Here is a 72089-nt window from a genome sequence, read left to right as displayed (position 1 = left end):
CTGCCTTTTAATATCTGGGGCTTTATGAGTAGTCGATAATTGGCCCGTTTAAACAAACATTACCTCAGTAACGACAGAGAACGAATTTGATCATTTTAGTGACGGAAGGGATGGGAAGGCTTCTCAATGTACAAAAAGCTTGAAACATACTATAAAAGTAAAAACTAGTTGAATTTACAATAATCAACCTGAATTCTGAGCTTCAGCCACTTGGTTAGCATATCTTGTGTTATAAAAACAAAAGAAAAAAGGAGCTATTGTATAATCAGTATAAAGTATAATCAGCTTCCCATGTTAAGGAATTGTCTTCAGTCTAGCTGGTTCTGGTTTTTCGATTACCATCTCAAATTACTATTGGCTTTTAATGCAAACAGAAGTGGTGATCTGAATATCTTTAACAGTCTGTTTTAACAGGCTTCATGCATGTGGGATGAGGAGAGCAGAGAAATCGCTGAAGCTCATTAACCGCGCACAGTGCAGTCAAAGGCCATCGCCCAGACCGGTGAGCAGTCACTTGACCATAAATATCCATTGAATGTAAATAAAGATATTTTCAAATCTCCTGATTTGTGTTCCAATGTTAAACGTAAACGGAGATTTTGTTGATTGACAGTAGAATATATTTATATATGTGTCATTTTAAGTGTACGCTTTAGTATGTGCATATAAAACATCCATTTATTTATTTGTATAATTAGATTTAATTACTGAGGAATATTTATAATTTTCCATATGCTATTCTTTAAGTTTTTTTGTTTTTTTTAAATTGTCGTACAATGTGATTTATTGCGTGTAAAATGTCTCTCTCTGAATAAAGTCCTTAGTGTGAGAAAGACATGATATAGCTGCTGGAACTAAAAGGCTGGACGACAAATATTTCTGAATCCTTTAATCAGGTTCAAACCTCTGATATCTCATTGTCTGTTGCCAGATGTTGCTGCTTTCCTCTGTGACATATGCTCCAGTCAGGCTGCACAGCCCCTCTGGTAAGAAAGAATGAAGAATTATGCAAGAGGCCATGTTGCCCTAGTGCATCACCTTCACCGCATTCCCATGAGTGACAGTGACTTCAAAGAGAACAGGGTGCCTGTATCCAAAAAAAAAAAAAAACATGAAATAACCGCTCTACCAGAACCGCTCACGGAGTCATCTTTTAGAAATGGATCTGTATGTGCGCCCACCCCCTGCTTATCATGCTCTCCTCAAAACCATCGCCCGAGGCTTCCTGCAAATCAGACTACTCTTTCCTTTTTTTTATATGGCTCCATTTGAAATAGTGTGACTTTAAAGAAGCTAAGCTGAGACAGGCTGATTTGACAAGACAGCTCATATGCCAGAAACTCTGCAGAAATGTGCAGCATTGCTTCAGAGATATGGCTCTCTACACCCCCAAATATGTGTATACCTTAGAGCCAATTTGGCCTGATTAATGGAAAGTTTTGGTAGTGAAGTCGTTAAGCTGTAGAAGACAAAAACATTTCTGAAGTCCCTGAGGGGCACAAAGTAATATATACATTTAAATACATAGTTTGCATTGATTTATATATAAATTGTTTTATATCATAGCAAACAATACATTTAAATTGTCCTTGTTTGGCCATTGCTGGGTCATCAGATGTTTCAAAAGGAATTTAAAATGAGCATAAAGTATAAATGAATGAAATTAAACAAGCTGCCATTTTATGTCATTGAAGGACTTGCTTAGTCTTTCCTGTTATAGCTGCACAAGCCTCAGAAGCTTCAGACCTCTAAGAGGTTTGAGAAGCTTAAAAGAGGCTTAGCTGCCCTTCACATCACCTCTATACTCCATAGCTGTAAAAACCTCAAAGAGAAAACACTCTTGTATATGTTTCATTTGCCCCAAACACTTCTGAATTATGAAATTGAATTATGAATCAGAAATTATTGGTGAACTCAACCGTTAGAGAGAATGTCAGTGAGCAAACTAGAGAAAAAAACTGTCTAATTAATATGTGACATTCAGCCTATTGCATGTTTCATGAAGAGAAAGGATCATTTATAGGTTCTGGTGTGGTTTATATGAATATGCAATTTAAAATGCAAAGTGAGAAAGCCGTAATGGAAGTAAATCTCATGCAGTTTTTATAAAGCTTCAGCTATACTTCTGCTGACCCATAAAAAGACGTTCATTATAATTTCTGTTCTTTAAGTAGCTGATTTGGCCCTGTTTGGGAGTATGCAATTACTTGTGATGAGAATTTTTTTGGAGACAGAGGCTGATCCTGACGGCTTTTCTCTAATCCCTCCCCTGGATGCAGGCTTAACTAAACAGCAAGTTTGTCACAAGCTCAAACAGCAACTCAGTGTTGCACTGGATACTTCATTCAGCTTAAGCCAACTTATCAAGCACATTCAAAGCACATTCATTGAGCCATGTGGACGGGTCTTTTCTCCAGATCTATTAAATAACACTCTTATCTGTATTTAGCATATGCCGTGTACGTCTGCATTGGCAGCTTTAGGCAGATTCACACTCCAAACACCTCGAGCTGAAGCTACAGATAACATTCGAAAACTTCTTCGGACATGCTGGTTTAACATCTCAATAACTTCATTCCACTTCCAAGCAGTTTATTTATTTATTAGCTCCTCTGTGTCAGTGAATTCCATATCATTTGCGTTGTTACTCTTCCCGATGGGTGTATTTATTTTGAAAGCAAAATGGTGCTATTTGGTGTTCTCTCGTTCCTTTTCCATTCAGTCTATTCAGAAACCTGGGAACATGATAATGTACAGTAAGTGGCAGGCTGGAACAGAAAATTGCATGCTGGTGGATGTCTCTGTAATGCATAGCATTGCATTCCAAGCATGCAGGCTTAATATAGTAAATTCTGTTTTACAAAGTTTTTCTTAATAAACACAAAATCTAGTCCATGGACTAATCAGAACAATACAAAATATGGCAGTAAATTAGCACACCCACAAGTTTAAACAATCCATTTGTAAACAATCCATGAAAAATAAACTGTGCCATGATTTGATAAACACAACACCTACTGAACACAAAAAAGCAACAATTCAATATGTTGCAGACCAAATGGATACTTATTCAAGAACCCAAAACGTTTAGTGAAATACAATAAATTCAGTTAATAATGGAGAAATAGAGCACATCAGCACAACAAAAGCTGGAAAGCATCCAGGAGGACGCCTGCAGATGCACCATGGTGGAAAATCATTCAGAGAGAGATGTGTTCAAGCTGAAGTGCTGAGGTTGGGAGTTTAAAACAGAGTGCTGCCCTGCACATTTTCATAATCAGTTTACTGGGCCCCCCATTCGGTCAGACACTGGCCCCATCCTTTGCATCAGTCCATTTGTCACCACACAATGTTTGGCACAGCACCATCTTATTCACAAGCTAATAAAAACGCAATTAGTCTGCTAATATCTTTATAATTTGATTTGATTGCACGGTATATCATCCCCTCCCCCCCTTTTCTAATATAAATATTTAGCTTATAACATCATTGATGGATGGAGAGGAGCATATATAACATATATCAGATGCAGTAACATGGACAGCGGCGGTAAGCATCGTTAGAGAAACAGCAGTTTAACGCCAATCTAAAATTTGTACATTTTTACATTCCGGGCTTTAAGAATTGAAACTTTAAAACGTAACTTATTATTTTAAATTATGTTCAGCATGTGGTTACGACGCAAACTCTGAAGACATGCAAAGAAAATTATTTAAACGCCATACAATGAAATGCTGCCTAAACTCGCGTTTTATTGTTATTATTTTCTTATTTATTTATTTATTTATTTATTTATTTTCCCCCAAACGCGTAATACAACGCCATTTATTTTAAAGCTCGGATGCGGTTGTTGGTTAAAGGTTCATTGTTAACGAAACTTAAACATCATGCTAAAATGTTTTATGTAATGTAAAAATTATTGCCGGTATCAAAAGAATTATTAAAACGGAGAGATAGTGGTGCATTTGAACTGGTTATTCGAGCTTTGTAAGAAAGTCAGCATTTTAAGCCTGAACAATTCTTTAATTATGGGAAATTTTCAGTACTCTAGGATGATTTTTAACTACTTATATACTATAGATTATTGAAGATTTAAACTATTTTTATTCTCAATCTAATTGTTTGTGTTCATAATGTACAGTTACTAAATGAGTACAATTTTAAAGTAAGTAATCAGACGTTTCCCCTCTAAATGTAGCATATAATGTGTATTTAAACCATTTATGCTTAGGACACTTTTCTTAAAAGTAACAACAAATAATATTTTTAATTGTTTTGTTATTTATGTGTAGTATTATTATTGCTGCTGTCATTAACATCACATCGCTCATTTTATAAAATCCTTTATGAGTTAAAAAAAATGTAAAAATATTTAATTTCGATTAAAAATTAGAAGTATCGGATGAGCACTTCTATGTGCAGGGACAGCAGAATGGGAGTTTAAGATATGAAATGTCCAAGGCTGATCTAACTTTTCTTAAAATAAAAAAAAAACACAACATAAAACATCCACACATCACACACTGGGTTGTACCAAAATCCAGCAGAAGCTTGATCAGTGTCACAACGATCATGTTTATTCCAGTACATGTGATGAAACCTATTTTGATTTGTTTGATTTTTATTTTCAAAATTTCAAGCAGCCAGAAGTGCCTGAATTAAAAGAATCACTCAGCTGCGCACAAGAGATAACTAACATCCGTTGGCTATTTATGTCTTTAAGTTCACGTGGGCTGAATAAATAGGTTAGGCTACGTTCACACATTGAGGCAGTCTTGCAAAATTAGAGGTCGTAAAAATACAGGCAAGCAGGCTATGTTTATTTAGAAGAAAGAAAAATAAAATTAACATGATATTATCACAGCAAGAAAACAAACGTAGTATGCACGGTGCAAATAAAGTGTCTTTTCACACCGCAGACATTTTTAGCTCCGTGGTAACGATTTTTCCGCTATTTTGATAAACATTGTATAATCGAAATCACATTTCTTTATTTGCATATTACGTATAGCTAAACTGCGTAAATCATTATTTTTCCGAGTCGGTCGTTTATCGGGTTAAACTGTTCACAAATATTTCCATTTTAAAAACAAAATCTAATTATTTGAAACATCTTATGGCGCGCGCAAAAATAAATGTATAAATCCCGCGGCTTCGACTTTTATTTGCCTGGATATAAGATTATTTTACTCTGCCGTTGAAGTGTGCTGAGAAAAGACGCCTGTAATTCCTCTCTCTGTTTGATATTAGCACAAGGGCTTTGCTTCTAGAGCCTCTGTAAAGGAGCAGTGTGCAACTCCTGCTGCACTGAGCACTGAGCCCCGAGACTCCAAGAACAGCATCCTCCTCTCATACCTGTTGAGAAGTCTTTCATCCTTAATGGGCTCATTAGCCACATTGTTAATTGAGTGCTATTCAGGGCAACATCAAAGCAAAAAAAAGAAGAGTATGCAGCTCCTTTATTTATTTTTGGCAAATAAGAGACCCAACAGGGCTCTAAATGCAGCTTTCGTGGGGGGTATATGCTGAAGGAGGCTTATTAGTTTTGCAGTGCATTGTGTGCCATTATGTTTAAAACATTAAGCACAATAATATTTTCTCTTCTGATGGCATGCGTTTCAGTTGCATTTTTGCTTCTTTGAAGAATGTCTCTTGTGTCCTTTGTCACAAAGCAGAGAGGGTGGCTCCTCGTGAGGGCATTTCTACCACAGGAGAGGCTACTTGTGTGGAAAAAAAAAAAAATAGGCTAATGCTGGACAGGTTTTTAAATTATTAGCATTATAAACATAATATCAAATACAAATGTCTCTAGTTTCTTAGATGCTTCTGATTATATCTAAATCAGCAAGAAAATTCCTGCACTGTCTATGAAAGAGAGTTTCAACTGCTATAACAGGGAAATAAAATGCTTAGTGAACATTGAAAAACAAAATAAAAAAACAAAAACATTTTATATTATGAATTCAAATAATAATAATAATTTGATTGTCAAACGAAATAACAAATACATTTAATAATAGACATCAAAACATGTTGTTATTTTTCTCTCCTTGTTGCCTTTTTCTTCCAGAGATTTTCCATCAGCTCAGTGTTCTCCCACATGGTGCAATATTAGGTGGTAATAGGATAGGAAAATTGAAGCTAACTCATTGGAATTAAATTTATCAGCATGTGTTCAGAGGTAATAAGCTGTCAGTTATAAAATGAAGATCTGTATTTAGATATATGATAGGGAAGAATAATGAATAGGCAAAATAGATGAAGCTGTTTTGCAGCTAAATTAGTTATTTAGGAGCAACAGACCAAGAGCAGATTTGTGATAATGACAGTGATTATTGCTTTTTTTTTTTTGCTGATGTTAGATATATCGACTCAAAGGGCTTTTCTGAGCAGTGAAAGAGTTAACCGTTTTCACAAGTAACGTGTTGATAAAAGGCATGGAATTGTGAAAAACATCAAACTTTTTAATGAAGGAAACCTAATGAGTATCAAGAGTAGTGTGCTTACATGGAAGGCTGATCAAACTAGAACCCTGTGAACCAGAGAGTGTGTTGCAAAGGAGCTTGCTGACTTCCTTCCCCGGGGGGAGGCTGCCTGGCTTTTACTAGAAAGCACAGGGGGGAAAAGTTAATTTGCACAGCCATGTGTTCAATGCTACAACTCAATAATCCACCTCCTACTGAACCCCTGTTTTTATATAATAATAATAATAATAATAATAATAATAATCATTCTCTTTAAAAATAAATAAATAAATAAAACAAAATTGGAGTAACAGTTACATTTTAAAGGCTCTGTCAAAAATAAACAGTTTCTGTCTCACCTGAATTACCTAAAATAAAGTTGAGCACAGTTCATACTTTCCTTTCTTTATTTTTACCTCTCCAGGATCAGTGAGCCAAAAACATGAAAAATTGAATACCGATAAATAATACATCACTGATTAAGTGATGAATGATTTATTAGTATCCTGGAGACTTTGTTGTGCTGATGTTAAAAATTCTCATTACCTAAGTGTCCAAAATTAAATGAATTTCAAATTGTTGCTGCATATAAATTTTGTAAGCCTTTACATTATTGATAAACAGAGATGATTGTTGTCAGAGCCAACTCTTACTGTGATAACAGGTTGTCATGGTTTATTTTAGATTATTGTGCCACCTGCTTAGTTGTCTTGACAGCTTTTCAAATTCTGAGATTTTGACATCAAAAGTAAATTCAAATCTATTACTGTGGAGGAAGTTTAAAGGGAAAAAGTAGATCAAATAATGTAAGACAGAAGACTGGAAATACCTATCCACCTGATATGTCCTTATAATGAAAAGAAATAACACCGCCCACACGTAAATTTTTGTAAATATTCATGATATTATAACATTATTGTACAGATGAATGATATTTGGGCTGATTAATCTTGGACAGGAATAGTGAATAATTAAAGTGAAAAGTCAGAATGTTGAACTTTAACGGGAGATTTCAACATCATACCTTAAATTAAATGTATAAAAAAGAATTTGCATTTTAAAAGTTGCTGCATAATTATATGTATTATTAGTATAATTAAACATCATCTTTCACTTCATTATCTTCCAGGTTAATCTCTGTAATATTCTTTTTATTATCAGCGTTTAACATGTAGATGTTATTTTAATATAAATGGAGGTAGATATAGTACGGTGTTATGCAGATAAAGGAATAAGGTTTTTTCGGTTTGAAGTAGAAAGCCAAAAAATCATATTTTAATAAGCACACATTTTAAACATTTTGTTTAGTCAAAATTGAAATACATTTTTTGTTTATTTTTTTTTGTTTATTGTTATTATTTATTTTTATATTTATGTTTTTTTTTTTTTGCAGGGAATGGTTAAATATGTTTTTAATCTTTAATCGTTTGTAGAAGTGTTTAGAGAGGTTAATAGTTTAAAAGAGGTCTTTTCCTAGAATTTTGGGGAAAATCTCTTCTTTAGAACTAAGAATAGCATCACACTGGCATCAGAGTGGGTGCACAGAAACACAGTTTTAATATAAATCTCACATTCAGAGGGGGAGATAGAGCAGATACCTTCTTTCTTCTGACCCACTCTGTGTAAACAGGCAATGACATGAAGAAAAGTATATTAAAAAAAAACCCAGCGTGGTTGCTGGACTGGCGTCTGATGCCTGTCAAATCATTAAATAGGAGAGGTGGCGTTATCAATTGCAGGGGATCAGCGATAGTGATGGCACATGGTTGGGATGCGGTATGTCTTCCACGGGGGCACTCTAGGGGCCCTTTGTGAATTTATAAAGCGAGATAAAATCGGCTTCATATTTCGCCACCAAATCGCCTGATGAAAGCCGGCTAGGAAAGAGAATTGTGTGGCGGGAGCTTTGTCACCAGTCTCATTGGCTCCAAGGGTTGATGATGAGAAGAGGACAAAAAAATGAGTGAAAAGGTAATGAGAAAAAGCCAAGCAGCAGGTTTGCTCTGTTTAATAAGTCATCACACCGCTATCTCATTACCTGCAGTGTGTCCGGTGAGAATGCTGAAGCATTGCCGTGTACACTGACAAACTTTTGTCTGTTTTGGGATAATGTTATCTTCACCGAATATCTCTCGTAAAGCTCGAGCAGCTAGACAGGAGCCCCACTTTTCCTTTGCTCTGACACCATTATGCCACTCTCTCTGATATTAATAATCTTGACAAAGTCTGTTAAAAAAAAAAATGTCTGCTCCTTTTTTTTTTTCTCCTACAGGAATGTGTGATTGCAATTAAGATAGGAGTCCTAACACAATGTGGAAATTAGTGGAATCTGGGTTTCGGATAATTACATACAGAGCTTAGCTTTAAAATACTCTCCCTCAATCACATGAAAACAAATGATCTGGCAGACACGAGGATAAAAAGCAAGATTGTCCTGTCCTCGGGATACAGGCAATGCTACTTGGCACTATCATCTCTTTCTGCATTTCATATGAGTTCATCTCATAACTCATCAAACAATTTGTGCTGTCTACACGCAGCCTTTATTCTCTTTCCTCAGGTTTTATTCTGCATCTAAACTGCACACATACAGAAACACAGCAGCCTGAAGGCAATTGGGTTTTAATGTGGGAGATGATGAATGAGAAGAAGCTGATTTTCTGGCAGCCGGATCACTGCGAGAGGACTCCTGGCTCACATTTGATGTGGGCAGTTAAAACAGAAAAGAAATAAATGAGATGTAATAAGAAAAAAATCTTGAAGCAATAGCTGAGACAGCCCTAGTCTATTACTCAAACGACGCACACAAAGCCAGTCTTTGTGATCTGACAGTCCAACGCGAACGCAAAAAAAAATATTACCTGCTAATTTACTCTGTTGCGACGTATGCATAAAATATCTGTACTATTACCATGTGTTATCATGCAAACTCGCAGACTTCGGGGTGGCGGGTTTCTGACTAGTGGCTGACACAGATGCACGCTAGAACAGATAGCGCGGTCACATGCTCCTATCAGCAAGCCCTCACTCAGAGGGGATTTTTGGAGCGTGTGGAGTTTTTAACATGGAAATTGGCTTTGAACCCCATCTGCACAGGTCGGCACATCTTTGGGCGAGGCAGTGCTACTGCTGACAGGGAAAATGAACCATCAATTCCTTATAATATGGCCTGATTATCATCCTACTTACCCCCTGCAAATTCCAACTTAGAGCAATTCAGTGCCATCAAGGAAACGGTGTAACCCCAGAAAAGACGTGACCCCTTCAATTGATGCGCTTTTTAACCAATAGGAGACATATAGTGTTGGTCTAGGAATTTTTCAAACGCAAATAAACAACAGTTGGCATCAAAGCTAGTGCAGATCACAAAAGATGTTTATCGAGAATGCATTTTCCATCACGTCATCATTTTTTTTTCCTTTTTGAATTATTTTGCTTCCTCCTACAGGAAAACATAGTAGGTCGGTTTCTCCCCAAAAAACAAGTGGAGTACAAAAGACATTAAACATTGCCAGAACGGTGACAACAACTGACAGTCAGCCAAAGTTATCCAAATGCCAAAAAAAATGGAGAATTCAAAACAGCTCCTACCTTTGTAGCCCTGTTGTTTTCATCAAATTAACTAGGACTAGTCTGGCTTCATTACCTCCCCCTTTCAAAAAGTGGAGGGGAAAAGTAGCTGACTGTGATTTTTAACTGCGACTAAAATATATAGCACTCAGCCTAAAGAGCAAAGTTTCAATGTGTGAAATGTGAGTGATCAGCAACTTTTGCGGCAGGACCCGAGCGAGTCCGGCGTGGGATGTCTTTATTGGAAGGGGATTTGTTTTGTTGTTTCCTTGGGCCTGTCCAGCCCGCTGGTGTCCCTTTCACCCGGCCAGGCAGCTGGGTCCCGACCCCTCAGATCTGCCCCTCAAACGGGGCTTCTTTCGGGCCCCCGCTGGGTCCTCCCTGTCTCCTCCCTTCAGCAACATCCCATTCACCCCAGAGATAACTTTATTCATCTCGCGGATCATTGTATCCAGTTGAATGAGGGAACTATGCAGACACTCTAGTGAATTGAACAAGTCTTTGGGGATCGGGGAAGGCCAGGGGGGGTTGTGCGAGTGGGGGGTGAGGGGTATTTCATGTCTTAATGTCTTCATTTAGAGTGAGCCGAAAAACGTCACGTCTCACTTGTAGCTGACCCAACTGTTTTGCTTGACCGAGAGAGAGAGCGAGAGAGCAAGAGAGAGAGAGAGAGAGAGGAAAAAAGACAACAACAACATTTTGCTGGCTGCTTGAGTAACACTTGACTGTTTCTGACAAAAACCATGTTGTAAACTTTTTCTTTTTATAAAATATCGAACGCTCACTTGCCATTATCACCGCAGAGGATGATACGGATAGCTGTGAACGCCGGCTTTCCCTCCGCCTGTGTGAAATTCGGCTGCATTCCTCTCTTATTTTGTCATCAGAGAGTTTGAGCGGAGGTGTCTCAACTGTGTTTGATTTGCCTGCTGTGAGGCTGGCAGGGACAGTTGGGCTTATTCTCTCGCCCGCCTCCGCCCAAGCCACCCAGACCACCCTGCTCTTCTCTCATCATTCATATTCAAGCCAAGGCCTCTTGACAAGTCCGCTGATCTCACTCAATGTTTTGTGATATAGACAATACTTTTTTTTTCTCCCTCGCTCTCCCTTTCTCACTCTCTATCTCTCTCTCCAACTTCTCTCTCTCTTTCTCAGAAAAAAAAAAAAAAATCTGAAACCATCACACTCCTCCAGGCATGGCAGTGTGATTGTAGTGAGGTAGCAGTGCAGGATTACTCCCCTCTGTGAGCTCCCTGCTAACAGCAGTGGCTGCCTCCCTCCCAGCCCCCGTAAAAGACAGTCTAATGAGGCAGATAAGCAGATGCCAACAGACTCCACACTATGTCCCACTGCTACTTTCCACACACCAACCTAATGATTTATTATCTATAAGCCAACAAGAAAAAAAATATTTGGAACAGTACGGACAACCTGCATAAAGTTTATAATTAGTTTTAAATGTATACGTTAAAAAAATCAAAACATGAAAAGGAGAAAAATTGTGAGCTGTAAAATAAATACAAACATGCATGCAACAGCTACTTTTTACTTTCAAATGTGCATAAAATAAGATAAAGTTACAAAAACATTGATTTTTCAGATGTTTTACGTAATCGGCCCAGAGTTTGCAACGGCTTCATCAGCTGGGGGATTTGGACTAACGCAAAAGAGAGAAGTTTATACATTAGCGCTGTAGTTGCAAAACACTGTTGATATTCAAATGATTATTGTGCAAAATCTGGGATAAGCTTCAGTGTGAGAGCCCCTCTAAGTGCCTACAACTATTGCTAATTCCCCTAACCATTGTGTGTGTCACAAAGGCCTTAATCCTGTTTCACTTTTGCAGAAGCTTGGGCTATTTTCCCTCTCATAAACCAACAACACTCCCCCTGGCCAGGCCTGAGAGGCTCAGAGAAAAGGCGCTATGTGTGTATACTTCAAGGCTTTTTCTGTGTTACTTGGCCGGTGCTCTGCATAAACTTTTAAGTGGTCCCAGTAGGCCAGAGACACCTCTCTGCAAAAATAATAAGCCATCGTAGACTGAAAAGAAAGAAAGAAAAAAAAAAAAAACGACAGCAAATAATCTTAAGTAAACTTAAATCTTATTATATGATGGAATATATCAGAACTTTAACTACAAAGTAGATCTAGTAGATTTTTTTTGTTTTTTTCCCCCATCTCACTTTTTTTCTGGCAGTTCAGTGATGGGCCTCCTAATGCACATTGTAAATCCTTTAATACATTATTTATAACTTGGAGGTCCAGAATCAAAGATACAGAATTAGGGCAAGATTCAATCAGAACGCTTTGTGCTTTTGCGCAAAAAGCATCTCCTCACAAAGAAAAGCAACACCATAATTTCCTTCCTTGCAATTCGTCTTCAAAAAGAATATACAGAGGTGAAGCATCCAAGGCCAGCGCTCATCTCAGTATCGAAGAATGAACACGTACAAGAATAAACAAAGTGTCAACATAGATGACAGGGTCATCTATCATGTTTGTCATATTCATAAATAAGAAGCGACTTAGTAAAACCTAAAGGGATATCCAAACAAATTTCCTCATAACCCACAAATGCTATGTCAAGGGCATTTTACCTCATGAATTTTTTTTTTTAAATGTCTTGTATGCATAGAACAACAAAAACATCTCATAAGCAGAGATGCATGAGAGGTCTTTAGTGTAGCCCTCAAAGATCGCCCGTACCGTTTGTGGGAGTATTTAATAGACAGTCATGTATAAAGGCTGTCACGCTGTGCCAAACCCATCCACTAATAAGTACATGATGGCTTTATTCGATATGTGTGTCGTGCGGCGTGTGAGAGCGTATGCCAGCGTGTGGCTTGTGTTCACTCGTGTTACAGGTGTGTGAGATTGCAGTCCACTTGTTTTTAGAAAAGAAGGGGAGAGTTGGGCCTCATTGTTCCATAAACAGACATCAGCTGGAAACTGACAAATGTGGGATTAGCCTGTACTTATAATCAGCTAATAGCTCACTATGTGTTCCTGTCAATCAAGCCTGAACAGCGCGCAGTGTGGGTGCAGCAGATTTAACTAGCAGAAACATGGCTACTGTACACTTTATTGTTATTCCACAAGGGTAAAGGGACACTTAGTTCTCATGCCATATGACCTGTGCTTCAAGAGCCTCATGGACCGTGTCAAAGGATTTTGCATGCTGTTCTCTTTGGATTTATTTAGTTTTTTTTGTTTAGTTTTTTTTTTAGTTTTTTTTTTGTAAAAGTGATTTATTTCATTACAGTTTTCTAATGTTCTCTCACCAGGTTGGCTAGAAATGTTGATTTGTTTGACTGAATAATTAACATATTGATATAATTTTATTTGCAATTTAGTCTTGAGTTTATTTCCAGGATGGCTGGAAAGTAATTTCTGTTTCTCTTTATTTATTTTACTGCATAATTAACATGCATGACTATTTTATGGCACTGTAAACTGCTGTTTATTTATTTCTCTTAACATATAATGTATTTCAATTATTTCGATTGATACTCGCTGATCAGATAATTGAAGTTTACAAATAGTAAGCCGATGCAACTTGTATGACTGACGCGCAGATATTAATCTAATTGAAGTCGTCAGTCGTCAAGCTGCAGTGATTGAGTTTATATCAGTTGCTTTGTCTAATTGCTGCTGCAACTCATAAAAGCACTAAATTGAAAAACTGTTATAATGTGGCTGAAATGAATTATGAATGCAGATGATCACAGATTGTAATTGACCGCTGTTCACCTGCCTATTTAGTGTGGTTAGAAATTGAATTTAGTGATGGTGTCTTCCAGCAGGGAGCCGTGTGTGTCAGATCCTCACTTCATAATATCTCTGAAAAGTAGATGGATTAATGATGTCAAACCCAAAGTAAAAGATAATACAATCATAATACCGTCCACAATATGTGCCGGTTTTGCAGTTAAACATTAGAACAAAATTACCATTTTAATAAGTGTGCTTTTATTAAACACTATATCAGGAAAAAGTCTCTGTTTTATGAGCATGGGGAAAGTAGAAAAATAATTACATGCTTTAATACAAGTATACAACAAGTAAGTGAATTAATTTCCTGCAGGTACAAGATAGTTTTTTTTTTTTTTCTTTCATAAAATATTTGAAGTTGTGATTTATTAAATACTAGAGGATTTGTGGTGTCAAATGATCACTGAGATGTTTAATAGGCGTCATACAGTGCACTCATAAAGGTTACAGGGAGCACTGGTGCAGTGAGCATCTTTCAACATTGTATTCAATTTACAAGAATTATGGTGATCTCAAAAAGCATTTGATATTTGGGTTGTGTTATGCTATTATTATTATTATTATTATTTGTCTAGACCTATTAAATTATTTAAATTTACATTATAATGCAATTCATAAAAAAATACCTGAATGCCACTTTTATAATTTCCAAAATAAAATAAATTTTTACATTTGTGTGGGCCTTAAGTTCAAAAAGAAAAAGAAGAATGTGTGGTAATGGTGGTTGTATTTTATTTTTTTTAATTTTTTTTCTTTGTTATGTATTTTGTCATTATCTCATTATTTTTTTTAAATAAACAATGAATCAGTTGTGTTTGAAAAAATATTATTAAAGTATATTGTCAAAACCATATAAAATATATGACAAAACCATAAAGCAGGAAATAATGTTAGACATATCACATATTTGATGGACAGACATATTTTATTTAGGTAAAATAGGGTAACGCTAAGCAAATGACACAATGTTCATAAAAATATATGTTTAAAAAATAGTTCTAATTTCTTTCTGTAAACTTTATTGAACATAATTAATAATTACAATTTAGAAATATATTCTGTAAGGTGCTCTGAATTCTCACCTAAATCTCATTCTTTATCTCTCTGATAAAGGGAAAATGTCTACAAAAAAATGTGGTAAATCTATCTGCCAGTGATATTAACACAATGCCCTGTTTGTAATAATTAATAACATCTTAAAAGCTTGTAATACAAATATGGATGCCATTATAAGATTTCTACTGGATCCTTGTTGATAAAATGCCCCATCTTTGTGTTTATGGAAATGCACCATTTTCAATTGAAGCGAGAGTGAAAAGCACTTCCTCTGTCACACAAAGGCCCCTTGCTAAGCCCCAACAACTTATTAGATTTATTAAGGTCTTATCAAGTGTGATATGCTCGAGGACCCAGGTGGCCATAAAAATGATTCTCTTATCAGGTGTTCATTGGAAGTGGAATTAGGATGGGGGGTTCTAGTTAAGAACTTATTCATACAGGAGTTTAATTATTATTAAAAGAATAGCGGCACAATAGCTGGCACTGGCCCCCGTTGCACTCGGAATCTTAACCCCCAGGAACCTTCATTCAGAAGGGCTGGCATATCTCAGACCCGCACAGGCTTAATCTGAGGCACGCTGGGTCCGAGAGGGGTGAGTTGCACTGTTAATTCCATATTGAAGGTGGGCACGTGTTGAGAGGAGCTGAGACAGGTAGCGGGTGCCAGGGGAGTCAGCCTCATGCCCTACCAGCGATTGCCAGGCGAGGTGTTAATTGGGAAGGTGCAATGGTGGATTGATGTTGGGCGTCCCATTGCAGGAGAGAGCGTGCGTGGTCTCCGACTCTCCCATAAGTCGCTGCTCCCATCTTAAACAGACTTATTATGCTGCTAAGGCATGTTGTTACGTGTTATACGCCCCATACTGATTTCAGCTTTAATAGTGCTATGGCAGGTTGTGCTCCTATATAATGGCTTATTTCAATTTTTGTATGTGTGAGAGATGCACAAGTCTGATTATGTTTTGAAAAGACTTTCTTTGTTGCTCGTCTGAACATTATATGTGCAAGTATTTATTAATTTTTTTTTATCATATGCTTATAAGTAAATAAAATATGCATTCATTGCAACCTCCTTCATTCAGTATGACTGCACTGCAATTATATTATTTCATTTGTAAAATTATGATATTTTTAATGTCACAACATACATGTACTTTAGTCCGGGTACATGTCCATCTTCAACCATTTGAATATGAATGCACCCTCCCGGGTACAGCAAAAGCCGCTCTCTTCAGAATTCACACAACCTTCAATTTAACCTCAGAACCATTATGTTCAATGGGGAACGGCCTCACCATTGTCGAAAATGCTGCATCCTGTTCAGCAAAAGGATTTAATTAAGCTCAACACATTCCAAAAGAAAGTAATTTTGAGACACAATCATGGTGTCTCGAAAAGATAATTCCTCTTAATGGAGGGCTTTTGAATACGTTGACTGGAGCCCAAACTGGACCTTAGTATGATATGTATTTTTTATTTATTTATTTATTTTCGTGTGCATGTGCAACAGACAACATTGACAGTGATTAAATCCTGTCAATACAGAATCCATTCACATATTGTAATTCTACTTTGCACTAATTCCAAAAGTAGCACATTTCCGAATTATTATAATTTTTTTGTTAAAATAATGTTTCTATATTTGATTATTCCTATTTGTTCTCCAGTGGTTTGCAGTTGGTTTGACTCTGATGTTTCTTTCTAACAGATCCGAGGACATCCACGTTGCAGCTACCGTTGGTCTGGACCTCAAAGTGTGCCTTGTGAGATGGGTCTGCACACAGCTGTCACCCAGGGTGTTGATATCTTAATCAACACAAGGAGGGAACCATGATTCAGTTGGGGGTGTGAGGCTGCATTTATGCCTGGGAAGTAGGAGCTGTAGGGTGAGGTAGGACGTGTTGGGTCAGCCTGAACAGCAAGGAGGGACTTTGGGGGAGCACTCCCCCCTTTGTGCCATGTGCTGCGGAGACATAATGAATTACATTATAATTATAATACAGGCTGGACGCAAAAGGGACAAAACAGATATTTGAGCAGGGGGTGGAGAGGGTTGTTCCACTGAGACTTCGGCCTCAGAGCGTGGTCATTCACACTCTTTAACGCGATTGCACACTAGCTTTGCTGCCATGAATGGGCTTTATCTTGCAGTATGCACAGCACTTCAGCTTTTTTAATGTGAGTGCATTGGGATGATTGTTGCTAGTTCTGTTTTCTAATAATTAATATTTTTAGATCATGCTGAAAATGATCAGTTTTGGAATAGAAAGGTGCTAGTAGTAAATCGTTGGGTATTTAGAATGGATATGGCTGGTAAATTAGTATTCTGTGCATTGATGCTTGCTTATTGTGAATGACAAGACAATCCTGACCCCATCAACACCAAACCAGGCATGTGCAGAAGAACGTCAACTGAAATGGAAATCCATCCCGATGCATGTAATACACAAGTGTGTGCATTTATGATTCGGGAGGATTGGCTGGTGTGTGTGTGGCGGGCGGGCGGGCAGGCGGGCGGCCGCGTCTACACAGGGCGATGTTGGTCAGAGTGCCGGTAGCATGGGCGATGAAGCCTGGGGGTGTCTTCTGTGGGGGAGGGATGGTTGCTGGAGCAATAGAGAGAGGCCGAGGGGAGGGACGCTGGCAGTGACTGAGAAGATGAGGATTTGACAGTGAGGTGACAGAGAGTTCAAACAAAATGAGGCTTGTAGATTAGCAGCGCTCCCCTCTGTGACAGGTGTCATCTCTGGGGGCAGTCTGTCACTCTGCCTGCTGCCACTCTTTATATAATACGAGGAGGAAGAGCAGGGAGAAGGAGGCAAGAGAGCGTGGAGCGCACGGAAGGGTGGCGCCAGTCTCACCTCGCTGAGCACATCCTGCCGGAGTCTCCCTGCCAGTCATACCGATTAAAGCCCAGGTGGTACAGGGAAGCACCAGCATATAAACATACACATGCACATGGATACACAAGCCCAGCCAAAGGCAAAATATTCTATTAGGACCCATGACGCATCCATTTGCTTTCATGTAAATCGTGCCTTTGGGAGGAATAAAGCTTGTACCACATTTGCTTTTACAGCATTCAACTAAGTTTAGCTTTCAGTTGTTTTGCTTATAGTCTAACACTTATTTGTATTTAATTTTGTATTTTTACATCTCTTTTGGATAGAAGAGGAAAAATTTGTTTTCATTTATTTTATTTGTTTATTTTATTTACTTTTATTTATGTTTAAAATAGTTGATAAAAATTGTTTGTTCAATTACAGAATAAGTAAAACGTGATCTATAAGAACTCTGATATGATATAACATGCCTGGTATTGCATTCATTTATAATATAATATAATGTAATGTAATATAATCATTAACAAACATAATAAATTATTTTAGACTGAACAGATCAGTGATGTAATTATTTAAATTATATTTATGAATAAATATATTCATTTTTTCTTATATATATATTTAATAACATTTCTGACTGTGTGAATGCATGTTAACTGATAAATAACTGTACTTAAAATGTTATAATGATTATTAATGTAATTAATAAAAGTTTTCATAATGTGTTGCCCTGTACTGAATATCAGCTATTTTCCAGGGTTCAAATTTATTTATTTATTTACTCATTCATTCATTCGTACATTCTGTATTTTTTTAGACTAATTTGGCCATAATGAGAAAAAAAAAAAAATGTAGTGTGTAAACCATTTTCACTCAGAAATTGCTAGTAAATTTCACAGTTAATTACAAAGAATCCCAAGTAACATACTGAACTAAATATTACATTTTTAAGTAGACTAAAATAGTACTTTCTTGCAAGAAGAACTCCGATAACCTTTATTTTATTTACAACTTAGAAAAATTATTTAACAGTAGGTTTTAACGCAAATATAAATTATTTGGCTGAATATAGACAAATAGTTAGTGAGTTTTGTCTTACTTTTTTTTTTTCCCCAGTAGAGGGAAAAAGAAGAAAAAGTAACAGAAACAGTAGGCCGGACTTACACTGAGAGACAAACATAGTGATTGGAGACTCAGTTAGGGGGCCGCTGGCCTGTCTGTGGCCTTTGCCCATGGCCGTGGCACAAGAGGGTATTAAGATGAGCTGGGGGAATCTGCTCTGCCTGACTACTCGACTCACAGACTCACTGCCTCCACTACCTGCCCAAAGCCTGCAGCCATCTGGCCCCCAGATTGAGCAGAGCTGCACTCAGCAAGCGCCGCTGCCTCCCCTCTGGGTTAGGCAGTCAGCAGAGGGTCTGCTCCTTCTCTCTGGAGCTCGTGGAGAATGTACCCGCACACACACAAGTCGACGTAAAGGGCGTTCGGTCTTCCAGGGGGTTTGCAGTTTGGGTGAGCAGACCAGACCACGACTAGTTACAACCTCAGAGGACAAAGAAAGCTCTGTGAGTGTGTGGGCAAGTGCTAGCAGTGGTGACAAATATAGATCTAATTAGTATTCTACTGTTTGTCTTTTGGACAGATGAGGGATGCCCCCTATTGACTCTGTCAGGGGAGCCAGAGCAGAGGGGAATGAGGAGATGTGCATGGTACGGCGTAGACTGCAAATTACGTTGTAAGTCATGCCAAGTTCATACCTCACGATCCGAGTAATAAGCACAATGCGGGCAAGCGGATCTCGCAGATTGTATGGACAATGGCAGCTTGCAATATGTTATTGTGCTGAAACATTACAATGTTTTGCACAACACTGCAATACCCAATAGAGTGTGAGGGTTGTGCGTATTCCCTCTGCGGGGATAAAAGGAGACACAACGCTCCGTTTGTGCCGGGCAGCAGACTCAGTGTTTCCAGTGCGAGTGGTGAGTGAAAGATAAGACCGGAATGAGATGAGCACGGAGACGCTCTTTTCATCACAACCCGCTAAACAGCGTGGCTTGATGACATTTTGACTGCAGCGAGGCTGTTTAACTTTTTTTGTTTAACTAGCCAGGCAAAATTTTGCAAAGCAAGTGATCTGTTCAAATCAAATCAATAAGTGTTAATGTAATTTTCCTTTAAATGTGATTTTAGATTCTAGATTCTCATTATCATATTTTCTTTCCAAGTGACAAGTTTAAAAATAAATGTCACATATTATAGAATAAAAAAATAAATAAACAAAACCTTTTGTTATACTATATGAAGCAGACATTTTTACAGAAGTATAAATGAACACAAATCATGTCTCTCTACATCTTATGCTTATTTATCTTTTCTGAAAAGGCATTAACATAAATAAACTCACTCGTCTCAGTCCAAAGATCTGTGAAAAACTCCAGCTTTTTATTATCATCAATGCTTAAAGGTACGGTGTCTGCCAACATAACAGTGAATTCAGTCTGACAGACCAAAAAGCAATTTGTTTGCACAAAAAAAAAAAAAAAATCACATTTTTCGTGTTCTTCCTGATTACTGCAAGAAGTTTGAAAAAGTAAATGAAACCTGAAAAATTAAAAATAATAATAAAATTATAGATGTCTAGTTGTAAATGAAAATATTTGTATTTTTAGAATAACATAGTAATTACTACAATAATAACTATTACTATACAACAATAATACATATTATTATTATTATTATTTAGTTTTAATAAAACATTATTCTTTTCAGATTTCCAGGTTTCATAATCTAATATAATAATGATATATTGTTTTTAAGTTTGAGACAATATTATATTCTATTTAATTGTTCAAATGAATAGCTTTTTAGAAATGGATTCTTTTCATTTTATTTACAATTTCAATTGTTATTAGAATAATAGATGTAGACTACAAACCTGAGTATTATTTTCTTTGTAAACTGGACTTATAGAAATTGTATTTTATTTTAGCACCACTTTTATTTATTGAATACTTTAGAACTCATACATTTCTGTACGTTTACAAACCATGACCCCCAGAATCTCTTCTCTGTGGTCACTCATATTTCCTTTAACAATAAGATCCATCTGCCATATTTCTTCAGAGTTTTTTTCCTATACATTTTCATTCTCACCTCAGTTTTCCTCACATATGCACATACACACACGCTTTAACTTTTCCATTAAACTTAAAGCTGCCCTGAAAGGGGATTAGAGTGAAGTTTTCAGAGAGAAAGCGTTCTTCCTACATTATCAGCATGAGATGAAGATGTGTGAGTGCGAGCGAGTGTGTGTCCCTTTATCAGAGGGGCTTTATGTGAGGCTTAGACAGTAGTAGCTCCAGACAGTGAAGGTCTATATGTTCTCCTCTCCCAGCAGCATAATCACTCATGAGTGGCACCTCATTTCACAGCCTCTAATGGCATGACATTCGGAGCACACCGGGGTACCAAGCACGGAAGCTTTCTCTGTGTTTTTTTTTTTTTTCCTCTCTCTTTCGGGTGGGGGATGATGGGGGGCTGGAAAGCAAGCCGATAGCTTATGAGAGGTGCTCTGCTGATCACAGAATTTGAATCTTTTTGCATCTCAATCCAGCTTTATTGCTGAACATTTGAAGGCAGTATAACATATCTTTTAACTGTCATTTATCACAGATTGATTGTTTAGTCTCACTTTTTTTTCTTCCTGTCTTTTTTTTCTCTCTTTGATGCCCACCACCCCTCCCAATGCAATAATGCGATAAGCACGCGTGAATGTTTGCTGTTACATGAGCATTGCTGCAAGCACTCTGCAGCTTCCTGTGATGTTTGATAGTGTTGCACAGCCATCTGAACCAAAGTTATCTTAACTAGCTCTGTGATAGACACTACAGCCCTCCAGGATTCCTCTAGTGAGGTGTGTGTGTGTGTGTGTCATGTGCCAAGCCCCAGGCCCTAGTCAGTCAGCCAGGCAGGTAGCATGACTGTATAATTGTGCCGTGACACTCTGAACCCCTGGCTGATACATAAGCATGTTAATTTTCTGATAGCGGGAGCGCCGGGCAGTCGGACTGCGAGTTATGATGGGTGTAATTTGTGGCTCCTGCAGCATTGTGAAAAGACCAGGGTCATGGGCTGGATAAATACAAATGGAAATTGATGTGGGGCTCATTTCTGCTTGACCAGCCTGTCTGGGGAGCCTGAGAGAGAGGCAGGAAGGACATCTTGGTGTGGCTGTCACGTACCCCTTTTACACACCCTCTGATAACTGAAGAAAAATGTTAAATGGGAAAAAGAGCCAATGAAAGTGTTGCAGAAGATCTTTGGTATCTGATGGCATTTACTCGGCAGTGTTTAAAGGGACACTGCCGAGTAAAAAAAAAAAAAAATCTGTCATCATTTACTCATGCTCATGTTCTCCCAAACCCGTTTTGTTTTGTTTCCTAAAATAAAATATTTTGAAATGTCTGGTGAAATGTTTTTTTTTTGTTGTTGTTTGTTTGTTATTGTGTTGTTTTGTCTTTTGTTCCCTCCCCCACCCCCCCTTTTTTGTTTTGTTTTTGAACTCAAAATAAAATATTTTGAAATGTCTCTTGAAATGTTTTGTTTTGTTTTGTTTTATTCTGTTAACAACCCCCCATTGTGTTGTGTTGTGTTGTGTTGTGTTGTTGTGGAACCCAAAATAAAATATTTTGAAATGTCTCTTGAAATGTGTTTTTTCTTTAGTTTCGTTTCGCTTTGCATGCAATGAAAGTCAATAATGAAAAATCATGCATTCATAGAAGAATAAAAGTCATGCAGGTTTGGAACAACATGAGTAGATAATTATAAAATTTCCATTTTTGTATGAATTATCCCTTTAAGTTTCATGTTCTGAAACATTTGTTGCATTATCTGACTTTTTTTTTTTTTGCTTATGTTCTGTTCTAATGGAGCTTTATGTTGTGTAAGTTAAATATACCATATGTTAGCTCTAAAAACAAAACAAAAAAAATTAAGGAAGAAAAATATGACCTTTGTGATGCACCAGTTTTGAAAAGCAAAACACATATTGCAAATATTAGATGTTTTTCTTCCTGCTGTTTTTTTTTTTTTTTTTTTTTTTTTTGTTGCCGTTATGTGGCTTCGTCTCCTTCCAGTCAGAGAAGGCCAGAAATGAACAGCTGCTGATTTGTGTGAGGTCACATGAGTGACATCTTCATTTTGAGGAGAAACATCGCTGAATAGAAGCCTGTGTGTTTTGCGAGTGTGTGTGTGCGTGTGCATACATAGATGAAGATATGCGAGTCTGTGTGCGTTGCCCTTACTCATAGGTGTGTGTGTTCTCTAAAAAGGCCCGGAGAGGACCGTCCCGCCTGAAACACTGTCACAGCTCGCCTGACTGGCAGTTCAAGAGCTCTTCATTAGAATCCCGCTGGGTCTACGGCAAAGAAAAACAATGTGGTTGGCCCAGGACCTGTAACCTTCCCATTTAATCACCGCTTCAAACTGTATTGTCTCTCCCCACCGTGGGAGCTGGTTTCCAAGGCTCTGCTGAGACTCCTAGGCAAACAACCTCCTATCTGACCGGGCTAACACGTCTCTCTCTGTGTGTCACACTGGCACACAAGGAGCTTTAGGTCTCTTTACAGCTCGATTAGCACACATTTTATTAGCAACACATGCCGTAACGCATATAGCATCGCTTGTTGAAATATCAGACACCGAATTAATGTGCTGTGTATTTGCACAAACAGATGCTTTTGACAAACAAATGGAGCTTGCCAGAAGAGGCAAACAGCACATATATTATTTTCTGTAATTTGTGTTTGTAGATTTGTACAGCATTTTCCTGTGTTTGATGTTAAACTAGAGGTTTATGTTTTATGCATCATATTTTCACAAATATATCACATAGTGCATTTTTATACCATTAAAGTACTGTGTGTAAATCAGATACTAATTCAATTTTTTGCAGAATACATAATTGTGATATTATTGTATTTTTTTTTTTTTTTTTAAGATGAATTTTAGCTTTAATACCAAAAGTCTATTACCCTCGATTTAAAAGATACCATCACTTAGACCTGTTTCCAAATTCTGTTCCAATAATTGTCGCATTAATCAGAAATTAACATGCCAATGCACTTCAGCTGCTTTGAGAAATGTAAGACAAAAAAGTGAGTGGTTGAGAAAGAGAGAGTGAGACACAGAGACAGAAAGAATGACAGCGAGAAGCCCCCACATGATCACAAAGATAACATCTACAGGACATCTTCTAAAAAGGAAAGCTCTTTTTTCCCTGAGACATTGCGACTCATATCATTCACTCTGTCTCTGTCAAGTATATAAAGAGAAAATACAGTACCGTTTTAATCAACCACTGAGACCTGAACAAAAGGCAAATGAATCCTGCAGTCTGAGTTCCAGAGCTGCTCCGGTGACCTCTTCCCTCGGCAGCCGTGCTGCATACTGCAAATGAGGCAAGCACCCGGGGATTCCAGCTCACCTCACCTCTGACTGGCATTGTGGGTTTTTTGCACTATTATTAAAAAATAATAACACATCTCAGCAATTGCCTGGAGTTATTTACCTCAATAGCACTGGGGACAATTATAAATGGATATCAAGCTATGGCATGTTTCCTGCATTGATTTTTTTTTTTTTTTCCTCCCTGTTCTCTTTTTAATGCAATTAATTCCCAATATTTTAAAACTGTATTTCTCATTTAACTTATGCGTTTAATTTTGACGGGAACGAAAAATGAAATAATAGCACAACATAATACATTTTGTATTTCAGAACAAAACATAAAATATCAAATTTAAGTTTCATGAGATAAATTGTGAATGTAAATTCTTTCATTTTCCAATTGTAATTAAAAAACAATACCATGCTATTTAAGACACTGTATGTGCTTAAGAATGAATTCAGCTCTTTGTGTTTTATTTGAAGCCTCATAATTAGATGAAATCAAGATCAAATTGCAACACTCCTGTAAGGAACCATCCTCTGCATTTTCTTTTTTTTTTACTCAGTGGTGGATGTAATCTGTATAGAGAATAAATTACAGTGGGTAACTTCTGTCGATAATATGCTGCCATATACATGAAATCAGTGAAAAAAAAAAAAAATCATCTTCATATTAGTTGCAGAAAACCTTCATAATGACCACATATTATAACTGACAGGCATGTCAGAGGGTCTATTGAGCAGCTTTGCTGTTTTATGAGTTCAGAGTCTTTTGTGGGTCAACTCAGATATTGCTGCCTTGCAATCACAACAACCACCGCCACATGCTTGAGGGGTCATTGATGTGCATGTATACTTACTGATGTCTATATTGTATATTAAATGGATATTAAATAAAGTAAATTAAATAAATTTAAATTAAATAAGCATATCTTATGAAATATCATAACTCTTGAAAAAATTAAATATCAGTTTATTAAAATAAACAATATAAAATTCAAATTATTGTTAAATAATAACATTATACAATTATTAAAATGACATTGAACATTTGACATTGAAGTCGTACAATTATCTGCCACTGCATTGCTTGCTTAGACTTGACATTATTTAGCATGATGGATGTACAGAAAGAGAACTGTAAAAGTGATTGGATAAATGATGACCGGACAAATGAAGGCATGAATGAATAAATGAATAAAGGAATGAAGGAATGAATGGCCGGGAATCTTCACATTATGTGTTTTTTGATGTCCTATGATAATATAATTATACTATCCACACATCTGAGAGGAGAGGTTGATTTGTCTTGCTGTGAGCTAACACACTTAATTGCAGTATGCAAATGAGAGCAATTACAAAGCTTTTAGGTAAAGAGATGACAGCTGAGGTTGAAAGAGGAAGAGGCCTCACCCAAACAGTTGTCATGGTAACAATATGGAGTAACCTTACAGTCAAATAATTATACATGGGGGAGGCAAGCTGATAAAACCTAAGGATAGCTGAGGTTTGGTAATGCACATGCATAAAGACATCTGCCACATAGAATGAATTTAACAAGCTCTTTATGTAAAGATACTTTCTTTTTTCTTTTTACAATAATAAAACGTGCTGTAATTCGTGCGCTTCTGGTAATGGCTGAACTTTTTTGTACTTTTACAGTAGAATGTCATAAAACCATTCAGGCATAAATAACATATGTCCAGCAATACTTTATGTGAGCATGGATGGAATAAAGAATTTACATAATTACTGTTAACAGCTTCGGCCGTGGTAACTTATATCACCAGCTACTTTGAATTCACTCTGACATTGATAAAAAAAAAAAAAAAAAATGAGAAAGAGTAGTTATTCTGATTGCACTGTGAATAAATTGTCATCATTGTCATTGCATTAACATCTTATCATCAATCCATCAAGAACGCTGCAATTTATGTGACAATAAATCAATTTTCACACAGCACAAATGACCAATCCGCTCTCGAACAAGTAGAATGAGAGCATGATTGTGACTCAAGTACACTGTTTGAAATCATTTTCGGCGCAACAAAAAAACAATTCTTGCCTGGTACTGGCACAAGGGTTGCATTTTCTCCTCTCTTTGTTTACCGCAAAATGAAGGGGTACGACACAGTGCTGAATGCCGCTAGCATACCTAATAAAAATTGTAGTCACAAATTGATATTTTCTATGGCAATTTATTTTACAATTACTCTTGCGGAGGCTTTCATGAATTAAATATGAGTTCTGTCTGGGAATTAGATGTTATAAAGGTAAATTACAAGAGGCAGGCTGTAATTGAGGTGGCTGCAACATGGGCCTACTGAACTAATCCCTGGCTGGGTCATGTGATAGTCTGTCCTCCAATGGCAGCAGGCTTTTTTGCCACAAAGCCTGAGCAGCTGAGAAAATTGATTTCTCATCTGAGCGCTATTTGATAGCTTTTGAAATCAGAAATTGAAATTAACTAACCTACGCCCCGTCATTACAAAAGAGCAAATTAAAATTGCAACAGTGTTTCCTATTGGCAGTGTACGCCTGCCAAGGTAAATTTCTAAATAGATTTTAAGATGCTCCGCTTGCACGCCCGGCTTACTCCCTCACACACACACACAAAATCACTTTACACGCAAACAACACGCGGCACACACACACACCTGCGCTACGCTGAGAGGATCTTTTCATTGAAAACTGCAGATCACTGGCAGATTATGCTTGATATTGTAATGCTACGCCGCAACAGAAATCCCAGAATTTACATGACACTGAAATTAATTCAGCAGTGAGTGAAATATGCACGACGTCTTTGATCTCTAAATAAAAACAAACTCAAAAATGACTCCAGCGACTTTTCACTAGCTTTTACGTATTCAAATTAATTTTCACTGGGAGGGGCTTCATTTCAGTACGTACACATTTATAGTCAAGAGGTTATTTTTTAATACATTAATTTGACTAATTAATTTACAGACCATGCTGATCTTTAATAATTTAGCTCGGCGAATAAATATTCAACCGTGCTAGCAGCCTTTGAAGCAGTGAGCAAGTTACTCTTCCTTCCCAAACAAAGCCATCTAGCACTTCACCCAAATCCACTGCTTTTTAAAATCAAAAACGGCTCTTTTTCTCGTTCAAGCAGGTGATTGACCTTCTCAGTCCATTGTCTCGCGCAATCTGAGGAGCGAAACTTCGGCGAGGTGGCGGAAGAGTTGTCAGCGCGGAGGGGGAGAAAGCAAAAAGTGGATGTTTGTTTGACAAAAGACATGGAGGAACAGATGTTAACGCAGGTGGACACACAGATCAATAAGCGGTGCCGAGCAGAGAGCTAGTTACCTGAGCTCGAGCTACTTGTAGCAGATGTTAAACAGACTGATGCCTGAGTAGGCAGATCAATGGACAGCAAGCAGATGGAGGAGAACGGGCCTGTGAGCAAAAAGGAAGGGAGAGGGAGTGCAGCGAGAAGCGCTCAGTACGCGAGTCCTCCGTGACAGGCAGATGGGCTCACATCCACAAAGAAAAGTTTACTCTCACCGCCGCAAGTAAACAATGGGCTGCCGCAGAGGAAACTTTCCGCCATCTGTGGCTAAGCTATGTTAAATGCCCAAATCTCTGTGTACCGTCGCAATTTGTCTGTAATCGTTCTTAAATTGCATTAAGCCCAGTGCTGTCACTGTTAGACATTGTAGAAAAATGTTCTGCCCCAACTGATTACTTTTCCTGTCAGTCACACTAAAGAGGAAGCGCTTTATTAGGCCGGAGGAAGTGCGACTCGGCCCCCTGTCCGAGCTTTGCTAACTTTGCTCATTAACTGTGCTAACAGGTTTGAGTCAGGTTGTGAGGGAACGTTCAGTCCCTCTTGAGTCCTATTAGTGTCTTAAAGCCAGCGTCTGAGACAGGCAGCGGACATGATTATGACTTTGCACTTCATCGCGTTATCGCTGCCGTCTCTTGACCATTAACTACCTGAGTGAACTGGATGTTTTGCTCAGCAATTATATCACATTGCTGAAGTGAGAAAATCCCACTTACTGCTTTCTTGTGCCTGCGAGTACGGGTGCGAGGTAGAATTTGCGAGAGGTTGCGTGGGCGAGTAATTTTATTCTTTCACACCCTTCAAAGCAGTGGTATTCTATTACATTAACAAGTGGAGAGCATTCATTGGCTGAAAAGAAACGCGTTTTTGAGTATGTGTGTGTGGCGACATTTTGCTTCGGAGATGAATTTCAATATGGATTTTTTTTTGTCGCGCTAATTAGCTCCAAATTTGCAGTATTTGACAGTGGTTATCTGCTGAAGATCAACATCTTTCACTATGTGTTTTTAATATTTTACTTATTGTCTGGACGAAGCTCAAATGCCACACAACGAGTGTGAGAAAAAGAACAAGGACGCAAAATCCCTGACAACCCGTCCCAGTGGCCTCGCTGTCCGAGGAGCGACTTGAACCGGGGCGATAACCCGATAGACGCTATCTTGTCTTCTCCAGGTCTCTGGGAAGCCTGTGCAATGCTCTTCGGTGGTTAGGCATTTCTGCAAACCCCCCAGAGCCCTAACCTTCCCGTCTCTCTCCCCACTGCTCAGACACCGAGGTGGAAGATCTGACAGTAGCCTGTTGCTTATTTATGGTCCTGCATGTTTTATGTCTCCACGAGATATGACGGCCGTGACACGGTGCTGATTTCAATCAGCCTGCCACTCGGCAGACGGAGTGACGGCAGGCAAAATTGAGAAGCACGAGAGATGGAAGAGAGCGAGAGAGAAATAATCTTCGGAATCGTCATTGTCTTGGTTCGGGCTTTGGCCTTGTCTCCGGGCTCGGATTTCTCCAGCCTCTTTTAATGAAAATGTTTCATTCACATCTCAAATGAAGGTGCCTGCTGCCTCCACAGCCGATGAATTCAATAGAGAGGAATAAAAAGCGGAGAGAGGAGCGAATGGGGGGAGATAGAGTACGAGAGAAATGCGCTTTTGTCAGAGTGAGGAGGCTAGAGGAGAAGGTGACCCCTGAGCCAAAGGTGCTGACATTGCATCAATCCCTTTAGGGTAGAGGCCTGCTAGACCAAGCCTCGCTGAAGATTACCTCCAAACATCTGAGGGATGACGGCTCTATCTATTACACACGTTCCATACACACACATTCTAGACCCTGAACTGATCTTTAAATTAAGTCTGAGATTGTTGCGTACAACGAGGGGCCCTGACGCAGGCGGATCTGTTTCAAAGGCTTTAAGGGACAGCTCTGTGTATTCCTGAGACGAAATTAAAAAGCATCTCCTCCCTCCTATTCTCCTTATGATAGGAAGTAAATTTATGCCATCCGTAATCACAATGAAGCTCTCTCTCGTCATATGGAGGCTCATATACACTTATCCTGCTAAGATTCTCCCACGCGGCTTTTACACAAACACATGGCATGCACTTAAATCTAGAGTTTGCACTTATAACTTTTAATGCCGGTAAACAGAGCTGGATTTTGTGGTTTGTGTCATTTTAATTATTTTAAACAATATTGTTGTTGTTTTTTTTAATACATTAATATTTTGATTTGTATTTCAGTTTATAAAGGAAACTTTAAAGATTACTTCAATAATTTGTTTTCTATGTAATTACTTAAATAGATTTATATATATATAAAATGTGCATTAAAAAAAAAACAAAGCAAGGCATGAAAAAATGCATTAATTATTATATTGTATTAATACAGTATTCTAGTATAAATGTTCACTTCTTGCTTTACGAAACAATTATAAAAATCTTTTTCTTTTTTTTTTCCCTTGTTTGTTTCATTCCATTTCCAGATGAACAAGATTTTCATCCTGGGTCATTATACAAGTTCTGTTTTTTAATTCCAATCTATTGCATTTTTTTAATGTTCAAACCCGCTAATGCTTCTATTACAGACTGGAACAGAGAATTAATTAGCTGTCATTGGATCAGTTCAATTTCCTCCTGCTAATAGCAAATGTTGACAGGTGTCTCACATTTCATCTGTTTGGTTTCTAGCTACACTTCATGTTAAAATGGATAATTGATCCATCAAAAAAAGTCTCACAACAGGCATTAAATGCCTCTAGACAACAGTAGTGAACATGCAGAAAATCGAATTTAACCCTGTGCTGACTGCGGTACTCCCTCCGGCTGTCAATCAAGCATCTTGCTCCCTGGCAGCCCTGTTTCTGTGTTGTTAAATAATCAGAGCGAGAGAAAGAGAAAGAAAATGAAACATGAAAGAAAAAAGCAGTCTCAGAGGAACTGTCATGAGAAAGGAGAAATGCCATGGGGGGTGAAGAATGCCTGCAGTCCGCCAGCTTTTCACATTGTAATTTCAGTTCCCCAGGACTGACTGGTGGTAGCGGCTGAGTGAGCGAAGGCCTAGGAGTCACGGCGATGGCTGACCCTGCCATATACACACGCTCGGAGAGATGTCAGCCCCACAGCTCCCTGGAATCACCCCACTGCCAGCCACTTTGAAAGCGGCTGCCAATTCAGCTTTAAGTCGTGGCTGAATGGACACGGAGGAGAAGGGGAGTGGACAGCAGCAAAAACAGGTTGCAAAGGGAAAAGAATTTGCTTTCAAAATTTATTTGGCCTATGACCCTCTGAGTCCACCCTCTCGCCCCTTCACTTTGAATGCGAGCATATTTTTTTTGATTGGGTTTGGGTTGAGCGACTCAGGGTGGGATGTTTGGGAGGGGGTGGACGAGGGGGGCCTGTCACTATACATATATTAATAATCTGACGGCTTCATCTGCTTTTGAGGGGCAGGCATGACAGCTTCACAATAGCTGGAGCTGTAGCCTTCCTCCAACACGCATGGCCTTCCTGTCTGAACAACACAGGCAGTGTATTAAGACATCACACGGCCGTGAAGTATTGACTTAACACCCGAGTGCGACCCCAACTGCAGGAGTCCTTTCTAAATCGCTTATTTAAAATCATTTAAAAGCTAGAAAATCTAGATGTCACATTACTATGTGATAGTGAGAAGACTGCGCTTACAAAAATATTCCTTTCAGAAAAATTTGAAGCAATTTGAGAGTGACTGCTTGATCTTTGAGCTTGAGCTGCCAATCAAGATCCAATGGTAAATATCAAACATTTGGTGTAGGATTTACTAATTACAACGAAGTGGCAAGTAACACATTGAATTAAGGCTAGGAAACCAAGACATTGTTTTATCATGTGACAGTGAGAGGATTGTGACTGCAAAAATATTATTTTCTGAAAAAAAAAAAAAAGTATTTTGAGAGTGACTGCACAGATGCCAATCAAGGTCCAATGGAATGAAGAATGCACAATTTTAAGATTTGCTATTGAATTTCACAAATAATTACAAAGAAATAGAAAGTAACATTAAAGCTATCAAGACATCACGTTACCATATGTCACCCTGGACCACAAAACCAGTCATAAAGGTCTTTTTTTCTTTTAAATTGAGATTTTATACATCTTCTGAAAGCTGAATAAATAAGCCTTCAATTGAGGTATGATTTGTTAGGATAGGACAATATTTGGCCGAGATACAATTATTTGAAAATCTGGAATCTGAGGGTGATATATAAATATATAGATATATATATATAAAATATATACAGTATATTGAGAAAATCACCTTTAAATTTGCCAAATGAAGTTCTTAGCTATGCATATTACTAATCAAAAATTAAGTTTTTATATATTTACCATAGTAAATTTACAAAATATCTTCATGGAACATGATCTTTACTTAATATCCTAAATATTTTTGGCATAAAAGATAAATCGATAATTTTGACCCATTTAATGTATTGTTGGCTATTGCTACAAATATACACGTGCTACTTATGACTGGTTTTGTGCTCCAGGGTCACATATTATAGTGAGAAAATTGTGTTTAGAAAAATATTATTTCAGAAAAATGCAATTTGACTGCAGAGCTGTCAATCAAGATCCAATGGTAAACATGAAAAAAATGGTTCTTGCAAAACATACTCCAGTAGTATGTTTTATTTACAACTTTGAGAAATAATTTTTTACAGTTCTTTTGCTATTTTATCCTTACAGTTTAACATTTAATAAAAAGAAAAAAGTTTTAAATTTTTTTAATTAAACAAAAAAATATGTATTTTTTACAATAATAATGTGTGCAATTAGACGTATAATTTGCCAATAAAAGTTCATAAATTGCACACAAATCGTTCCTCAGACAGCCCATTGGGAGTGAAAGAGAGAAAACAAGAGAGAGAGAGATAGGGAGGTCAGTGGGAGCACAGGTAATTGAGTAGTCCCCTCCCTTTCGTTTTCTACCGAGCTCCTCAACCCAGTCCCTCGCCCCCGCCCCAGCCACACAGCGGGCACAATTACGCTCCCTATCACCTCTCCAGCTGGCCCCCATGATCCCGCTCTCCTCAGCCTGCTCACCTCGTCTGGCCCTCTCCCTCTTAACCTCCTGGCAGTCTCTCCCAGGGAGCCAGCATTAGGCTCAACAAACACTGAGAGAGCGAGAGAGTGAGTTTAGTTCCAAATACGAGTTCCGTGAACAAAGGGTCAAATATTTTCATACTAGTGCTGTGTTTTGCATTATTCAAAATACTTTTTTGCTGTGGGTTTTGTGTTGCCAGGTAAGCAGGTCAAAAGGCCGAGATGTTTATGAGCTCTGCATTTAAAAATGAAGATCATCTCTATAGAGACGAATGCATAAGTGCTTTGTCTTTTGGTTCACCTTCTTATTTGAAAATGTAGTTAAAAAAAAAAAAAACAAGAAGAAGAAGCTAATAAGACAATCATATATACTAATCCTAAACATTTATTAGTCACACTTTATATTATGTGGCCTTAACTACTATGTACTTGCATCAAAAAATAAGTACAATGTATTTATTGTGGTCATATTGTATTGCAAAACACTTTTTCTGCTATTGCGGTGGGATATAGGTAAGGTTAGGGGCAGGTTTGGTAGTATGGGTAGGTTTAAGGGTGGGTTAAGGTGTGAGGGATGGGTCAACAGTGTAATTATAAATGTAATTACAGAAATTAATTACAGATGTACTTACATAACACATTTTTTAAAATATACAAAAAAAGTACAATGTAAAAATATGTATGTACACAATAAGTGAATTGTACCAAATGATTAATTTAAATGTAAGTACCCATTTATTTCTTAGTGATGGCAGTAAGTTAAAATTAGTCCTCAGTGAAGCAATTGTATTATAGTTAACTAAAAAAAAATGTTTTACTTGAAATAAACTAAATGTTAACTCAATTAAAATAAAACATGAAAAACTCAAATAGTTGCCAAGAGAACATTTTCATTTCAACTAAAAATGAAATAAAAATTAATAAAAAATTAAAACAGAAACTAATAGTAAAAACAAAATCACACAACATAATTACAAAACCTTTAAAATTAAAATGGAATTCAAACTATAAAAAGCATTATACCACTGCAGTATCTAAAAATATATAAAAAATAAATTTAAAAAAAGGCAAAATAGCAATAAAATATGATCTGTTATAGATAATATATTATAATATTGAGGCTATATAGAGGCTTTCTAAAGCATAGAGTGGGAACAGGTAAATGGTTTTGGGTCAGATACACTGTATGTCATGTGAAACGTGTTACCCTCTACACAACTGCTCCAACAGCAAAGTAGATCTGCAATCGCTTTTGTACTTCAGTTTACTAATTAGCATTTTTCTGTCTCATCCCTTCACAGAATGTCTTGATGGACCGGGCTCTCTCAGTCTGTCCCCTCTCGCCTTGACGAGGAAGACACCTCTCTATCCCATTCGCTATTACCTGAGATAATGCCATATGGTAAAATGTAAACAACATCTGCATATTCATGTCGTAATTTCATCTGTTTAATTAGTTCCAGCAAAGCAGTTTAGCCTCTGAGGCCTGGGCTGTCAGTGCGGTGAGGCTCAAGCCGTGCCCTGCTGTCGATGCTGACAGTCTTCCATTGTTCAGCCAGCACCGCCGCCCCACCAGTTTAATGCCAGGTGCATCTGTACAGGGCGTGGGTGGGGTGGGGTGGACACGAGAGCCCCTCTCCTATTAGACTGCACTAGACACATGATTGATAAAGCTTAAACAGCCTTATTATTATTTATTTATTTTATTAATTTTTTTGTTTTTTACCTTGACACTGAAATATGTGACCCTGGACCACAAAACCAGTCATAAGGGTCAATTTTGTGAAATTGAGATTTATACATTATATGAATAAATAAGCTTTCCATTCATGTATGGTTTGTTAGGATAGGACAATATTTGACTGAAATACAACAATTTGAAACTCTGGAAGCTGAAGGTGCAAAAAAAAAAAATGTGTCCAAATTAAGTTCTTAGCAATGCATATCACTACGGTAGGAAATTTACAAAATATCTTCATGGAACATGATCTTTACTTAATATCCTAAAGATTTCTGGCATAAAAGAAAAATTGAGAGTTTTGACCCACACAATGTATTGTTGGCTATTGCTACAAATATACTCGTGCTACTTATGACTGGTTTTGTGGTCCAGGGTCATATAAATGCATAATACCATTGCTTTTTAAAAATTAGTTTTGTTGCATTTTTTGTGCAAGGATAGAGGAAAAAGTTCACAATTTTATTTAAATTCCATTTTATTATTATTTCAATCTTTTACTTTTAATCTTTCCAGTTAAAAATTCTAAAGCTCTGTTCAGTTGGTAACAGCTTTACATGGTGAGGTAAGGCAGTTCTACCATTTTCAGAGGTAAGTAGGTGATTTTATTGGCATCTGAATTGGACATGCCTGTGTTTTTCTGTCACCACCTGCGAAAAAAAAAAAAAAAGAAGAAATTCTGGCTGAGTTACCTACTGTTTCTGACAAAAAAAAACAGGTTTGTGTGGTAATTTCCTTCCTGTCTTATGTGCATGGAAAGCAGGAAATAATCTAGAAAAACCAATCCATAATTTTTGACCACAGCCAAATATTGCTCAGTTGCAAGCATTTTGGCTTGAGAGGCTTGAATCTCAGAAATTATTCACAGAAATTTAAGATGCGGCTGCAAATTGTATAAACTATTGACATGGACTAAAATTATGACAGCAACAGGTATATAATGAAATAGAAATATATCACATTTTAATATAAACATCATTTTTTATACATACAGGGAGTTTTTTTCTACTTCTATATATAGTGCATTATTTGTGAAACTGGACCACAAAACCTTTAGATTTAGATCTAAAAAATTATAGATTTTCTTTTATGCCAAAAATAATTAGGATCTTAAATAAAGATCATGTTTCATGAAGATATTTAGCAAATTTCCTATCGTAAATATATCAAAACTTAATTTTTGATAAGTAATATGCATTGCTAATAACTTAATTTGGACAACTTTAAAGGCAATTTTATCAAAATTTTGATTTTTTTTGGCACCCTCAGATTCCAGATTTTCAAATAGTCCTTTCTTGGCCAAATATCGTCCTATCCTAACAAACCATACATCAATGGGAAACTTATTTACTCAGACGATTTCAAAAAATTTACCCTCATGACTGGTTTTGTGGTCCTGGGTCACATTTAATTTTCTGTTTTTCTTATATTAGTGTTATATTCCATCCCTGCTGTGTTATTCCTATATGTATGTCTGCACTATCATGTATGTTTGCATTATGTCCGTATTTCTTTAGCACTGGAAGCTCCTGTCGTCAAGTCAAATTCCTTGTGTGTGTAAACATACTTGGTAATAAAGCTCTTTCTGACTTCTGACTTCTAATTCAGGATAAAAATGGACATTTACCTGAATTCACCTTACTGTATATAAAATATAATTTATATTACTCATAGAACTGTATGTTCATCACACTTGCCATCATATCAGTTAAGTGAGAAGCATATTCCTGGGTTTATATAGATTGACAGAACTTATTTATACACTGTGAATTAATTGTCATCTGAAAGTTTTATCACGAAGGAGCCATGCAAAACTTTTATAGATGTCACACTGAGAAACAATTCATTTCAACAATTCAACCATCCAAATAGTACTTAAGACCATTTAAGGCCTGTGTTTTTGTGTTTTTTTAAAATAATCTCAGCTGCTGGCCCAAATGCCCATAGCAAAACCAGAAAGTGACTTGTTTTTCATTCAGTCACCCTTCACTGGATACTTGTTAATGCTTTAGCATTAATACTCTTGACCTTATACTGGCCGAACACTGACGTGCTTGGGGAAAAGGAAAGAAAAAGAAAATATCGGAGAGTCAGATATGTTTTAGCCTTTATTTCTTGATGGGTGCCCCTGATGTCGCGACCCGCTGGCGTCTGGCTAATATGCTAGAGTGCGCTGTGGCATTGTTCTCAATCAATAACTAATTATCAAAGTACTGGCTGTAGCTGCCATTGTCCGCTTTAGCCTGGAACCCCTCGTAGTGGAATGACAAACAGAGTTGGAGGGGGAGCGGATGCCTTTTGGCTGCATTGCAGCACTGTACATGGTTGCAAGCCTTTCAAGATACAGTGAACTGTCAGCTTGAATTACTGTCCCCCGACTAATTGATATAAATTAGAACAGAAGAATTCTTGTTGCTGGCAAATGTCAAAATGATATCCTCAAAGTAATTGCGGGACAAGAAGGTGAATGGCACAAAACCCACACGCAGACCCCCAAAAAAAGGACAAATTAGGCTGACTCCTGCTAGTGACCCTACAAACTTGATTTGACACAAAGGAAAAAGCATGAAACAAACATCTGACTGGCCATTTCACATTCACTGTGTATAGAACTGATAAAATAGTGTGGTTACTCTCAAGCAGTTCTCTTTATCAGAATGAAGCACCAATTATATTCTTGCTCAAATAACAATACTGTACTCCTCTTTTACAGACTGTTTTTTGTTGATTTTTTTTCTTTCATAAGCCATCACAGTTTGTCATTGTTCTCCAGAGGCGAGCTGTCTGAAGCGGTATAGTGCTGCTCGGAGATGGCCTGGCTGGGCGACTGGGTTGTGGTGCCGGCCTGTCTCTGTGAGAGCTGAGCCCAGGCTCTTCCCACGTGGTGGCCCCTGCCTAGCGCCCTGCCCCCCTCCTCCGTCTCACCGCCAGGCCTGTGGGTGCCACTGGCACCGGGGTTGCGGAGGTGGGTGGGTGGGGGGGAGCTAAGGCCCATAGGAGCCTGCCAGGGTCAGGCCAGGGGAACGTCCCCTCTTCGGATGGGGGTAAAAGTCACGGAGGGAGGTTCCGGGGTGGAAGCATCGTAATCCCTCGGTGCTGGCATGGCAGCTGGAGCAGTTCGCTCAGCCCATGTAATGATATCGCTTGCACTGGAGATGATGTCTGACCTCATTACCAGAGTTTAATTGGATTGTTACACAGTTTCACTTTTTCTTTCTCTCTTGCCTCTTCCAATTGCTTTCTTTCTTCCTCCCTGTTTCTCTCTCACCCTGCATCTGACAGCTCTCTAAAAGCATTCCATACTTGTTTTGAAAGCAAATTAATTATTTTTCTAAGCCTTGTTTTTTTCACGTAGTTAGACAATACAATCGCTATCATACCCTGATTATATTGGAGGATTGAGTCACTTTTAAACAATGTCAGAATTCCATCTCACTTGTTTCCGGTACTTCAGACATGTATGATGTACATAGGCGTCATTTGCATGTGGGACATGCTGATTTTGTCCACAAAACTTTTTGAAAGCCACAAATATATATATATATATATATATATATATATATGAAAGGCATGTACAACATACAAAAAAAAAAAAAACATCAATCCATAATTTAAAAGATTTTTAAATTCATTTGCGCTGGCCAGACTATCAGTGTGAAATAAACCCAAAACAATATTATCAAAAACAGTATCTAAAAAATTCACAATTTAAAAAAAAATCCTATTAAATATTATTTTACCAATTCTACCATTTTCAGAGGTAAGTAGGTGATTTTATTGGTATCTGAATTGGACATGCCTGTGTTTTTCTGTCACCACCTGCGAAAAAAATTCTGGCTGAGTTACCTACTGTTTCTGACAAAAAACAGGTTTGTGTGGTAATTTACTTCCTGTCGTCTTATGTGCGTGGGAAGCAGGAAATAATCTAGAAAATCAAATCCACAATTTTTGACCACTGCCAAATATTACTCAGTTGTAAGCATTTTTGTTACGACGGAGGCTTGTATCACAGAAATTATTCACATAAATTTAAGATGCGGCTGCAAATTGTACTGACGTGGACTAAAATTATGACAGCAACAGGTATATAATGAAACTGAAATATATTACATTTTAATATAAACATATTTTGTTACAGATAGAAAGGTTAAAATATATATATATATATATATATATAATATAATATATATATATATATATATATATATATATATATATATATATATATATATATATATATATATATAATATTATCAAAAACATTATCTAATAATTAAAAATATAAATAAATAATTCAAAATGATTGGCATAACACATTTCACAAACTTTGTTTGTTTGTTTCATTCTTTCTTTCTTTCTTTCTTTCTTTCAATTTTCCATGCACCCATTTGTGCCCCACTTATTTAGAGGAGACAAGAAATGTAAAAATGTGTAATTTTGTTATTTATTTTACAGATGTTTGAATACCTGTGTAATATGCAGTGAATCTATGTCATTTCTACCACTGAACATAAAAAGACAAGTGTTGAAGCCCAGTACAGTTTATTTTAATTTCCAAATTACAATGTATCATCAAAAGGAACACATAATCAATATATGTCACGATCAGAAGACTTGACTGAAATGTTACAATCTAAGCATACAAGACTTAAAAAAAACAAAAAAACAAAAACAAAAGAGTCTTCTTTGTCATTCAAGAGCCTAACCCACTTCCTTAATCTAGCTATAGCTTTTTTTTTAAATCAATTAGCACTAAGCCAGTAGGCTAGGCTGTAGCCAGCTAACCCAAGGCTAAACAAAATCAAAAAGGGAAATGTCTCATTTGATAATATATTCAGTATATATTCACCCAAACTATAAATCTATAAATGCATGGTGACTATAAATCACCCGAAAACGGAATATATACTCTGAAACAAATTAGCAAGGAAAACTCACTTAAACACAATAGGAAGAGGACAGGAAGCCAATGACAGGAAACACTAGATTTTCAAAATATACAACATAAAAGTCCAACATTAAGAACTTGAATAAACCAAACCAAAAGCATAATAATTCAGAAGTATAGGGGAAACTGTTAAAGGAACAGTCTTCATAATTTCTTCTTGTGTGTTTCAAGGAAGAAAGAAAGGCATAAGGATCTTAAAGGTTAGTAAATGATGACACGATTTCCATTTTTGGATTTTTGATTCAACCTTCTCTCTCCTGAATAAATTGTGTTTACTGTTATAAGACTAAATAAACTCAGTTGATACAAATTTGTATAGCTATGAGATATGTGAGATATTTCTAGCATGCTGACTGACACTAAGTGTGTTTATCTCTCTCACCGTTCTGTTTGGTCGTTCAGATTTGTTGCGCATCAGTCATTTCTGCAGTCAGAATTTGTTGTTGTATCTGACTGATTAGTCATTATAGTTGCTGATTTTGTCCTTCTACATTTCTGTCAAGAGACAAAACATCAGATTAATGATCGTGGGCAGCCACACCTGTTGGTGGGCCGTGTGATCTGGGATAATGTGATCTGTAAATCACAGCACAATTTCATTGGTGTATCAACACCTTTTACGTCTTGAGGATAATAATACCTGACTTACGTAGATAGTAGATCTAACTTAGTAATGCAAATACCCTTGATGTTTTTCACACTTATAATTAGATGTGATTTCTTGACATTCATTATGCTACTAAAAACTAAAATTCCAAGGTGTTGAGATGTTTCCATTCAATTAGATTTCTAAGAATTATTAACTCCACATTTCGTTCAGAGAACAGCTAACCAAAAGTAGAAACGAATGCTGAAAAAAATCAGCATTGGTTTTCATTCTGTGTTGTTTAGTGTGTTCTCGCTTTTAAGAAAAATGAGAGAAAATAAATCACCAACACACTGGAAAGCAGCAAACCCCAATGACACAAGGGCAACTCTATTGAGAAACCGCTATTCCATCAACAGCCCTGGGACACAACTTCCTCTTTCAAGCCATGATAGCACATAAAATATGAATTAAATCCCCACGGTGACGTACAAATAGCAGCGTGACAGGGGGAATCAGTATAGAGCGTGTGTGTGTGTGTTTTGTGTGTGTACCTGTGTGTGGTTGCGGTTTCCTCTCTTTCACAGAGCTCACCAACCCTACACACCTCTGCTCAGCCATGACTGGACTGAATGTGGCTGGGGTCACGGTGGTAAATGGGGTTGCTCTTTCAAAACATTGGGACACAAGTAAATGGGTTGTGCCACTGTGTATTAACCACAGTCAAAGCTTGGGTAAATGTAAGAAAACACAGGGACGCTCAAAGGACTGAGGGTAGAATCTCAGTGGAGATGTGTGCGCTAAAGACGTTCCTATATTCTATTCTGTCACTCTACGTATGCGGAAATGGCCATGTAAAATAATCTTCTGAGTTCAATGCAAGTTAAGCTCAATAAACAGTGTTTGTGGCATATTATTGAAAAATAAATAAATAATTTTCTTGTGGAAGCCTCTTGTGGAGGGTAATATTTTTAAAGAATGTATAAGCAGAAATGTTAGCCTTATAATTTTGTAAAATCACTTACATTTATTCTTCTTAGTTTAGCTGTTAAGTAGTTCTCATAATTTTAGGCTTATTTTAGGTTTTTAGGCAGGTTTTTTTTCTTTTTTTATACACTTAAGTCATGCAAATTGTTTATATTTTTGGCTACTGAGTGAGTATTTTAATGTTCGCACACTCTCAGAAATAAAGGTGCAAAAGCTGTCACTGGGGTGGTACCTTTTCAAAAGGTACACTTTTGTACCTATTAGGTTCAAATATGTACATTTAAAGTACTAATATGTACCTTTAAGGTACCAAAATGGACTCTTTAGGTACAAACATGTACCTTTTGAAAAGGTACCACCCCAGTGACAGCTTTTGGTACCTTTATTTCTGAGAGTGCAGATTGGCCCGATTGAATTCAGTGCTATTTTCAATTATTTACATATTGTTAGTTTTAATTAATATTTTGAATTAGCTTTTATGTTCATATTCTTTTTTTTTAGACTTTTCTTTAAAGTTAGTAATTTTGGTGCACTAATTTATTTTAGTTAGATGTCAAGGCATATTTTTCAAATTTTTATTCATTTTTTTCTAATATTTTTATTTTATTTAATCTTTATTTCAATTAATAAAAAATGTTTTTAATTGTTTTAGTTTAAATTAACTCAAAGCAATGGCATACATTTTGTTTATTGTGTTGCACTGCTTTCTGTTTTAATCTATTCTATTCTATTACACTCTCAAAGCAGAAATGAACTGTGCATTTAATTGGACTTTACATTGTATGTATTCTGTTCTGTTTTCTTTTTCTGTTAGTATACAAATTTATTCTATTCTATTCTGTAATTCTATAATTATGAGAAAATACATTATGTTTTTTGGGGGGTTTGAGGAATAGTGCACCGTCTGTGCAAACAAACCTGTAAACATTCAGAAGAAGAGAAGATGTGAGTAAGTCAGGGCTTGGGAGAAGGCAGAAAGGGAATCAAACAAATGAGAGGGAAGACAGCAGTGTGGGAGGAAGTAGTAAGGAGTACTAATCCTCTATTAGGCTCTGGTGATCTAATGAGGCATCAGGCAGAGCTCTGTCTCCAGCTCAGTGGAGCCCAGCTGCGGCTGTGCAGTGTGGATAAGAGGTCAGTCTGTAATGGAGGGCTCCATGGCTTCCCCTCCAGAGAAGGGAGGGGCCTGCTCGCGTTGACCCATTAAGTCGAGTTGCTCTCCACTGACCCTCCAAAAAGATGGGAAGTGGGCGGCCGACAAGCTCCAGTCTCCCCACACAAGCAGCCCCTCTCATGCCCACAGCTACGCACCAATCAGGCCGTCATGTAACAGTAAGAGTGCGGCCTGCAAAAGATGTAAATTGAAAGGAAAAGGAGCAGAACTTTAACCTATGGGCTATTACGCGGGCGAGTGAAAGCGAGCTGCCGTTTGAAATTAAAGGACAATGAGGAGGTTCAGGCTGAGGGCATTTACCCAACGGGCTGCGAGAGTATCACATCACAATCTAAGTGACATTGCTGACCACCTCCTCGCTCTAATGCTGATCTCTGGTGGCAGCGAACGAGACAGAAAAAAAACAAACTGGGAAGTAAACAGGGTCTGCAAGATATAAGCAGGCTAGAAAGCGGATGAAAAAACAAAAATGAGACCCCAGTGGACATTACAAGCCATCGTGTGGTGCAGAGGGGCAGCAAAGCTGTGTAAATAGTCACTGGCTCACGCAGTCAATAATTCTTGCAATCTGGGGGGACAGAAAGCTATAATCAACAAAAATCCATAACATGGGTGAATGCCATAGTTTTTCCAAATGTCAGTGGCTTGTTTGCAGAAGGGCAGAGATGACAGATGAGGTGTGTAAACCGAGCAGAGTATTTGAGCCTGATGAGGTGCCGGTGCATGCGTCCAGACTGGGAACGGTGGAGGCTTGAGGGGTTCACCCAAACGTGATGTTTGTGAAGCCATTACATATGATGTTAAGTGAATTTAGAATCATAACACCACCTGTTTACAGTATCTCCAGAAATGCATGCAGTATTTTTCCTGTCTGTGTTTGGGAAAACTGTGATTTGGTGATCAAGTAGAGCTGAGTTACCACAGAAATGAATGGCCCGCTGTCATAATATTCCCAGCCTGTTTGACTAAATACTTTAACTTGGCTGAGGTCCACGGGGCACAGATTCTTTGCTTTTCGTCAGACCGTAAGCTCAACAATCTGCCAGTGCTCCCCATCTTAACTTTAACCGCATAGTAGTGAAATTGTGGTGTTTTTATGTTCGATTTCTCTCAACTCAATCATTTTGAATGAGAGAAGTCTATTCTTTTTTTGCCCCCTTCTCTGAGGTCTTTTAAGTCATTATGAATTTTTTTCTCCTTTTTTCATTTTTGGCTTAGTCTGCTTGAATGAAATAAGTGCAGATTTGCTGGAAATCAGAGGCTTTTGTGTGCGGCTGCAGGAGCATGGTGAAATGTTTGGACACTAATACCCATTCATTTCAGGGAGCCCCATAAATAAAAGCAGCCAGCTATGCGGCTTGCCGTGAAGTGGTATTCTTTGGTTCCCAGCAGGACGTCCTGTTCACATTAGCCCAGCAGGGAAGCAAAGCGTCCGGAACAGCCAGACAACTAAATCAAGACATTTTCAACTTTTGACAAAAATTACTAACGGAGGAGAGAGCCAGTTTTAAAAGGTGGGAGGGGGGGTGTATTTGTATTGAATGTGTGTGTTAGGGATTTTTTGAGGGGGGAAGAAAGATGATGTCTTTTCAGAAATGTTGTATATTCCAAAGAATACCGTAAAGGAAAGCTCCATGTGGTTGACATGGCCAAGGAAGTATTACCAGAATGTGAAATACAATGCCCTGAAAGATATTTAAGCTGATTTATTAAAAAGACCACAGCTGCATATGAAATGGGGGAAAAAATACAACAACAACAAAAGACCATCAGGCTCAGTCTCATTTTTATGCCATAAAGAAGCACTACACTTTTTTTTTTTTTCTTTCTTTTTTGGTTTTGTAATGAAATATAACTCTTAACAAAAATATTTATTGGTACTTTAAAATGTTCAGAAACATTTTATTTTATAGGTAAATTAAGTTAAATTTTAACCATTTGACAGAGATTTGAATAATTTAAAATAAAATAAAAATCCACATTTTTATAATGTTTTATTTATGGTTTTAAATCTATTATTTTTTTTTATAAATACATTTCTTTGCTCAGCCTAAAAACAATAGTCTTTATTTTATTATTTGAATAGTTCAATATAAAATGAAAAGAGCAGGACCTTTGGCTAAAAGTGTGATTCGGTTATAAATTACACAAGAAAATCCAGCGTTAATTGTCATTGTCAACCAAACATATTTCTTGCTCTGTGTGCAGGTGGTCAGTTGCTTGTTACTTTCTGAGGTTCTGTTGTAGAGAAACAAAACAAAACAAAAAAGCACCAAAATGTCATTGGCTTAGTAGCTATTTATTTCATACGTGTCTACATCTTTATGAGTAGTGGTGAATTTATGTACGTTTGCTTGATTATGTGTGATCAGTGAAGGGCCACTGTCTAATCACTCGAAGAACACAGCTGGGTTGTGCCATGGTGTGGCCATCTTGATTACTACTGAGTTTAACCTCCTGTATTTAATTGAGAATAAAATGAGACGATTGTGCTTTGCGCTATTGGATTTTTGAAAGAATAAAAGAGATAGTGTATTGTCCCTCCCTTCCCCCACAGCGCCAAGCACATATTGTATCCAGTGGAGGAAAATGAGGTTTGGCAGTGCCACCATGAGGTTGGGGCTGGATTTTATTTGTCTTGAGGCAACCTGGAGCCCTTCCAGCCCTTCTCTCCTCCCTTCTTTTTCCACTCTTTTGGAGTTCTGTGAAGTGGAGCTGAGCGAGCGCTCCCTCTCTCGCTGCCGTCTCCCTTTTGTGTGCCTCGGCTCGCAATCTTTGCTGCAGGGTTCAGTGGACCTTGAGAAAACACCAGCAGAATCTGTCACCATCTCCCCTCCCCTGAAGGACAAAGTTGGCCGGCCACTTCTGAAGCTGCAGTGACCCGAGGACTGAACCCTGCTGTTCTCAACTCCCTGTTCAACGTCAGCGCTGGGATTGCCTGACCCTCTAGAGCATCAGTAACAGGGCCACATCAAGCCAACGCTGCCATGCTGTCATGTACATATTCTCCTGATGTTTAAATCTTTGCAGTCCGAAAAATTTTACAACCCCAAAAACGATTCAACCTCTACCTAGCCATTGACTGACAATTATTATCATGACTTTGTTATCATGAGTATAATAATTCTGGTATATTTATGCCAATTTGTCCTGGCCCAGATGGCCCTTAATTGGTTGGCAAAGGCAGAGAGGGAGTCCTCTTTGAGGCGTGAGGAGGGATTGTTGCAGTGAATGGCTGGCGGTGTGATATAGGGCTGAAGCGGGGAGAGAGCAGCTTGCACAAAGGGAGCACCAGCCATGCTCACAGGGGGTGGGTCCTGAAGAAAGACTGCCCAAAAGGTCTAGCTCTACAGAGGAGAGGGGTCTACAAGTGTGTGGGAATTTATCCTCCCCGCAGACTTCAGAGAGAAAGTGCAATGTGATAGACTGTCTATGTGTGCGCGTATAGATGAGCTAGAATCTATCTATCTATCTATCTAAAAATAAATAAATAAATCTGCTTTAAAAAGCTAAACATAAATAGCTGCAGTTTTAACAGTTGAAGTAGTTTTATGAATCAGAAAGTATATTGAAAAGTATATTATGAAAAGTATATTTCATCTGCTCATATAATGCTAATATACCAAAGTACTAGTAATCTGTTTTGTACCTTTATAATACTGACATCCATAAAAACACAAGCGGTACAGATAAAGCCACTTTATGAATCAGAGTTCATTATAAATAGCTTTTTTACAAGCTGAAGTAAATACTAATATATAGAAGGTGCACAGTGTCATACATACAATTACTGATTTATTTAAAATATATGAACGGGAAAACATCAAAATGTCAAACAGGGAATGCTAGTTTATAGGTTTTCCTTGTAGATTGTACATTTCCTCTTCTAAAAATTGTACATTTTATAAGTAATTTGCTGTAAAATGATCTATCTATCTGTCTGTCTGTCTATCTATCTGTCTATCTAGATTTAAAAGCTGTATATAAAGACATCAAACGCTGACACTTAGTTTATAGTAACACACATGTTCTTGTGTTCACCAATTATACTTACCCCGACCCTTATGATAAAATAAATTGAGCTGTCTCTGATATGACACTTTTTCATCTTGGCTTAGTGCTCTTTTTAAATAAGAGACAAAAGACAAAAAAAAAAAAAAAAAGTCAGTGGCCTTACATTGCCACAACACACAGTAGTCGATGTTTTTACAAGCACATAGCTAAATTAACCTGTGTCAACTTGATAAGCCTGTGGAAACGTTGAGAGAGCCATCGAATCAGGACTTAGTGCAATAGCAGATCCCATTATTAATGACACAGGCAGACCTGGGTGCGGTCAGAAGTCAGCAGCGCGGGAGAAGTTCTGGTGTGACTGGCTTCATTAGAGCCCTGTTTTCAGGCGAGGTGATGGCTCTTCACTTGTCCTGAGAGGGGTGAGAAGCGGAATCTCTTTCACTCCTGCCAGCACCTTGTCACTTTAATTTCTTTTCTGACGCTTGGCTTTGACACCTGGGAATGCTATGAGACAAGAGGAGTAGACCAGGATCATGGGAAGGTCCTATTTAAAGGCAGTGCTTGACACAAATGACATTTCCTCCTCTTTCGTCTCAGCTTTTTCATCCTTTCCTTATTAAGGAGAGAAATGTGTCACAGTTTAAGGCATGGTTTTTCAGGCACTGCCTTACTGACAGTAAAGCAATGCATCGTTTTTGCTTAGACTCTGAGGACTATCTTTCTTTTTAATTATCATTTTAAACCCTTTGCCATATTTCATATAACATCTAGACTGCTTGTTAGGTGTAAAATCTAAGCCATTTTAATGCAGATGTGAGTAGGTCTGATTAATTTGTTTAAATGAAAATGCCAAGTAAAAGCAGACTAACTGGTCATTTTTCGAAGTGCCTCAGTCAACTGATATTTTGTTGTGCAGTAATGTTTATGCTAGTTTCAACTTTGCATTCTAATGAATTTTGCATTGTGATCAGAATAATAATTGTTTGCCAATATTACTGCAGTATTGTCATACTGTTTAGTGACAATTCTTGTGAAGCATACACATCCAAAAACAACTGATACAGACATCATATTTTCTTTTAGTGATACTATTTAGTGCAGCCAAATTGTCCAGCCAAATACCCTTAAGCCTAGAATACATTTGGAATACGTAACTTTGCGCTCAGAAGTGAACCGTGACTTCTTGACTCTTGATTAGAGAGACTGTCAAACTGCTCCAAATGTTTGGAATAGGTTGCATCAGAGGAAATTAGAAGTTGTAGTTGATGATTTTTTTTTTTTATCTAATGAAAAGTGGGGATTTCTATATTTTGAATTAAAAGCTCAGGCTGCAGACCAGCCATGCAGAACATATGAACTCGATAAAGTTGACAAGCCGTCAATGGCATGTTAATAATACAATATGCTCCCCCTTCCTCAAGGGGGTGCATCTTCACTATGCGGGTCACTGACTGTATTGAAAAGGTTAAGGGTGGGCCATAAATTTATAGTGGATGCTACAGCAGTATTGGGGCAGGAGCACTAATGGATGACCTTGTGGCTAGGCTGCTCCAGACTCAGGGAGATCAGATCTCACCAGCTTCCAACCAGCAGGATGACCTCCTTCCCTCATCGGCCACGGCCTCAACCTTTAACTTGCTGATCTTTGACCAACTTATTAAGCAGACACCTGCTTTCCGGTGTGGCTGTAAAGAGAGGAGAATGGCTTTAATTTGATGTAAATGTTTGGTGTGACAGTATCTTTCCGACTAGAGGGATTCCATCTGTGCAACAGTATAGATTATTTACTGTCTTTACAGCAGAGAACTGCTCTTCTCTCCTCATATGCCCTGAAGGCAGTGAACTCTGATCTGAGGGCCTAGTACTGCTTTGACAACAATAGTGCTCAGTGAGGTCAAAACATAATGTGGAAGGAAAATTATACTGAAAATACAGTGTCGATTAGCTTTAGTTTGGGCTTGTTTGGATTTACACTGTAATCAATTTTTTGGCAGATTACTCTCTTTACTTAAATAAAATTAGCAAATGCAACACAATTCTTAATGTGTGTGCAATCCACTTAAAGTTGTAAATTTGTAAAGATTATTTAATACATTTTTGTTGGAACTACATGCATAGCATTGCTGTAACTGGGTTTCCAGCACGCTTTGACTCGATAGGGAGCAAAAATGTTGAAATTAAGTGTTGTGTTTGTAAGATGAAAAAGAAAGATTTGTTAGAGTTTAATGTTTTGATAAAAGTGGAACTTGTGATTAGGATGAGGACAGGTACATAAATAACTGTATACTGAAAAATGCAACCTTTCTTGTAATTGTTAATGTTTAATTCAAATCAAATCTATTTATTATCACACATCGTGTACATAAGTATACCAATGGTGAAATTCTTAGGTACAAGACTCTATGCCATGGCAGTACAAGCAACAAGATATGAAGAAATCCCGTGGCACAGAGTCTTGTACCAAAGAATTTCACCATCGGTATACTTGTGTATGTTGGTGTTTTCATACATGTATGTTGGTATTTAAAAGAGTTTAAATGTTTCTATTGTGGTGAACAGTACTGCATGCTTAAGTTGGGGTCATTAATACATTTTCAAATGTTTTTGAATGATGTATTTTTTAAAAAGCACTCACTGTTTATGCCAGAGTGGTGATCAGTCACTACAACTTCTTCCTACTATATGTTAAATGGAGAAGACATGTAGTATGCTAGTTGTCAGTGTGAACAATATAAACTCTTTCTCTGAGTTACCTGTACCCAGACATCTCTGGTTATTTGTTAGCTAAAATTTGTCAGATGATGCAAAGTGATGTTTTTGACAGCTTGGGCAGATCGAACTTCTGCATTTTGTATTCCCGTCCATGGACAGTTGGATCAACAGAGGGGTGTTGCCAAAATCAAAAGTGAATTATGGGTGTTGAATTTTTTGGCAAAAGGCAATGCCACAGCTCTTTTTCTCTATTTTCCCTAGTCAAGTAGCAGTGATTTCTTTTTTACTGCACAGACAGCCTAGTTTTTATTAAAAGCCCATCTTGTCAGTGGTGAATTATGCCTTTAATAGCTAACTGCAAAAGGTTCCAGCTACACATAGTATTTGTGTAGCGTTTACTCGTTTCCAATGTGTATAACTACTGTCTATGATCAAATTAAGTTTAGCTAAAAAGCTTTTTCTTTTCTTTTCTTTTCTTTTATTTTCTTTCTCATTTTGACTGATACTGAACTTAATTATAGTTATTACTTTGATTGCAATAAATATGTATAATTATAGTTGATTAAATATTAAGATGATAATACAGTAAGAATTCAACTATATCTTTAATTTAATTTACAGGTTTATGTTTTATGAGGACAGAAATGTGTATAGGCTAATGACAGGTATTACAACATGAACTTGGTTTATGGTCCTTGTAAACCAAATGGTTTAAAAACCATACTGAATGGTGTTTGTCTTATTATTATCATTTATTTTTTTATTTTTTTAAATTTAAAATCTAAACATTCTGAAAGTTTTCTGTGATGGGTAGGTTATGGTAAGGGGGCAGAAAATACAGTTTGTACAGTATGAAAACCATTATGCCTATGGAGAGTCGCCGTAAACCACAGATACCAACATGTTTGTGTGTGTGTGGGGGGATATGAACCACCAACAGCAACAGACTATATCCATTACACACAGGGACACACACACAGACGTACAGTCGAACACCTGTACTGTGACATTTTATTTGTTTGGACAGCTCTACGGTGTTGGGGACAGGTAGTTATATGAGATAAACTGTGTCCTCTTAGCCATGGGCTCCAAGGACATTACTTCCTGCCCTATCTAATGTGCAGTGAGAAGTAAATGCAGTGGCAGGAGAGGACGCCCAGGTGTATGTCTGCAGGGCAAAGATCCACTCTGTATTAAAGCATCTCCTAGTGGCTTCTGACTGCAGTGGGTAAAACAATTCAGACAGGATTTACCGCTGTTTGTTGGTGCAATTTGTCACTTTTGTGTCCAGGGAGTTAATATTAGAGGACACTTTGTGTTCATGTACTGTATAAATAAGCTGTTGTGACCGCTCTCTGTACATTTGGATTAAAATATCCCATAATCCCAGTGAAGGATGTACTGAAAGCAATAAAACATGGCGGACGTTCTAAAGTTATAGTGTCATTATCACATTTCACAGCCTATGTGTTGATGACTGCGGAGTTTATTAAGAGTCTGCATCCCTCATTTACAGTTTACCCTTACAACCTCGTCTGGTTATAAAAGTCGGGATCTTTGCGATTGTTAGTGCATGTAGATGGCATGAAGGGGGGTTGATAATTGGTGTCATTATACATCCAGTTGAGGATGTAGTCCTCTGTCAAGGACACAAAGCTAGCAGCACAGACCCTAAAGACCTCTCGGTATCTCAGGGACCGTCCTATGTCAAACTTCAGGCGAACAAAGAAAACCCAGCCCGAGCCATTAAGGTATGGCTTGGGAATGACACTGACCTAGGTCTGCCATCCTGTATTGTCCCACCATCTGCACCGACATGAACTTTGCCTTTAAATCCTGCCTTCTCAATTAACATGTCCAGCTGGGTGGAGAATTCCGCCAGCTCCCTAATATCATTACTATGGCGGCAGAGTGGGATATTAATATTAAAAAAGTGCCCAGAGCTCTTTCTTGGGCTCCGGGAAGGCCTCTGCTTCTCACGGCGTAATGAGGTGCACATACACAGCGGTGTAATTCTAGACGCCATGCTCTTATTAGGTTCTGTTCAATGGGAGAGGGAGGGGAGGAAAGAGCAAGAGCGAGAGGGAGCAAGGGAGAGAGAGACAGGCAAAGAGGGAGATGTCTCGGACTGGCTTTGTTTGTTAGACTCTCACAGATTCTCCTTTGTGCTCCTCAGAGAGTCCAGACAAAGGGCCATCTCTAGCCTCTCACACCTTGATCATGGACAAGTGGCTTCCTCCGTGCCTCTATCTCGCACTCTGCCGCCAGTGTCAGATACGCTGCCGTTCCCGGCAAGCAAAGTGCGTATCAAAGTAAAACGGCTATCTTTCAAAGCCAGCCTGGTGAGGTCTCTTTTGATACCTTCTGATTCCATAAGAAGGGCTCTCTGATGCCCGTTTGGTCCACGTATACGGGTATAGGGAAAAAAAGAAGTGGTTCTTAAAACCAACCAAGTCTTTGAATGTAGGACACCGCAGCTTGTGACAGATAATCTCCCCCCACAGTTCTGCAGACGGTCGTGGATTTAGGGAGTTGGCATCCTTGCTGACCAGTGCTGTTTGATTAGATAACAGGACCTACTTCTGACGGCATCAATGGTCCACCATGCCGAAATGAAATGGTTCACCCAGCGGTCGCCGTCCAGTCAGCCTATAGCATGATGGGGGGAACCGTTTGCCCGTCTGACACACTGCGCTGCCAAGCTGGCGTGGCTCTGCCGATTCCATGCAAAGGCAGCAGCTTGCACCAGATGCTGGGAATTAGTCGGTCTCTGCGACAATCAGAGCTTGTGAGCACCTCTCTCTTCTTGGGACAGATTGCGCGGTGTTGCTGGGCAAGCCAGCATGCTTTATTCAGACCGATTCTTTCTTCCTGTCTGACTTTTGCCTCTGTCTGTTTCACGTTTGAAACTGTGGCTCTGTCGAAGCTATTATTGGCTTCGATAATGCTGAGTGGCCCAAAGCACGCCGCCTGGCTTGCTCATTATACTCGGTTAACATGTTGACCAGATCAAGACCCCCTCTGTGTCCTTTTGTTGCCAGAAGAAGTCTATTCACTAGTAGAAGACAATAAAGAATATTGACACTGATTCGAATCCATAGAGAGGCATTATTGGATAGGAGAGGAGAATCGTCTTGATAAATTTAGCGAAACCGATCAAATTAGTATCAGGCACTGAATAAGGCGATGGTGGTGGAGCACAATGATTTTTGTAGAGCGGGCTGTGTGCATTCAAATGGTATGTGACCCATGCTTCTGGCTAGAAGCAAGGTTGCTCTGGCCACAACATTCAAACCATGCAGCTGTACAAACAATAGGGTAAAATGTAAGAAGGCTTGATTTGTTTGTCTAATCGCTAGGAGCTACAGTCATGCTTCCCTTCACTTAGATATAGACATTCCCCCTTCTTCTTTTCTCCTTTATTTTCATGTTCTAGGTTTTGTCATTGTTGTTATGTTTTACTCTAGTTTATGAGAATGTCTGGGTTTAATTTTAATACGTTAGTTAATTGTTGATTTTCCAAGAAAAGGATTTAGGGATTTTGTTAGAGGAACTTTACAAATTTGATTGCATTCGAGCAGTTCATGAACTCAAAGAAAGAACTTTTCACCCCAGCTCACAAACACATGCGGTGAAATACATTAACATTTTGTTGTAGAGCTTGTTAGGTTCAATTGACAGCACTTGTGGCATAAAGTTAAATATAATTACAAAAAGCAATAATCTGGTTTACAGTGAGCCGATCCGTAAATACGTAAAAAAAAATGTCTGTTTAAAGTTACATCCAGCTTTACAACTTAATTACCATAACAAAGTAACATCCAAAACCAACCACAAACGCTGATTTAACTACACATATTGAACCCAAAATATATTCCTTTAAATTGCAGTTTTGTTGCCGTATAAATCACCAAAACCTGTTTCAATAGTGAATGGAAACGTTTTAAAGACTATTTTCGGAGGTAAATCCTTTCATATGTTGCCCTGTGATAAAGCCAAATTCAAAGCTGGTTTGTCTTTTAGGTCCTTTGTGAGCAAAATCTTTGCACTGTGTATGGATTTAAGCATGTGCTGTTTTTGTGTCATACTGGAACCCACATTTGGGGTCCTCATGGGGGGAAATAATATACAACAATGATATCTTTGATCATTGTAAGAACTCCGGCAGCCCAGGAGCTGTGTTGAGTGTGGTTATCATCAGCCCATTTTCTATCCCCCCTTCTCCACAAACACATACACTCACTCAGACACACACACACACAAAAAAAAACAACAAGCACAAATCATTCCCGGCCTGCTCCATCCCATGCGCCAGAGCGGGGCTTCAAAAGCAATTTCAGCTGAAAAATAAGGTGCTTTTCTTCAATTTTCGAGCCATTTGTGCAGGGGTTAGTCTTGTTTACCTAGCCAGTACACTGGTATTTACATACCTCTTTAAAGGGAAAGGAAAAGATGGCCAGTATGATTTATGGACTGCAGCAGAAGCACAATTTTCCATGTTGTGCACCTAATCTAAGAGGCCAGAGAGAAAGGTCGCATCGGCCATACAAATACCAAGGCCCCTCTATGGAGAGGGGGAGAGCATATTCAATCCCTCTGAAAAAAAATGTCAGTGGACCTTTTAAGGTGCAGGATTATAGAATGCATAAAGCATCGGAGTTTCATATATGGCTTTGAGGTAGATGCGCATTGAGCAAGCCCGTGTCACTATTGGTAAAGATTATTATTACAAGAAATACATGTGTGCTTGATGTCTATGAAAGCTAATCTGATGGGGGTAGCCATTATCTGATTCTTTTTATTATTATTATTCTTTTTCTTTGTCCTTTCTGGTATTATTATATACAAAGGAAGCAATATTCAAAAAAGCATATAAATACCAAAATATAGAACTAGTGGATAAAAACAATTAATTCCATGCATTTTGGATAACTTGACAAGTGGGTAAATTACAACACAAAGACAAAGATTACAACAGTTTGGTGTTACCAAAATGTGTTACAGTTATAGCCCCCCCCCCCCCCCAACAAAAATTATAATATTCTATCATCATTTATTCATGCTTATGTTGTTCCAACCAAGCCTGTATGAATTCCTTTGTTCTAAGTTACACAAAACAAGATATTTTCTAAAGTGCCTCAGCAGTTTTCAATACAATGAAAGACAGTGGTGTCCAAAACGATATCTTCTGTGTTCTGGTTTGAAAGACATGAGGGTGGGTAAAAACTGACAGAATTTTAATTACTGGGTGAACTTTCCCTTTAAAGTGAAAAAGCGAATATGGAAAAGGAGATGAGACAATGAAAAAGAGAAAGACAGAGAGAGCGAAGCCCTGTGTCAAGTTCTGATGCTCTGTAGTTCTAACCTTTACCCTGTCCCTTCCCTTGGAGGCTACATGCTACCATGGGATTGAAATAGAGAACGAAAGTACATTTGAAAGTACTTAGTGAACATGATACCGCTTTAGGCCTTTCTGCGTATTTATTCATTTCCCATACAAGCACACTGTGTGTGAAAGCCATCTTTCTTTAGTGATGCTTTCGCTTGAATTTGATCTGCTTGGCAGGGGTTGGGAGCAGAGGGTTGTGGGGGATGACCTGTACTCAGTCTTTTATGATTTATCAAAATACCAGCCACAAAATGGATGGCATCCCGCCTGAGGCAGTGGTCTCTGAACATGCACAGTTAACAATCAATGGCCGTTCTCTCTAATTTAATATCCATTACAGGCTGACATTCCTTGTGTTGCTCATTAATATTAACTCTGTGGTATTACCATGTGGCATGGACTTAGGTTTCTGTTCCAGGGGAAAAAAAGGGGATGAAACTCATGAAAAGGTCAGAGGAATCACAGAACTGCTGCAACACTCGACAAAATAATAAAGGGCATCACAATCAAGCTATCGTATCGGGACAAGCCACCGGCGGCAAAATGACAGCAAGCTCAACTGCACTGAAAAGCCCGGGATAATGTATGCATTATTTCCCTTGAAAAGTATTGTTGTTGCTGCAGGCTGTAGGTACTCTATGACATTTTAATAGGTGGATAAAAATGGTGACAATGAGGATAATTGGAAGAGATTTGCATCTTGACAATTATGATTCAAATGGCTTTGGTTTAGGTAACCACATCCTATAGAGGGAAACACAATCACGCTTCTTTTGCGTTGCACAATAGCAAGTAATATTTACTCTGCTATTTTTCTATGTTAGTATGCACATTTAGCAATTAGTTAGCTTGCTTTGCTATCTGAAATTCAGCACAACTGTACTCTATAACTGCTCGTTAGCCCCATGACTCCCTGTGTCCACTCTGTACCGACCCACTGATCTCTCTTCATGTTGAGAAGGATCAAGTTCAGTCCTAATGACGACCCAGAGCTGACCTCTCCAGAGAAAACAAATGGAACCTCAAGGTGATGTTTCAATCCAGCAAACCACTTGGGTGTCCCAGGGAGGCAGGAACAGATGTAGCTCTAAGGATGGGAAAGGGGTGAGGTGCAGGTCAAGGTTGCCATACGCCAAGGTTAGGGTCAGATAAGCACGGCTGGCTTGGGGTCTTCACATGCCCAAAGGCCAAAAAGGGGAGGGAAAGATTGCAGGAACTGTGGATCAAGTGTTGGTCCTGGGAGACTGGGTGGGGGCATTTGCTGTCATCTGTGAAGCTTCAGAGTAGCAATTCTCAGGGTCAGGGTTTAAAGACACAGGATGCTAATTCGAAAATGTGTAGCTAGTTGTTGTCTTCTTGTGTTTTGGTAGCTATTTGCAAATTATACTTTTCTGTACTGATTTTTAATGCATTTAGTTTATCATAGCATCTTTAGGAGCAGATCACTGTTTCAAAAGACATTTGCATCCCGTGTTTTCATTGTAATTATATGAGGTACCATGTATTTGACTTTGTGTGCTTATTAACATTTTAAGATTAAGATTAAGAGGTGTATTAGTAACTGCTTCAGACTTTGCTATAAGACAAGTCGAAACATACCTGGAAACGGGTACAAAAATAAAGAGTTGTTATGCCACTCTGATAGTTGAAGGAAAGAAATATAATTCTTTATTGAGGAAAACATGGGTGTGATGGTGCAATTAAAATTACTGGGTACAGCGTATATATCTTTACCCAGTAAAATATCAGTTGAAGTTGTCGGTCCCAGGGTATTTCTAGGGAATACATTAACTCCAGCATTCTTATTTTGACTTAATTAATAAGATCGCTTAAGTGATTTATTTGATTTTCCGTGTCTGGATAGTGCAGTAATAATGCACAGGGAAAGTGCAAAGAATTTGTTCAAATGACAGAAGCTAACAGCCCTGGAATAAAACTGCAATTAATGTCATCCTCAGTAAGAGGAAGCCTAATAAGGAGCCTCTCATTTTGCAACAGGTCCAATCAAATGTAAATGTATTCTGTCAGGTTGTGTCTCCATTAATTAGAATGAGCTAGTTGTTTGTTAAACTCCTTTAGCACCACTGGCTGTCACTTCTTAGCTAATTTACTCCTGATTTCGGCGCAGTGGTGTCCATTTTGTAACATTTTAGCCTGTTAATAGCAAACCTAGGCGAAAGCACCTCTGTAATAGAGATAAAATGGTATAATAAACACGTGTTAGCATTGCTACGGGGCACATTTCTGAGATGTGCCAGCTCTGCAGTCGACAGCGTGAATGAAAATCATTACACTCTTCATTAAATTGAACAGAATTATCATGTCATTTAGACTACTATATAATTTTTCTCCTTTGATTTACTTATAAGGAGCAAAACTATAGCTTAATCTGGAGTCTCATGTGATAGAAATGTGCATTAGGTTATAAAAGACAGAATCGTTCGGTAACACTTTAATATAGGGACCAGTTCTTGCTCATTAGCATGCCTATTATTTACATATTGGAAGTTTATTAGTAATTATAAAGCACATATTCTGCATGGCCATATTCTACATCCTTAATCCTACCCAGTACCTAAACATAACAACTACCTTACTAACTATTAATAAGCAGCAAATAAGAAGTTTATTAAGTCGTAGTTACTGCTTTGTTAATGGCGAGATTTGGACCTTAAAATAAAATGTGACCAATCTTTCAAATAAAAATCCACCAACTACATGCTAGACACATTGTAGTTTCATCAGGAAACTGCCAATGAAACATACCTTGTTGGGCTGTAACACTAACATAAACATGGCAAAAATACTAAATATTTAATGAAGATGGAGATATTGGAAACTCATTGAATTTCTTTCACATTAACATGATATGCAATGGAAAACCAAGCAGAACCAGAATAGACAGACTACTGGATGTTATCTACAGTAGAGACGCATTTGAGAACTGCGGTGAATACTTCTTGATTTGTCACTCTAGATATGATTGCAAAGTATTATTCTTATGTCTATATAAAATTTCAGTGGAACTGTGATGTGCATTTAACTGTAACTTAACAGTACTGGATCACATCTTACAAAATGGGGAGTTCTATGATTTTTAGTTAGTGATTTGTGCATTGATGTTAATGTATTAGTAATTTTTTTTTTACCTTGCATGTTTTTACGCATTTTATTTTTCAGACAGTGTACAGTACACAGTTTTTTTTCTTCTTAGAGTGTCATTTATATATATTGTTTACATATCTTTATATAATATATTTCTATTCTTTATCAGTATACAAGTACATTCTCAGATACAAGGTATTGTAAACTGATAAAATAATAGACTGTCTTAGTAGAACAGGACGGTTCCACGTTGCTGCATTTAGTACACTTTGGTGGAGATATACACAAATCAGCATTAATTTAAGACAAGGACGGACCACAGTGTGTGGGTTCACTAATCATGTGATTAAAAACTTGTATGGCAATAACAACTGGGGTTTAAATGAAAAAGAAAAAAGAGAGCACGGTATCATTAGCACCAGCAATAAAGAAAAGGAGACACAAACCTGGAGCGAGAAAGAGAGAGGGAAGGAGAGCGAGAGAGAACGTGCTCTCTCAAAGGTCAGTCCTTCTTTGTAGTCAATAATTGACATTTAAACGTGCGTTTCAGACGTCACTGATAATGTTAGGCGAGATAATGGGGGAGAGCTGCTTACGCTGCCACGTAATTATGAGCAAAATGAGATGCAAAAATGCAAATGGCTTTGAGCCCGCTCCAGCCCGCCTTTTGTCCGGCTCGATGACGGTTGTGCTGGATGATAGATACCACGCCGGCGGTGGCAGACTGCACCGTGACATGTGGGAGTGGAAGCAAGCAGGGAACAGAATTAGGGCAAATGCACCACACTCCTCCTGGAAAGAAAGAAGAAAAAAAACATGCTTGCACATACACAAACACGACAAATTCACCACTGCAACGGCAAATGTCTGTGTGAACGCTCTCCAATGCACCACTTTACAGATGACTAACTGTTACAGGCAGAGAAGCCTTGGGAGTCAATTTATGATTTGTGAAAATGTGAAATTGTGAGAGTGTGGCAAGCTGTGGCAATGTGAGTCATAGACAGAGAGAGAGAGAAAAAATCAGATACCCTTCAATCCTTCCCATATAAGACCAGGAAGTATCTTGATTATGGACTATACACAGTGACCTCATGCGCAAACAACACAGCAGCAGCTGAGATCCTGTAGTAAGCAGAACGCAGAATTATGCAGAGGGGAGAAGTTCCTCCTGGCTTCTATATGACATCAGGTCAACGGTGGGGTCAGACAGTGGGATGTGGGCGGCTGTATGCTAAGCACAGTGCAGTGGTCAGATGCCCTGGTCACACTAATTGGCATATGAGGCAGACCTGCACGGGACGGGGGCCAGAAGAACACAGAGCGGAGGGAATACCAATAGCTATTGGATTCGGATTATTGTGAGATAAAAGTATCACTGTAAACCTGACATCTGTGTTCAATTTTCAAGCTTTTTAAGCAGAATAATGGGAATATTTTAAACTCAATGTGCTTTAAGATTACGTAAAGTAATGTTATGGCAGAAGGTTTTGCTTGAAAGCACAGGGCGTGTAAATATTTATAGCTTGACCAACTTTTTAATCAAGCCGCGTGGTGTTAAACACCTGAAAAATACAATGAAATAACATAATTTTGCCGCATCACTGCAAGTTGTTTAGCCGGCCAGTGTCCTCCAACACAATAAAAATGGTAATGAGCTTCCTTTCTCCAGATGAGGCGTGTAAACCCGCGCCTCCCGGCATATGTTTTGATAACATAAATCACCTTAGATCAAGTATGCCCTAAAACATATTGCCTTGACCCCCTACCCGGCCCGCCAGACCTCTCCCACCCTTCCATTTTGGGTAGGTAACGGAGTGGCACAGACTGGCTGTAAGCAGTCATGCTGTTTGTTAGCGGCAATTAATTTCTCTGCTGCTTTTGCTCTATTCAGTGAGAAGCTTTTGTGCTTTAAATCCTGCGTCTCTAAGCCTCCCCTCTTGTTAAAAGGAAAAAAGAAAAGTGAGTGAGAGATGAGAGAAAGTGAGGTGGGGGGAGAGAGAGAGAAAGAAAGAGGGAGTGTGAAGCAGGTAGTGAAAGAAAAGGCACACAGTAAGCTAAGGATGGCAGATTATCTTGGTCCAGTTAAGCATGTAATTGCTTAAATTAGTTAAAATCCTTTCAAATATCTTCTTTGCACCTCATCTCACTACTTCATAGACTCAAATATTTGACAATGGAAGAAGATCAACTAAAATACGAATCTCCATTAGTTGCCAACCACCAAGACAGACATTCTCTTCCAGAAGGCCGTTTTCAGAGGATTTGTGAGGGCTTCAAAAAGCATGTTAAACACTCCCCTTTTTTTCTCCTATGTCCTGTTTCTCAGTCATAATGGACTGAATTGCGTCTACGGCTAGGCATATCCATTAACACCATTCCTTTGTGCATCACACGCACTAAAACGTCACATAGCTGCTGCGATAACTTTAAGTTGAAGTTTCCGATGTTTATTTCCTGCTCGCTGAATAACACCTGTATGTAATCTCCCATAGCCTGTGTTGACTTTGACACTAGGGCCGACGCACAGCGACACCAGTTTTGACGAGAGCAGCGTGCTGGAAACAGATTGGAGGGAACTGATCAGAGGTGGTTGTGATAGAGTAACAGAATGGATGTGTCTTAACTCCTGAGACTGAGAGATTGTGATGGAGGGTGACAGACACAGCAGTCCGCACAAGGATCTGGAGATTGTGTGCACAGCTTCTGCCAAGCCTTTACACATAGCCACTGTTGCTCTAGGTCCGTGTGGATGGATGCCCACCCTGTGGAGGAGGGGCTTCCTCGTGCCAGTTTGACTGGGAGCTGTTAGGTAAAAGAGAGCAATTGACTTTCACTTTGACAATGTCATTTTATCTCATTATTTTAGTTTTTTGTCAAGCTTGTGCTGAAACGTCAAATTAAATAAATGCATAAAAATAATATATCATTCAATACTATATTAATTTACTTATTTTAATTTGGTTGAAAATATTTAAAGTAAAAAAAATCTAAATTGATTGTTTCAAGTAATGGTAAACAGATACAATGGCTGTCCAGCGGTTGAAATAATGTGACAACGGTGCTGAAAACTAACACACTTGACTGCGAATAAAAAGGTAACAGTGATGAATGTCATGAGGTGGGAGGGGGAAGGTTTCGAGTTTCGCCAGGTGTATTTGGGCCTTGCCAAATGCCACCTTCAGAGCAGAGAGGGTGAGTTGTTTTGCCGCCCGCCCAATGAATGCTAATGAGAGCATGTGTGTGTGTGTGTGTGTGTGTGTGTGTGTCTAAATGTTATTCACACCGGATCAAACTAAGCCTACAAAGAGGTGCAAAAGCGAGGCTGGCAGACTACCAAACCAAAACACCCTGGAAGCACGTCAATACATTACATTTACTTAACACATGTAGCAGTGGAAAGTGTGTCAGCCACAATAACCATCAGTGCATAATGGCTTTTTTAGAATTTTATGTTCATCTGCATCATAAACCGCAAAGCTAGCAGTGGCTGCTCTTTTTCACATGATTGGATATATTGAAACATGCCAAGGTTTGCAAGATACACCAAATGCAGAACACTGTTTTGTTTTTATTTTAGCTTTGGCTGAAAATTGGCCTTGAAAAAAATGGTCCTTTTGTTCCTGTAAAGTTAAGTGAACTGAAAGAGCCCAAATTTCGCTGTCACATTCTCACACACCTCTTCAGTTGATATAATTTTCTCTCAAAAAAGTGGGTGGAATAGAAGAGTTTATGTGCTTTGCCTGACGTTTTTCTGCAAGATATTATTAAAAAAAGATTTTAATTCAGTTGCCAAATAATCCTACTGTGGTTGTTGTATTTCAACAGATATGAAAGGCCAGTGCTGTTTTCAACCTCTAAAATTAATCAGTGTTTTTCAAAGTTTGTCATGTGCACCTTCTGTCTATTCTACTATTGTTGTCAATGTCATTCAGTGCAGAATTGCGATGTACAGGATCTTGGAGAGGGAGAGAGATGTATTCTGGATAGGATTCATTCATCTGAGTCGTATGATTGGCTGATGCTTGACAACCTGACAAGGTCATTGGATGTACAAGCTCTCATTTAAAAAAAAAAAAATAGACATTTTAGCAGGGCTGGGGTTAGTTGGGTCTATCAGGACTGTCAATCAATTAATGACAATTATTGAGCAAGGACACCCAGGGGAGGCGAGAGGGAGAATGAGAATGATAGTGGCAGGAAAGAACAGAGAGCAGGATAAATTAAGGAGATTGGAAAATAATGACAGAAACCCCAAGGATGAACAGGCCACACATGTAGATATTATTCATTAGAGTTTTAATTTTAGTTTTGTGAATCGATTTACATCATTTGATTGATTTTTATTGTCTGATTTTGCACAAACAGTCATGACAATAGTGTGAAACACTCAAATCAAAGAGTGATTAATTTAGTGAACATTGTGCGTCAGAATCATATCAAATATACCATGTTAGTAACTACAGTGATGCCAGTGTTTCTTTTGAACTAGCGCTGATAGTAGGTTAAGTGATTTAAACAGAGGGCTCACGTATTTCAGTATGAAAGGAATACCTTTTGATTAATGAGAGGGCCTGCATGGAAACCTGGTTAACCCGTTTTAATGAATAAAATAAGAATACGAATACTTATGAGACTGTTTGTGCAAGAGAGATATAGTGAGAAGAGTGAAAGCCCTGAAAAAAATAAATATCACACAGAGCAGAACACACTTTCTCAAATTGAAGCTATTGAGAGAGTAAGAAAGACAGAGAGCGAGGGAGAGAAAGCTTTTTGAAATTCTCCAGCTGGCAGGCTTTAATTTTCCACCATTCTAATTAAAATGCAAATTAAATTTATAATTAGCAACCACAGTATCCGAGAAACCACCTTGTGTGCAGCCCAAACATATGGGCCAGCCAGCGGTGGGTAGAGCTGGGTGTCTGTGGCACCGGGGGTGGGGGAGTGGAGGAATAGAGGGCCATCCACACCCTCTCAGTGGGTCTGGAAAATAGAGGTGGGCAGCTTATGCGGCGGGCTCAGACTAGGTGCTGTGCTTGCCTGGGTTCCCCAGCTGGACGATGTCCAGGCCCACTTGAGGCAGAGCGATGAAGGCGAAGACCACGTTCCACAGTACTGTCACTGTCTATGTCACAGTTCAGCGCCTGGGTCATCGGGGGCCCGTGGAGGTGTAAGCACTGTTGTGTCCTCTCAATCGAAAGGTCCCCGACCAAAATTAACCTCTGTGACACCCAGATAATTAATTTTCACTCATGGAGAACAACAGCAAATATCTGGAATTGCATTTATCTGTAATCGTTTGGGAAAGGAGCACGACATGAAGCTACTGCTGGGGCCCTGAAAAGTATTTGGACATTGAAGTCAAACTTAAAAACATACATAAAAATAATGAGAAAAGTGATGTTAATTTAACAGGGTTTCTTTGCAGATTCTTCCTGGTTTGATATTTTGTTTATGATGCAATGGCATTTAGACATTTTAATAATGACTTGCACTACCGTTCAAAAGTTTGGGGTCAGTATTTATTAATTTTTTTTGAAAGAAAGAAATCTCTTATGCTCACAGAGGCTGCATTTATTTGCTCAAAGCTACAGTAAAAACAGTGATATTGTGAAATATTATTACAATTCAAAACAACTTATTTCTATTTTAATATATTTTAAAATGCAATTTATTCATGTGATGGCAAAGCTGAATTTTCTGCGCCCGTTATTTGTCTTCAGAAATTAGGATTTTCAGGATTCTCCGAAGAACAGAAAGTTTAAAAGAACAGCATTTATTTGAAAGATCATTTTTACTGTCTTTTTTACTGTCACTTCTGATCTTTATTGCATCCTTGCTGAATAAAAGTATTAATTTCTTTAAAATAAATAAATAAAAACTTCAAATACTTTTGGGTCACTGTGCATGTTACGAAGTGATTAAATGAGTGAAGAGGAAATTATTCAAATTAAAGAAGATACCGAAAATTGGCTTCTTTGGTAAAACCTGAACACTTAAGTCCAAATAAAAAGAAAGGATGTGTCAAACTTGGCAATGTAGCTTGTTTTTTCCATTAATTTTTTTCTTGGCCCCGTGTACACAGCCACCGGTTCTCTTGTGTGTACGGGTCAATATTTCATTTTCTTTAAGGTGACCGGTCTGAACACTGATGCTGGCCAAATGGCAGCATCAATCTCTCGTCAGCTGTCAGCGCTGAAGTGTGGGGTCAAGGCTGGTACATGTCAAGATGAAAGCCACCTCTCCCCATGCGCTTTCACTTCGGACAGTGAGACTGACACGGGCTCGCCGCAGAGGGACTGCTACCAGATACCCAGTTATTCTCTCCAATCAACCTGCCCCGTGCGGAAGTAACCAGTGTCACGTATGACCTCCTCAGCGGCTGTGTCAGTTTGTCACCTGTGCTAGACCTTTGGTCCTGTTGTGCGCTAAGTGTCTTGCCCAAAACCAGACTTATCTTGCTAACCTGTCAGGTCATTGAACAAGCAGGCCTCTAGCTTTGAATGGACACTTTGATGTGGCCCTGTGACTTGGCTGACAACGCTGGGTCTTTGGGGCTGCTACGGGGCGCTATTCACAGCTACATAGGCATCCGGGACAATGACCAGTTAAATAAGTCACCCCTTATCTGAGGATTCCTTCACTGAAAGAAGTATCCTGACTCAGGCACAAATTTTGGCATGGGTTACTTCCCCTCTGTTTCCCCAGCCAACTGTTTTTATGTTTCCTTTTGAACTCCACAAAGAGTTTACAAAGATTAATGCATGTGACTCTTTAGTATGCATCAATCTGCAGAGGACCTTTAAGAGAAGCCTTTCAAGAAGCAATGCCACTGATAACCACAGACCAGCCACATTCAGAAAAGTCAAGATGATGTATGGTTCCACCAAGGTGGGAGCCATTTTCAGACAAAACGCTTTTCCTCTGCACAATCCCTTACATTGTCTGGCCCCTCTTTTGCAATATTTCCCCTTTTGCTGCGTGGCAGTGCCACCTGTTGCCCCATTAATCATGCAGAGAAGATACTCATAAATCATAAACATTCTGCAATTAATCAAGCTGTCAGGTCTGGGGTCACAGGTCAGCTTCGCAGGAGCCAAAGGTCGTCACTGGGGTGCGAAAGGGGTCACGGTTGTGTGGCATCTCTCATTCTTGGGAGATGTCAGAAAGGAGACCGCTAGAACAAAGGAGAAATCAAAGTCCAGGGGGGAGTAAGAACAGACCTGCTAGGGTCCAGATCACAAAGCCAGTCAAATTGACCTGTCATTATATCAAGGGTTTCTCGCCAGACTGCAGCACTATCACACTCCGCCATACCCGCTCGAAATGACAGAGCTCCCGTAACCTACCGGGCTCCTCACTTTGCTCTATTTACATAATTAACAAGTCTGTTCTCCTCTTTCAGTTGACTTACATTCATTTCTTGTCATAATCAAATGAGCTGGCACTTGATATTATGACATGTGATGTTTTTTTTGTTTGAATGAACCATTAAAGGAATATTCCTGCTTTAATTCAAGCTCAATTGACAGCACTTTTGGCATAGTTGATTAGCCCCAAAAGTTATTTTTTACTTGTTCCTCAAAAAAGAAAGAAAGAAATAACTAAATCTAAATAATCAATAAATGTCAAAATGTTTCAACAGTATAGCCACAAGATGTAAGCAACATGCATTTAAAAAATAAATAAATAAATAAAATGTTACCATGCAATATGCATATTCACATCTTAAAAATATCACTTACTGTACTAACCTTTTATGTGTAAAGTTAATCCCATTTTAAAACAGTTGTCATGATAATGCAACAAATGAATGACCGTAAAAATGATGAGAACGACTTTACAGCTTATACAATATAAATGTAATGTAATGTAAATGCTTTTAAAAACTGTCCCCATTTACCTCCACTGTAAGTGCCATAACCTCTTTTAATCTATTTTTCAAGAGACTAATCAAAATTATTTTGGTGATATCAGCATTTTGCCAGATTCACAATGAAGTCACCATGAAATCAAAATTGTCAATTCTTTCTTTCTTCTTTCTTTCTTTCTTTCTTTCTTTCTTTTTAAAGTAATGTTTTATTATAAATGACTTATTTGTGCATATCATTATTTTGGTAACTCTTAAAAATAAGCTTCCTTAGTTAACTTCATTAGTTAATGTGAACTAACAATAAAAAATTCTAAAGCATGAATTAATCATAGTTGATGTTTATTTCCACATGTGATAATACATTTTTAAAATAAAAACTTTTATCTGTTATTTAGAATATTTTATTAAGTAACATTAACAAACATTCATAAATACTATAAAAAATGTATAGGTCATTGTTAATGTTAGTTAAAGCATTAACTTTGTTAAAGGAAGTTTATTGTAAAGTATTACCATTAATTATTATTAGTATTTTAAATTCATGTGCCCTTGTGATATTTCATCAAAAACATTAACTTCCTCTTCCCCCTGCATAAACATCTCATCTCTCATGACGTGTGCATCGGCACGAAGGCAGGACAATAATCCTTTCTTTCCAGCAACCTGCCACTCACACGAGATTATTGTAAATCAGCAAACGACACTGAATATATGTCACAATAGGTAAGAGAATTAAGACAGTTTCCAACTCTGAATATTCCTTTAAAAAGAACATGGTTGCCTAGTTTTGATAAATCCAGCACTTATATAGCATAAGTTCATAAAGATAGAAAAACAAAACAGTATTTCTAGATATCTCTGAGTCATTTTCACCGTATGTGTGTGTGTGTGTGTGTGTGTATATATATACATGCTGTGTTATGTCTACCACCTCTCTTTGAAACTGTCTAGCTTGACTTACCAAGCACCATTTCACCTCTGGCAGCCAAGAGTTATTATCTGGCACCCTTGCTCAAATGGGAATGCGGGTTTGCAGATGGCGACCTTGGCATGGATGACGGTGAAATTAGCCCACATCACAAAGCCACCATGGCATTTGTGCAGTGCCTGGCACTTTCCTGGCAGAGCTGGAGTTGTAGGGTGAGGGCCTGTCAATGTCCGTAGTTAAAGCTGAAGCCTTGTGTCGTTCCTGTGAGGGCGTATGTGAGAATTGACTCCAGGCCTGCTGTTACCTGTTCTCTGCACACCTCACCTCATCTCCCTGCATTATCACACTCACCCCCCAGCCAGAGAACAGGACTTTAATAGGAAACTCGCAGGTGTGGGGTCCATAAGAAACCAATGGATTGTGACGAGTACCTCTGTAGACAGCATGTAGGTGGTTGACGAGCCGCTCAGGGGGTGAAACGATGCATTCATGCACATGCGTAAGTGCAAAGTGATCATTGCAAACTTTGAAAAACAGCTCAAAACAGTGTTTTAGCCGTGACCACCTGCATAGCTCAGAGTAGTCATTGGCGTCCATTTCTCTATCCTTTGTATTTGCCTTTTACCCTGCATGCTCTAGTCTAGAGGGTGTCCAGAGGGATAATAACAAGGCAGGACGGTCTCTCTGTTCAGCATTGTCTCAATCTTCTGAAAATGAGATGGATGCTTTCAGCTCAAATCCATAATGTGGATAGGAATATTGAATTTGTTGGAAACTTCACACAGTATAATCTAATCTGTAGGCCCACAGGGGAACTACGTTAGACTATTATGAGCATGTTCTGTTTTAGACTAGGAACTTCTGTTTTATTGGATGCACTGAAAAGCTGAACATTGTCCTACACTGAAAATATTAAATATATCAAATTTAAAGGTGATTTACAGGGCATGGAATAGTCATTTCTGTGTGTCAGGGAGATGACAGAATCAATTCTGCATTCTTAAACTTATCCAGCAGTCAGATCTGTGTAGTATCATAAATAGTCAGTTTAGCGAGGAATCTGTTTTAAACTTTTTTTTTTATGGAAACAAATTTAGTTTTATTGTGTATATGTTTTATAACTTTATATTTTTTATTAATCTGACTATTATTATTATTATTATTATTAAAAAATAATAAAAATTGTGTTAATAATAATAATAGATAGTATTATATTAATAATAATATTAAACAATAATAATTTTATTAGAAGCTAAGAAGCTAATTAATTAATATTTGCAGTCACATAAAGTTTTGAATGTTTTATTTGATTTTTCACTACGACGATTGGCATTAATTGGCATTAAAACAAATTACTAAGTAATATGGTCCTATGTATGTTTAGAAAGTTTAATTTCATTTAAGATTCTTCTTTTTGTTATTGGTATTCATTCAAATAACAATAGTCTTAAGTAAATGGAATGAAACATTTTAAACTTGAAGAGATTTGCGTCTTATCTACAAGTGCATAGCTTTTAATGCCATGTACATCAAATGTGAACTCTGAACAGCTGAACACATCAATCACTCCTCAGATTGTGTTTGTCGTTGCATTAGTGAGCATGAATGACATTTAAATCTTACAAGTGTTGCTGCTGCCCTTTCACAGGCTACTTACGCTCTTTTAACTGTATATGATTCTGTCAATGACTGAAAAGTGTTTGGCGTACGAATGCTAAGATTGTCAATTGCCACTGTACAGGAGGAGGAAAATGGTCTATAATTGCAGGTGGTCTCCCACAATGCATTTCATGTGCATATTAATGAGGAGAAATTATGGTAAAGTGTAGAAGATAAGAAAAGAATGGATTCAAAGAGCAGACTAGAAATATTCTTAAAGAAACTGATGGGGGAATTTAAATAATTGGTATATATGCGGCTTTTGGTTTGAATTATTAATGAAAAAATATAAGTGAAGTGATTTCACCTTTACTAATACCTCCAATTACATAAAGGTTAATTTTTGTCAAAAAAGAAAAGAAATGGAGAGACAGAGAGAAATCACAAAGAGACAAAAGAACCCCCCCACCCCAAGAAAAAAAAGGAAAAAAAACTTAAAAACATACTTTTTGTTGAGTGTATGCACCATTGCAAATAGTGGCTGTTTAACAGTTTGATTAAATACTTTAATCAATCACTATCTTGGCCTGTTTATTAATCACTTTATCAAGCAGTTGATGCATTGCTGCTTTTAATAGACTCCATTTATTTTGATTTCTCTCCCCTTTGTCTTATCAGGACACTCTCCCAATCTGGGGCTGATAAAAGGAGGGGCACCGGTGGGGGTGCGGCGGTGTACAGGAGTGACTACACCGGAGCTCAGTCTCCTTAACTTCATTACCATCACTGCACACTGACTTAACCAATTTATTAGAGGCAATATGTTCCCTGGGCAAGTGGTGAGTAAACCACACAGCTAAACTCAGATAAACAGCGGGCCATTCGTTTGCCTTTTCACCTGACACAGCGCAGATACACAATCCTAATAAGATTAATATCCCCTCATCTTCTTCCCCTCCCTTTTTCAATAGAGTGCCTCTAATGTTCCACCTCGACGATCGCAGCTCTAAATATGTAAAGAAGAGTAGTGTTAATGTATTTCTATGCTTTTAAGTAACGCACAGCTAGTCGATAGCAGTTTATATCTTTATCGCGCACTCTAAAAAAAGATGGTTCTTTACATGTATTAACAGTTCTGTTTGGAACCATACAAGCCTGATGAACACTAAAATAGTTCTGTGTGTTAGGGTTCAGGGTTTTTCAAATCTGTGACTGTCAAAGCCACCTCATTAGCCTACTGATTTTCTGGAGCTCAACCATGTTAATGTCTTTCTAACTTTAACAAAATGTAACCGGTTTCCTACCAATCATGTCTTTTTCTCTTTTTAGTTTAACAGAACATGTAAGTTTGACCAGCTCTGTTCAGTCAAGGATACTTCTCTCCTCTTCCCCATTAAGTAGGTAACACAGATATTTAATTTATGATCCATATTGTTTCACTGGAAATTGGTCTTAATTTCTGGTACTATTTTGTTTTATTTAGCTGTTTATGTATTTTATTCATGTCCAATTGTCATTTGTATTCGGTTAATAACTGTTAATGAGTCATTTTTGGTACAATTTCACGTCAATAAAAATAAAATAGAATAAATAAATAAAAGTACCTAACAATTGTTAAGTACCACATGTTTTTTTATTATTTAAAAATTTAAAAATGTTATTATTTAAATAGAGGCTTCAAGATATTTTTAGATCAGGCATATAGACAGGTAAAAAAATCATACAAATAAATAATATATAAAAATACTAGTAATATTATGATTTGTATTAGTAATACTAATATTAATCATATAAATGTACAAATATACTACTAATAATGAAAATAAAGTATTATTTAAAAGTTTATTTATACCTTTAAGGTCCAATTTAGCACATTCCAAGCATGCTCTTTAAACATAAAAAAAGGTTTAGCACCAAAAAGAGTTTTAATATTGTTAGAAGCAGAAGAAAACCCTAATTTGGTACTGTTTAGAACCATTTTTCTTAAAAGTGCCCCTAAAAATAAACTCAGTCAATCATTTTTTCATGGCCTTTTTAGATGCACAAATTTCCAGCTCATTTTCTCATGCAAAAGCTCTCTCAGGATTCCATGGCGGCAAGCGCATTTGGCGCTTCACAGGGCTTGGGAATGTTTTTGGAGTAGTCCTTGAACTTGTCAAGCTCTGGTCAGAAATGGCCATCATTAGCAAACAATCCAACCCTCCTTTTGTAGCCTGACCAACCCCGACTAACCTACCCCCACCCAACTAGCCTTGCCTCCATGCCGCCTTGCCTCTCCTCGGCACTCACAGCCCCATCCGTATCTGTCCTCTGTCTGCCTCTCCCTTTCTCCTTATCACTCTGTTGTGTGCTAAAAAGCTATTGTCTGCATCATCTGAGGCTCTGTGTGTGCTCACCAGGCATCAGCAGGGGAAAAAAAGAAGGACAAAAATGCAGAGAACACAGGTTGGACCAGTGAATAGAAAATTGCACTTAAGTGGCCTTCGTCAGCCCATCACCCAGCACTGCTCCTCTGGCTCCCCACGAGAGGGGCTGTGGGCTCAGGCTGTGAGGGCTAGCCAGGGGGGCACAGGCAAACTTGAAAGCTGCCATACATTTGCAGCACTCTCAAAAACAAGCGTTTCACACCTGAAGCCTTTCACGCGGGGGCCTCTGAGTGTCCCCCTTCAAGGTATTTAATTGGCTATTGCCTCTGAGCTTGTTGAACGGGGCCATTATGGTGAGGCGACAGGCAGCCAAGTATGTGGAATGAAAAGGGTCCTTCTCCCAGATGGGCCAGGGGCATTAAAAATCGCCAGATCACTTCTTGCTGTTGACTGACAGAGAGAAGGCACAGTTCACGTGTAGACACAACAAAACCTCACCTGAACAGAAGACAAAGGCAACGAGGGTTGCGTAAAGGTGCAGCATTGTGTTCGAAGAGCGATTCGCAGAAAAAGGATTTGTTTTGACATGCATACATGCCCGTTTAAAAATGACCGTGAACTCGATCACACGCTCGCTATTTATTGTGGCAATGTGGGGAAAGTGATCGAGGTGGGCTGCGCTACAATACCCTGTGGCTCGCTTTCGAAAAGGGGCTTGTATACCAGCAGTTAAATGCGAATAATTCTTTGTTGCCAAGTTGCGTAATTCATTCAGAGGGTAGAAGTGAAAAGTGCATGGCTTTGATGAAAGGTGTATTTATCTCACCCCTGAAGAATAATTATGTCTGTTTCTTATATGCAGGAAATGGGAAATGTAATGGAAGCTACGCGCCATACAGTACCTCTAAGATATGTCTTTTCCATTCCTGAGCCATCTGCCTCATTCATTCTCTCCCGGATTTGCCTGCGGCAGCAGGTCCCTCCAATGGCCTTGCTTTGGGGCTAGGAGAGGGGGGAAGCGGAGGGGCATGCTGACTCTCTGGACAGCCTTGAGGCAGACCAGCGAAACTAGGTGCTAACTCTGTTTTACGAAGGAGGGGCTGCTGGTTAAGCTTTGCAAAGGCTCATGGGAAATCTGTCTCACAACTGATTCTGACTCGAAGCCAATATGCGGTATCACAAACTATTAATGGGGACAAATTTTAGTTTGATTAATATGATTTTTTTCTCCCTCTTTCTCTGTTTATCTGTGCCAAAAATGGGAATGCAGGAATAAAATGTAATTATAACTGTATGATATTTTAAAGAGATACCTCCATGACTTTAAACAGAACAAAATTCACTGTTCAAATTATTACATTAAATCAGATCTTCCTGAGTATGACAGTTCACATCACAAAAGCAATTTCCAAAGTCACTTTTGAGTAACATTAGAAGTGATTTTCCATCCTTGGTAACTATTTCGAATTTCCTTTTAGCAAAGGCAAAGAACAGACATTAAGCGAAGTGATAAGTCTAAAACACTTAACTGAGAGAGAAATAGAGAGACCATTCTGCTAGAAAAAAAAAAAAAAAACATTTCCCTTGCTCTCCCTTGCTGTAGAAATCAAGAACATGTGACAACACCATCTAATTATTCTGTCCATATTTCCCCACCTGCCAGTCACACTTTTTGGGGACTAAAGCTTAAAACACGTTAGCTCACAAATGATCTGTTGTATTTACATTAACACCTCAGCTGGTTGCACAGACGGCCCCTGATGGAAAGCAATCCATTAGAGGCATTGCCATGCTGGGTAAGCACGTTCGTCCCCTTTTTTTTATGGTAAATGGCCTGGTCTTAACTGGGGAACATAAAAAAAAAAAGAAAAAAAAAAAGGAAAATATTTGGCTCCAAATATAAAATTGGATTTATAAAAAGGATTCATGCTTGTCTGTCATTTTTTTCTTGTCATTCACAATTGTCAGACTGTAATCTGAGAAGTAGATCAGATTAGTCGGATAGTTTTCACTGAATAGTTTTCAATTTTAATAGATAAAATGATCCAAGATTTCACAGTTTATGTAAAATCACACATGAACATATGAAAAGTACAAATAATTCATTCAGCTT

The 72089-nt window shown here is 38.1% G+C and overlaps 1 long non-coding RNA gene across 1 annotated transcript; it reads left to right on the top strand.

Moving 5' to 3' along the window:
• Nucleotides 1-39342: 39342 nt before the first annotated feature.
• LOC131523929 (uncharacterized) lies at nucleotides 39343-71361 on the top strand. The gene is made up of 4 exons (XR_009266883.1): nucleotides 39343-39443; nucleotides 68289-68449; nucleotides 68940-69007; nucleotides 70839-71361. It is a non-coding gene; the product is annotated as an uncharacterized LOC131523929 (long non-coding RNA).
• Nucleotides 71362-72089: the final 728 nt, after the last annotated feature.

The sequence above is a fragment of the Onychostoma macrolepis genome, chromosome 18, assembly GCF_012432095.1.
Source record: "Onychostoma macrolepis isolate SWU-2019 chromosome 18, ASM1243209v1, whole genome shotgun sequence".
Classification (NCBI taxonomy): Eukaryota; Metazoa; Chordata; class Actinopteri; order Cypriniformes; family Cyprinidae; genus Onychostoma; species Onychostoma macrolepis.
This window is presented reverse-complemented; position numbering and strand designations above follow the sequence as displayed.